Source organism: Eriocheir sinensis, unplaced genomic scaffold (assembly GCF_024679095.1).
Source record: "Eriocheir sinensis breed Jianghai 21 unplaced genomic scaffold, ASM2467909v1 Scaffold473, whole genome shotgun sequence".
Lineage (NCBI taxonomy): Eukaryota > Metazoa > Arthropoda > Malacostraca > Decapoda > Varunidae > Eriocheir > Eriocheir sinensis.
In genome coordinates this window covers 5,226-77,314 of record NW_026111802.1, presented here as the reverse complement: position 1 = coordinate 77,314, position 72,089 = coordinate 5,226, and the positions used below count along the sequence as shown (strand labels likewise).

The following is a 72,089-nucleotide window of genomic DNA, read 5'->3' as shown; positions in this document are numbered from 1 at the left end:
TATTTTAATACAAGTTCAAATATTTTATGTGTATTTTGGTATCAATAATTTTATAAAAAATGCGTTCTTTTATAGGTATTTTGCATCTTAATTTTCATACACATTTACATTATTTTATTAATATTCTGTGTATATATTTTGATACGACTTTACATTATTCTATTTGTGTTTTGTATATATTTTTTTATACATATTTACATTATTTAATGTGTATTTTGTATATATATTTCATACAAATTTACGTTATTATATGTGTATTTGTTTATATATTTTCTTTCAAATTTACATTATTTTATGTGTATTTTGTATATGTATTTCTATACAAATTAACCTAATTTTATGTGTATTTTGTATATTTCTTTTCAGACAAATTTATATTATTTTTGTGTATTTTTGTATATAGTTTTATACAAATTTAGGTTATTTTACGTACGCATTTACATTATTTAATGTGTGTTTTGTATATATATTTTTATCCAAAGCTTCTTTATTTTATGTTCATTTTTGGACATATATTTTTATAGAAATTAGCGTTATTTTATATGTATTTGTATATGTTTTCTCATACAAGTTTACATTATTTTATTGATATTTTGTTTATTTAGTTTGATAAGAAATACATGATTATATGTGTATTTTGTACATATTTTTTATACGTACTTACATTACTTAATGTGTATTTTGTTTATATATTTTTAAACAAATTTACGTTATTATATGTATTTTTATAAATATTTTGATACAAATTTACATTATTTTATGTATTTTGTATATACATTTCAATTCAAATTTAGCTTATTTTATCTGTATTTTGTATATCTATTTTCATACGAATTTAATTACTTCTGTGTATTTTTGTATATAGTTTTATACAAATTTACGTTATTTTATGTGTATTTTGTATATTTATATTTATACAAATACACATTCTTTTATTGGTATTTTGTTTATTTATTTTGATACGAATTTACATTATTTTATGTGTATTTTGTATATATTTTCTTATACGTATTTACTTCATTTTATGTGTATTTTGTATATATATTTTTATACAAATTACGTTATTTTATGTGTATTCGTATTTATATTTTGAAACAAATTTACATTGTTTTATATGTATTTTGCATGTCTATTTCAATACAGATTTACCTTATTGTATGTGTATTTTGTATATTTATTTTATTACAAATTAATTTTTTCATGTGTATTTTGGTATATATATTTTTATAAAAAATGCGTTATTTAATGGGTATTTTGCATCTTTATTTTCATACAAATTTATATTGTTTTATTAATATTCTGTGTATTTATTTTGATACGATTTTACATTATTTTATTTGTGTTTTGTATATATTTTTTATACATATTTACATTATTTAATGTGTATTTTGTATATTTTAAAACAAATTTACGTTATTTTATGCGCATCTGTTAAAATATTTTGATACAAATTTACATTATTTTATGTATTTTGTATATATATTTCAATACAAATTTAGTTTATTTTGTGTATATTTTGTATATCTATTTTCATTCGTATCAAAATAAATAAACAAAATAGCAATAAAATAATGTAAATTTGTATGAGAAAACATATACAAATACACATAAAATAACGCAAATTTCTAAAAAAATATATATACAAAAATGCACATAAAATAAAGTAAATTTGCATAAAAATATATATACAAAACACACACTAAATAATGTAAATGCGTACATAAAATAACCTAAATTTGTATAAAACTATATACAAAAATACACAAAAATATTTAAAATTTGTATGAAAAGAAATATACAAAATACACATAAAATTAGGTAAATTTGTATTAAAATACATATACAAAAATACACATAAAATAATGTAAATTTGAATGAAAATAAATAAACAAATACACTTAAAATAACGTAAATTTGTATAAAATATATATGCAGGATACACATTAAATAATGTAAATGTGTATAAAAAAATATATACAAAAAAGAAATAGAATAATGTAAAATCCTATCAATATAAATACTCAGAACATCAATAAAATAATGTAAATTTGTATGAAAAGAAAGATGCAAAATTCCCATAAAATAGCGCATTTTTTATAAAAATATATATACCAAAATACACATAAAATATTTAAATTTATATTGAAATAAATATGCAAAATGCATATACAGTAAGGTAAATATGTATTGAAAGAGATATTCAAAAATACATATAAAACAAAGTAAATTTGTTTCAAAATATATATACGAATACACATAAAATAACGTAGATTTCTATAGAAATATATATACAAAATACACATGAAATTATGTAAATATGTATAAAAATATATATACAAAATACATATCTACGTAAATTCGTGTCAAAATAAATAAACAAAATATCATGAAAAGAATGTGTATTTGTATGAAAATAAATAATAGATAATAAATTTGTATGAAATATATATGCAAGATACACATTAAATAATGTAAATATGTATAAAAAATATATATACAAAAAACAAATAGAATAATGTGAAATCGTATCAAAATAAATACACCGAATATTAATAAAATAATGTAAATTTGTATGAAAATAAAGATGCAAAATTCCCATCAAATAGCGCATTTCTTATAAAATAATATATACCAAAATACACATAAAATATTTAAATTTGTGTTGAAATAAATATATAAAATGCACATACAATAAGGTAAACTTGTATTGAAAGAGATATGCAAAAATACATATAAAACAATGTAAATTTGTTTCAAAATATATATACGAATACATATAAAATAACGTAGATTTCTATAAAAATACATATACAAAATACACATAAAATTAAGTAAATACGTATAAAAATAGATATACAAAATACACCTAGAATAATGTAAAATTGTTTAAAAAAAATAAACAGAATATAAATAAAATAATGTAAATTTGTATGAAAATAAAAATGCAAAATACCCATAAAATAAAGCATATTTTTATAAAAATACATATACAAAAATACACATAGCATAATTAAATTTGTATTAAAATTAATATACAAAATGCATATACAATAAGGTAAATTTGTATTGAAAAAATATGTAAAATACACATAAAACAGTGTAAATTTATTTCAAGATCTATATACGAAAACTCATAAATCAACGTAGATTTCTATAGAAATATAATTTTATGTACAAAATACACATCAAATGATGTAATCACGTATAAAAATATATATATAAAATACACATTAAATAATGTAGATTCGCGTCAAAATAAATAAACAAAATATCAATAAAAGAATGTGTATTTGTATGAAAATAGATATACAATATACACATAAAATCACCTAAATTTGTATAAAACTATATACAAAAATACACAAAAATAATTTTAATTTGTATGAAAATAAATATACAAAATACTCATAAAATTAGGTAAATTTGTATTGAAATACATTTACAAAATGCACATAAAATAATGTAAATTTGAATGAAAATATATAAACAAATACACTTAAAATAACGTAAATTTGTATAAAATATATATAAAAAATACACATTAAATAATGTAAATATGTATAAAAAAATATATACAAAACACAAATAGAATAATATAAAATCGTATCAAAATAAATACACAAAATATTAATAAAATAATGTAAATTTGTATGAAAATTAAGATGCAAAATATACAAAATGCACATACAATAAGGTAAATTTGTATTGAAATAGAAATGCAAAATACATATAAAACCATGTAAGTTTTTTTCAAAATATATATACGAATACACATAAAATAACGTAGATTTCTATGAAAATAAATATACAAAATACACATAAAATGAAGTAAATACGTATAAAAAAAAGGTATACAAAATACACATAAAATAATGTAAACTCGTATCAAAATAAATAAACAAAATACTAATAAAAGAATGTGTATTGTATAAATATAAATATACAAAATACAAATAAAATAACTTAAATTTATATAAAACTATATGCAAAAATACACAAAAGTAATTAAATTTGTGTGAAAATAGATATACAAAATACATGTGTATTTTGTATATTTATTTTCATACAAAATGAAATTATTTTTGTTTATTTTTTTATATATTTTCATACAAACTTTCGTTATTTTATGTGTATTTTGTATATTTATTTTTTCTACAAATATACGTTCTTTTATCTGAATTTTGTTTATTGAATTTGAAACGAATTTACCTTATTTTGTATATCTATTTTCATACAAATTAAAATACTTCTGTGTATTTTTGTATATAGCTTTATATAAATTTACGTTATTTTATGTGTATTTTGTATATTTATGTTTATACAAATACACATTCTTTTATTGGTATTTTGTATATTTATTTTGATACGAATTTACATTATTTTATGTGTATTTTGTATATATATTTTTATAGAAATCTACGTTATTTTATGTGTATTCGTATATATATTTTGAAAAAAATCTACATTGTTTTATATGTATTTTGCATATCTATTTCAATACAAATTTACCTTATTGTATGTGTTTTTTATATATTTATTTTAATACAAATTTAATTTTTGTATGTGTATTTTGGTATATATATTTTTATAAAAAAAAAATGCGTTATTTTATGGGTATTTTGCCTCTTTACATTTGCAAATTTACATTATTTTATTAATATTCTGTGTATTTATTTTGATACGATTTTACATTATTCTATTTGTGTTTTGTATATATTTTTTTATACAAATTTACGTTATTTTAAGTGTATTTGTTTATGTCTTTTCATTCAAATTTACATTATTTTATGTGTATTTTGTATATGTATTTCAATACAAGTTTATCTAATTTTATGTGTATATTGTATATTTATTTTCATACAAATTTAAAATATTTTTGTGTATATTTGTATATAGTTTGATACAAATTTAGGCTATTTTATGTGTATTTTGTATATCTATTTTCATACAAATACACATTCTTTTATTGATATTTTGTTTATTTATTTTGACGCGAATTTACAGTATTTAATGTGTATTTTGTATATATATTTTTATACGTATTTACATCATTTCATGTGTATTTTGTATATATATTCCTATAGAAATCAACGTTATTTTATGTGTATTCGTATATATATTTTGAAACAAATTAACACTGTTTTATGTGTATTTTGCTTTTTTTTTTCAATACAAATTTACGTTATTGTATGTGCATTTTGTATATTAATTTTAATACAAATTTAATTATTCTATGTGTATTTTTGTATGTGTATTTTAAAAAAAAATATGCTTTATTTTATGGGTATTTTGCATCTTTATTTTCATACAAATTTATATTATTTTATTGATATTCTGTGTACTTATTTTGATACGATTTTACGTTATTCTATGTATAACAAAAATAAATATAGAATACACAAAAATAGATATGCAAAATACATATAAACAATGTAAATTTGTTTCAAAATATATATACGAATACACATGAAATAAGGTAGATTTCTATAAAAATATATATACAAAATACACATGAAATTAAATAAATACGTATAAAAAATGTATACAAAATACACATAAAATAATGTAAATTAGTATCAAAATAAATAAACAAAATACCAATAAAAGAATGTGTTTTTGTATAAATATATATATATATATATATATATATATATATATATATATATATATATATATATATATCTATATATATATATATATATATATATATATATATATATATATATATATATATATATATATATATATATATATATACACAAAAAAAACATTAAATAATATAAATTTGTTTAAAACTATACAAAATACACATGAAATTATGTAAATACGTATAAAAATATATATACAAAATACACATTAAATAAAGTAAATTCGCGTCAAAATAAATAAACAAAATACCAATAAAAGAATGTGTATTTGTATGAAAATAGATATACAAAATAGACATAAAATAATCTAAATTTGTATCAAACTATATACAAAAATACAGAAATATATTTTAAATTTGTATGAAAATAAATATACAAAATACACATAAAATTAGGTAAATTTGTATTGAAATACATACAAAAAATACACATAAAATAATGTAAATTTGAATGAAAATACATAAACAAATACACTTAAAATAACGTAAATTTGTATAAAAAAATATGTACAAAACACAAATAGAATAATGTAAAATCGTATGAAAATAAATACACAGAATATTAATAAATTAATGTAAATTTGTGTGAAAATAAAGAAGCAAAATACCCATAAAATAACGCATTTTTTTTTAAATATATATACCAAAATACACATCAAAAAATTAAATTTGTATTAAAATAAATATACAAAAAACACATACAATGAAGTAAATTTGTATTGAAATAGATATGCAAAATACATATAAAACAATGTAAGTTTGTTTCAAAATATATATACGAATACACATAAAATAACGTAGATTTCTATAAAAATATATATACAAAATACTCATAATATTAAGTAAATACGTATAAAAAAATGTATACAAAATACACATAAAATAATGTAAATTCGTATAAATGTAAATAAACAATATACCAATAAAAGAGTGTGTTTTGGATAAATATAAATATAGAAAATGCACATAAAATAACGTAAATTTATATAAAACTATATACATAAAATATCGCAAATTTCTATAAAAATATATGTACAAAAATGAACATCAAATAAATTTGCATAAAAATATATATACAAAACACACTTTAGATAATGTAAATGAGTATGAAAATATGTATACAAAATACCTATGAAATAATCTAAAGTCGTATCGAATTAAATTAAGAAAATACCAATAAAATAATGTAATTTTGGATGAAAATATATATACAAAATACACATAAAATAACCTAAATACAAATACAAATATACACATAAAATAATTTAAAATTGAATGAAATAAATATACAAAATAAACATAAAATAAGGTAACCTAAAAGATAACCTAAGATAACCTAAATACAAATACAAAAATACACATTAAATAATTTAAAATTGAATGAAATAAATATACAAAATAAACATAAAATAAGGTAAATTTGTAATAAAATATATGTAAGAATACACATAAAATAATATAAATTTGTATGAAAATATATATACAAATACACATAAAATAACATGAATTTGTATAAAATTTGTTTCAAAATATATACGAATACACACAATAAAATAACGTAAATTTTTATGAAAATGTATATATAAAATACACATAAAATAATTTAAATACGTAGAAAAATATATATACAAAATACACATAAAATAATGTAAATTCGTAAAAAATTAAATACACAAAATTCCAATAAAAGAATGTATATTTGCAGGAAAATATATATACAAAAAACAAATAAAATAACTAAAATTTGTATAAAAATATATACAAAAATACACAAAAATAATTTAAATTTGTTTGAAAATAGATATGCAAAATACACATAAAGTTAGGCAAATTTGTATTGAAATACATATACAAAACTCACATAAAATAATGTAAATTTGTATGAAAATATATAAACAAAAACATATAAAATAACGTAAATTTGGATAAAATATATATACAAAATATACATTAAATATTTTAAATATGTATAAAAATATATTATATTATATATATTTTTATTGATATTTGCGTTATTTATGTGTATTTTCTATATGTTTTCTCACAGAAATTTACATTATTTATTATATCAAAATATTTATACAAATACATATAATAACGTAGATTTGTTTAAAAATATATAAACAAAATACACATTAAGTAATGTAAATACGTATAAAAAATGTGTACAAAATACACATATAATCATGTAATTCGTATCAAAATAAATAAACAAAATAGCAATAAAATAATGTAAATTTGTATGAGAAAACATATACAAATAACGCAAATTTCTATAAAAATATATATACAAAAATGCACATAAAATAAAGTAAATTTGCATAAAAATATATATACAAAACACACACTAAATAATGTAAATGCGTACATAAAATAACGTAAATTTGTATAAAACTATATACAAAAATACACAAAAATAATTTAAATTTGTTTGAAAAGAAATATACAAAATACACATAAAATTAGGTAAATTTGTATTGAAATACATATACAAAATACACATCAAATAATGTAAATTTGAATGAAAATATATAAACAAATACATTTAAAATAACTTAAATTTGTATAAAATATATATGCAAGATACACATTAAATAATGTAAATGTGAATAAAAAAATATATACAAAAAACAAATAGAGTAATGTAAAATCGTATCAAAATAAATACACAGAATATCAATAAAATAATGTAAATTTGTATGAAAATAAAGATGCAAAGTTCCCAAATATTATCGCATTTTTTATAAAAATATATATACCAAAATACACATAAAATATTTAAATTTGTATTGAAATAAATATACAAAATGCATATACAGTAAGGTAAATTTGTATTGAAAGAGATATTCAAAAATACATATAAAACAATGTAAATTTGTTTCAAAATATATATACGAATACACATAAAATAAAGTAGATTTCTATAGAAATATATATACAAAATACATATGAAATTATGTAAATACGTATAAAAGTATATATACAAAATACATATCTAGGTAAATTCGTGTCAAAATAAAAAAACAAAATATCATGAAAAGAATGTGTATTTGTATGAAAATAAATAATAGATAATAAATTTGTATTAAATATATATGCAATATACACATTAAATAGTGTAAATATGTATAAAAAAAATATATACAAAAAACAAATAGAATAATGTGAAATCGTATCAAACTAAATACACCGAATATTAATAAAATAATGTAAATTTGTATGAAAATAAAGATGCAAAATTCCCATCAAATAGCGCATTTCTTCTAAAAATATATATACCAAAATACACATAAAATATTTTAATTTGTATTGAAATAAATATACAAAATGCACATACAATTAGGTAAATTTGTATTGAAAGAGATATGCAAAAATACATATAAAACAATGTAAATTTGTTTCAAAATATATATACGAATACAAATAAAAAAACGTAGATTTCTATAAAAATATAGATACAAAATACACATCAAATTAGATAAATACGTATAAAAAAATGTATACAAAATACACATAAAATAATGTAAATTCGAATTAAAATAAATAAACAAAATACCAATAAAATAATGTGTATTTGGATAAATATAAATATACAAAATACACATACAAAATAAACATAAAATAAGGTAGATTTGTTAATAAAATATATGTACAAAATACACATAAAATAATGTATGTTAATGTGTATTCGCATATATATTTTGAAACAAATTTACATTATTTTATATGTATTTTGCATATCTATTTCAATACAAATTTACCTTATTGTATGTGCATTTTGTATATTTATTTTGATACAAATTCAAATATTTTATGTGTATTTTGGTATCAATAATTTTATAAAAAATACGTTATTTTATAGTTATTTTGCATCTTCATTTTCATACAAATTTAAATTATTTTATTAATATTCTGTGTATATATTTTGATACGATTTTTGTGTTTTGTATATATTTTTTTATACATATTTACATTATTTAATGTGTATTTTGTATATATATTTCATACAAATTTACGTTATTATATGTGTATTTGTTTATATATTTTCTTTCAAATTTACATTATTTTATGTGTATTTTGTATATGTATTTCAATAGAAATTAACCTAATTTTATGTGTATTTTGTATATTTCTTTTCATACAAATTTAAACTATTTTTGTGTATATTTGTATATAGTTTTATACAAATTTAGGTTATTTTATGTACGCATTTACATTATTTAATGTGTGTTTTGTATATATATTTTTATCGAAAGTTACTTTATTTTACGCACATGTGCACATAAAATAACGTAAATTTGTATAGAACTATATACAAAAATACACAGAACTAATTAAATTTGTATGAAAATAGATATACAAAATACACACAAAATAAGCTAAATTTGAATTGAAATATATATACAAAATACATAAAATAAAGTAAAATCGTTTCAAAATACTTTTAACAAATACACATATAATAACGTAAATTTGTAAAAAAATATATAAACAAAATAGACATTAAGTAATGTAAATACGTATAAAAAAATATTAACAAAATACACAAATAATCAAGTCATTCGTATCAAAATAAATAAACAAAAAACTAATTAAATAATGTAAATTTGTATGAGAAAACATATACAAAATACACATAAAATAACGTTTTAATATTTAAATACAAATTTAACTTATTACAATATTATATATACAATATTATTACAAAATATACATAAAATAACGAAAATTTGTATAAAAATTTATACAAAAAAAAAATAATAATTTCAATTTGTTTGAAAATAGATATACAAAATACACATATAATTAGTTAAATTTGTCTTTAAATACATGTACAAAGTACATATAAAATAATGTAAATTTTAATGAAATGAAAACATATAAACATAAAATAACGTACATTTGTATAAAATATATATACAAAATACACATAGAATAATGTAAAATCGTATCAAAATAAGTACACAGAATATCAATAAAATAATTTAAATTTGATTGAAAACAAAGATGCAAAATACCCATAAAATAAAGCATATTTTTAAAAAAAATACATTTACAAAAATACACATAGAATAATTAAGTTTGTATTAAAATTAATATACAAAATGCACATACAATAAGGTAAATTTGTATTGAAAAAATACGCAAAATACACATAAAACAGAGTAAATTTGTTTCAAAATATATATACGAATACACATAAAATAACGTTGATTTCTATAGGAATATATATACAAAATACAGATGAAATGATGTAAATACGTATAAAAATATATATACAAAATACACATTAAATAATGTAAATTCGCGTCAAAATAAATAAACAAAATATATATAAAAGAATGTGTATTTGTATGAAAATAGATATACAAAATACACATAAAATAACCTAAATTTGTATCAAGCTATATACAAATATACACAAAAATATTTTAAATTTGTATGAAAATAAATATACAAAATACATATAAAATTAGGTAAATTTGTATTGAAATACATATACAAAATACACATAAAATAATGTAAATTTGTATAAAATTAAAACAAATTCACATAAAATAACGTACATTTGTATAAAATATATATACAAAATATACATAGAATAATGTAAAATCGTATCAAAATAAATACACAGAATATCAATAAAATAATGTAAATTTGCATAAAAATATATATACAAAACACACATTAAATAATGTACATGCGTATAAAAATATGTATACAAAATACCAATGAAATTATCTAAATTTGTATCGAATCAAATTAACAAAATACCAAAAAAATAATGGAATTTTGGATGAAAATATATATAGAAAATACACATAAAACAATCTAAATACAAATACAAATATACACTTAAAATAATTTAAAATTGAATGAAATAAATATACAAAATAAACATAAATAAGGTAAATTTGTAATGAAATATATGTACAAAATACACATAAAATAATATAAATTTGTATGAAAATATAAATACAAATACACATGAAATAACATGAATTAGAATAAAAATATATATTCAAAATAAACATTAAATAATGTATAAAAATATATATACACAATAAAGTAAATTTGTATTGAAATAGATATGCAAAATACACATAAATATTGTAAATTTGTATCAAAAAATATATACGAATACACCTAAAATAGAGTAAATTTCTATGAAAATATACATACACAATACATATCAAATGATGTAAATAAGTATAAAAATATATATACAAAATACACATTAAATACTGTAAATTCGCGTCAAAATAAATAAACAAAATATCAATAAAAGAATGTGTATTTGTATGAAAATAGATATACAAAATACACATAAAATAACCTAAATTTGTATCAAACTATATACAAAAATACACAAAAATATTTTAAATTTGTATGAAAATAAATATACAAAATACACATAAAATTAGCTAAATTTGTATTGAAATACATATACAAAATACACATAAAATAATGTAAATTTGAATGAAAAGACATAAACAAATACAATTAAAATAACGTAAATTTGTATAAAAAAATATATACAAAACACAAATAGAATAATGTAAAATCGTATCAAAATAAATACACATAATATTAATAAAATAATGTAAATTTGTATGAAAATAAAGAGGCAAAATACACATAAAATAACGCATTTTTTTTATTTATGAAAATATATATACCAAAATACACACAAAAAAAATTGTATTAAAATAAATATTTAAAAAACACATACAATAAGGTAAATTTGTATTGAAATGGATATGCAAAATACATATAAAACAATGTAAATTTGTTTCAAAATATATATACGAATACACATAAAATAACGTAGATTTCTATAAAAATATATATACAAAATACACATAAAATGATTTAAATACGTATAAAAAAATGTATACAAAATACACATAAAATAATGTAAATTCGTATCAAAATAAATAAAAAAATACCAATAAAAGAGTGTGTATTTTTATAAATATAAATATACAAAATACACATAAAATAACGTAAATTTATATAAAACTATATACAAAAATACACAGAAGTATTTTAATTTGTATGAAAATAGATATACAAAATAAGGTAAATTCGTTTCAAATTCAATAAACAAAATTCAGATAAAAGAACGTATATTTGTAGAAAAAAATAAATATACAAAATACACATAAAATAACGAAAATTTGTATGAAAATATATAAAAAAATAAACAAAAATAATTTCAATTTGTATGAAAATAAATATACAAAATACACATGTATTTTGTATATCTATTTTCACACAAATTTAATTACTTTTGTGTATTTTTTCATATAGTTTTATATAAATATACGTTATTTTATTTGTATTTTGTATATTTATATTTATACAATACACATTCTTTTATTAATATTTTGTTTATTTATTTTGATACGAGTTTACATTATTTTATGTGTATTTTGTATACTTTTTTTATGCGTATTTACTTCATTTGCTGTGTATTTTGTATATTTATTTTAATAGAAATCTACGTTATTTTATGTGTATCCGTATATATATTTTGAAAAAAATTTACATGGTTTTATATGTATTTTGCATATCTATTTCAATACAAATTTACCTTATTGTATGTGCATTTTGTATATTTATTTTAATACAAATTCAAATATTTTATGTGTGTCTTCGTATATATATTTTTATAAAAAATGCGTTATTTTATGGGTATTTTGCATCTTAATTTTCATACAAATTTACATTATTTTATTAATATTCTGTGTATTTATTTTGATACGATTTTATATTATTCTATTTGTGTTTTATATATATTTTATACAAATTTACGTTATTTTAAGTGTATTTGTTTATATATTTTCATTCAAATTTACATTATTTTATGTGTATTTAGTAAATGTATTTCAATACAAATTTACCTAATTTTATGTGTATTTTGTATATTTATTTTCATACAAATTAAAATTATTTTTTTGAATTTTTGTATATAGTTTTATACAAATTTAGGTGATTTTATGTGTATATTGTATATCTATTTTCATACAAATACACATTCTTTTATTGATATTTTGTTTATTTATTTTGACGCGAATTTACATTATTTAATGTGTATTTTATATATATATTTTTATACGTGTTTACATCATTTGATGTGTATTTTGTATATATTTCTATAGAAATCTACGTTGATTTATGAGTATTCGTATATAGATTTTGAAATAAATTTACACTGTTTTATGTGTATTTTGCATATTTTTTCAATACAAATTTACCTTATTTTATATGCATTTTATATATTAATTATAATACAAGTTTAATTATGCTATGTGTATTTTTGTATATGTATTTTTATAAAAATATGCTTTATTTTATGGGTATTTTGCAATTTTATTTTCATACAAATTTACATTATTTTATTTATATTCTGTTTATTTTTTTTAAACAATTTTACATTATTCTATGTGTATTTTGTATATCTATTTTTATACGTATTTACTTAATTTTATGTGTATTTTGTATATATATTTTTATAGAAATCTACGTTATTTTATGTGTATTCGTATATATATTTTGAAACAAATTTACATTGTTTTATATGTATTTTTGCATATCTCTTTCAATACAAGTTTACCTTATTGTATGTGCATTTTGTATATTTATTTCAATACAAATTTAAATTTTTTATGTGTATTTTGGTATATATATTTTTATAAGAAATGCGCTATTTCATGGGAATTTTGCATCTTTATTTTCATACAAATTTACATTATTTTATTAATATTCGGTGTATTTATTTTGATACGATTTCACATTATTCTATTTGTTTTTTGTATATATTTTTTTTATACATATTTACACTATTTAATGTGTATATTGCATATATATTTCATACAAATTTATTATCTACTATTTATTTTCATACAAATACACATTCTTTTCATGATATTTTGTTCATTTATTTTGACCCGAATTTACCTAGATATGTATTTTGTATATATATTTTTATACGTATTTACATAATTTCATGTGTATTTTGTAAATATATTTCTATAGAAATCTACGTTATTTTATGTGTATTCGTATATATATTTTGAAACAAATTTACTTTGTTTTATATGTATTTTTGAATATCTCTTTCAATACATATTTACCTTACTGTATATGCATTTTGTATATTTATTTCAATACAAATTTAAATATTTTATGTGTATTTTGGTATATATATTTTTATAAAAAATGCGCTATTTTTTGGGAATTTTGCATCTTTCTTTTCATACAAATTTACATTATTTTATTGATATTCTGTGTATTTATATTTATAGGATTTTACATTATTCTATTTCTTTTTTGTATATATTTTTTTATACATATTTACATTATTTAATGTGTATTTTCAATATATATTTCATAGAAATTTACGTTATTATATGTGTATTGCATATATATTTTATACAAATTTACGTTATTTTAAGTGTATTTGTTTATATATTTTTATTCAAATATACATTATTTTATGTGTATTTTGTATATGTATTTCAAAACAAATTTACCTAATTTTATGTGTATTTTGTATATTTCTTTTCATAAAAATTTTAAATATTTTTATGTATTTTTGTATATAGTTGTATACAAATTTAGGTTATTTTATGTACGCATTTACATTATTTAATATGTGTTTTGTATATATATTTTTATGCAAATTTACTTAATTTTATGTGCATTTTTGTACATATATTTTTTTAGAAATTTGCGTTATTTTATGTGTACTTGTATATGTTTTCTCATACAAATTTACATTATTTTATTGCTATTTTGTTTATTTATTTTGATACGAATGAAAATAGATATACAAAATATACATAAAATAAACTAAATTTGTATTGAAATATATATACAAAATACGTAATATAATGTAAATTTGTATCAAAATATTTTAACAGATGCGCATAAAATAACGTAAATTTGTTTTAAAATATACAAAATACACGTTAAATAATGTAAATATGTATAAAAAAAATATATACAAAACACAAATAGAATAATGTAAAATCGTATCAAAATAAATACACAGAATATTAATAAAACAATGTAATTTTGTATGAAAATAAAGATGCAAAATACCCATTAAATAACGCATTTTTTATAAAAATATATATACCAAAATACACATGAAAAAATTAATTTGTATTAAAATAAATATACAAAATACAGATACAATAAGGTAAATCTGTATTGAAATAGATATGCAAAATACATATAAAACAATGTAAATTTGTTTCAAAATATAAATACGAATACACATAAAATAACGTAGACTTGTATAAAAATATATATACAAAATACACATAAAATGAAGTAAATACGTATAATAAAATGTATACAAAATACACATAAAATAATGTACATTCGTATCAAAATAAATAAACAAAATACCAATTAAAGAATGTGTATTTGTATAAATATAAATATACAAAATACACATAAAATAACGTAAATTTGTATAAAACTATATACAAAAATACACAGAAGTAATTAAACTCGTATGAAAATAGATATACAAAATACAGATAAAATAAGCTAAATTTTAATTGAAATGTATATACAAAATACATAAAATAATGTAAATTTGTATCAAAATATTGATAAAAATGCATATAATAACGTAAATTTGTTTAAAAATATATAAACAAAATACACATTAAGTAATGTAAATACGTATAAAAAATATGTACAAAATACACATATAATCATGTAATTCGTATCAAACTAAATAAACAAAATATCAATAAAATAATGTAAATTTGTATGAGAAAACATATACAAATACATATAAAATAACGCTAATTTCTATAAAAATATATGTCCAAAAATGAAAGTAAAATAAAGTAACTTTGGATAAAAATATATATACAAAACACATATTAAATAATGTAAATGCGTACACAAAATAACCTAAATTTGTATAAAACTATATACAAAAATACACAAAAATAATTTAAATTTGTATGAAAAGAAATATACAAAATACACATAAAATTATGTTAATTTGTTGTGAAATACATATACAAAATACACATAAAATAATGTAAATTTGAAAGAAAATATATAAAAAAATACACATATAATAACGTAAATTTGTATGAAATATATATTCAAAATACACATTAAATAATGTAAATATGTATAAAAAAATATATACAAAACACAAATAAATATGTTAAATCGTATCAAAATATATACACAGAATATTAATAAAATAATGTAAATTTGTATGAAAATTAAGATGCAAAATACCTATAAAATAACGCATTTTTTTTTTAATTATTGATACCAAAATACACATAAAATATTTGAATTTGTATTAAAATAAATATACAAAATGCACATACAATAAGGTAAATTTGTATTGAAATAGATATGCAAAATACATATAAAATAATGTAAATTTGTTTCAAAATATATATACGAATACACATAAAATAACGTAGATTTCTATAAAAATACATATACAAAATACACATAATATTAAGTAAATACGTATAAAAAAATGTATACAAAATACACATAAAATAATGTAAATTCGTATAAATGTTAATAAACAATATACCAATAAAAGAATGTGTATTTGTATAAATATAAATATACAAAATGCACATAAAATAACGTAAATTTATATAAAACTATATACATAAAATAACGCAAATTTCTATAAAAATATATGTACAAAAATGAACATAAAATAAATTTGCATAAAAATATATATACAAAACACACTTTAGATAATGTAAATGAGTATAAAAATATGTATACAAAATACCTATGAAATAATCTAAATTCGTATCGAATTAAATTAAGAAAATACCAATAAAATAATGTAATTTTGGATGAAAATATATATACAAAATACACATAAAATAACCTAAATACAAATACAAATATACACATAAAATAATTTAAAATTGAATGAAATAAATATACAAAATAAAGATAACCTAAGATAACCTAAATACAAATACAAAAATACACATTAAATAATTTAAAATTGAATGAAATACATATACAAAATAGACATAAAATAAGGTAAATTTGTAATAAAATACTTGTAAGAATACACATAAAATAATATAAATTTGTATGAAAATATGTATACAAATTCATATAAAATAACATGAATTTGTATAAAATCAGTTTCAAAATATATACGAATACACACAATAAAATAACGTAAATTTTTATGAAAATGTATATATATAATACACATAAAATAATTTAAATACGTAGAAAAATATATATACAAAATACACATAAAATAATGTAAATTCGTAAAAAATTAAATACACAAAATTCCAATCAAAGAATGTATATTTGTAGGAAAATATATATACAAAAAACAAATAAAATAACTAAAATTTGTATAAAAATATATACAAAAATACACAAAAATAGTTTAAATTTGTTTGAAAATAGATATGCAAAATATGTTAATTTTCTATATATATTTCAATTCGAATTTAGCTTATTTTGTGTGTATTTTGTATATATTTTCATAGAAATTTAATTACTTCTGTGTATTTTTGTATATAGTTTTATATAAATTTACGTTATTTTATGTGTATTTTGTATATTTATATTTATACAAATACACATTCTTTTATTGGTATTTTGTTTATTTATTTTGATACGAATTTACATTATTTTATGTGTATTTTGTACACATTTTTTTATACGTATTTGCATCATTATTTACGTATTTTATACGTATTTATTTTATGTGTATTTTGTATATCTATTTTCATACAAATACATATTCTTTTATTGAAATGTTGTTTATTTATTTTGACGCGAATTTACATTATTTAATGTGTATTTTGTATATATATTTTTATACGTATTTACATCATTTCATATGTATTTTGTATAGTTTTAAACAAATTTATATTATTTAATGTGTATTTTGTATATATATATTTATACAAATACACATTCTTTTATTGGTATTTTGTTTATTTATTTTGATACTAATTTACATTATTTTATGTGTATTTTGTATATATTTTTTATACGTATTTACATAATTTTATGTGTATTTTGTATATATATTTTTATAGAAATCTACCTTATTTCATGTGTATTCGTATATATATTTTGAAACAAATTTACATTGTTTATATGTATTTTGCATATCTATTTTTGTGTATTCTGTATTTATTTTTGTTATACATAGAATAATGTAAAATCGTATCAAAATAAGTACACAGAATATCAATAAAATAATTTAAATTTGTATGAAAATAAAGATGGAAAATACCCATAAGATAAAGCATTTTTTTTTTCAAATACTGATACAAAAATACACATAGAATAATTAAATTTGTATTAAAATTAATATTCAAAATGCACACATACAATAAGGTAAATTTGTATTGAAAAAAACGCAAAATACAAATAAAACAGTGTAAATTTGTTTCAAAATATATATACGAATACACATAAAATAACGTAGATTTCTATAGAAATATATATACAAGATACATATGAAATTATGTATATACTTATAAAAATATATATACAAAATACATATTAAGTAATGTAAATTCGTGTCAAAATAAATAAACAAAATATCAATAAAAGAATGTGTATTTGTATGAAAATAAATAATAGATAATAAATTTGTATGAAATATATATGCAAGATTCACATTAAATAATGTAAATATGTATAAAAAAAATATATACAAAAAACAAATAGAATAATGTAAAATCGTATGAAAATAAATACACCGAATATTAATAAAATAATGTAAATTTGTATGAAAATAAAGATGCAAAATTCCCATCAAATAGCGCATTTCTTATAAAAATATATATACCAAAATACACATAAAACATTTAAATTTGTATTGAAATAAATATACAAAATGCACATACAATAAGGTAAACTTCTATTGAAAGAGATATGCAAAAATACATATAAAACAATGTAAATTTGTTTCAAAATATATATACGAGTACACATAAAATAACGTAGATTTCTATAAAAATATATATACAAAATACACATAAAATTAAGTAAATACGTATAAAAAAATGTAAACAAAATACACATTAAATAATATAAATTCGAAACAAAATAAATAAACAAAATACCAATAAAAGAATGTGTATTTGTATAAATATAAATGTACAAAATACACATACAAAATAAACATAAAATAAGGTAAATTTGTAATGAAATATATGTACAAAATACACATAAAATAATGTAAATTTATATGAAAATATATATACAAATACACATAAAATACCATGAATTTGTATAAAATTATATATTCAAAATAAATATTAAATAATGAAAATGCGTATAAAAATATATATAAAAAGTACATATAAAATAATGTAAATTCGTATCAATATAAATCAACAAAATACCAATAAAATAATATATATTTGAATAAAAATAGATTTACAAAATACACATAACGTAACTAAAATTTGTATTGAAATATATACAAAAATACATAGAAATAATATGAGTTTGTATGAAAATAGATACCGTATTCAAAATACACATAAAACTAGGTAAATTTCTTTTGAAATATATATACAAAATACCCATAAAATATTGTAAATTTGTGTCAAAATATATAAACAAATACACATAAAATAACGTAAATTTGGATGAAAAATATATACAAAATACATTTAGAATAATGTCAAATCGTATCAAAATGAATGAGCAGAATATCAATAAAATAACGTAAATTTGTATGAAAATAAAGATGCAAAATACCCATAAAATAAAGCATATTTTTATAAAAATATATATACAAAAATACACATAGAATAATTAAATTTGTATTAAAATTAATATACAAAATGCATATACAATAAGGTAAATTTGTATTGAAAAAATATGCAAAATACACATAAAAGTGTAAATTTTTTTAAAAATCTATATACGAATACACATAATATAACGTAGATTTCTATAGAAATATATATACAAAATACACATGAAATGATGTAAATACGTATAAAAATATATATACAAAATACACATTAAATAATTTAAATTCTCGTCAAAATAAATAAAAAAAATATCAATAAAAGAATGTGTATTTGTATGAAAATAGATATACAAAATACTCATAAAATAACCTAAGTTTGTATAAAACTATATACAAAAATACACAAAAATAATTTAAATTTGTATGAAAATAAATATACAAAATACACATAAAATTAGGTAAATTTGTATTGAAATACATATACAAAATACACATAAAATAATGTAAATTTGAATGAAAATATATAAACATATAGACTTAAAATAACGTAAATTTGTATCAAATATATATACAAAAAAAAACATTAAATAATGTAAATATGTATAAAAAAATATATACAAAACACAAATAAAATAATGTAAAATCGTATCAAAATAAATACAGAAAATATTAATAATATAATGTAAATTTGTATGAAAATTAAGATGCAAAATACCCATAAAATAACGCATTTTTTAAAAAAATATATATACGAAAAAACATATAATATTTGATTTTGTATTAAAATAAATAGATATACAAAATACACATAAAATAAGCTAAATTTGAATTGAAAAATATATACAAAATACATAAAATAATGTAAATTTGTATCAAAATACTTATACAAATACACATATAATAATGTAAATTTGTATAAAAATAGATAAACAAAATACACATTAAATAATGTAAATACGTATAAAAAAAATGTACAAAATACACAAATAATCATGTAATTCGTATCAAAATAAATAGACAAAATACCAATAAAATAATGTAAATTTCTATGAGAAAACATATACAAAATACACATAAATAATGCAAATATCAATAAAAATATATATAATATAATATATTTTTATACATATTTAAAATATTTAATGTATATTTTGTATATATATTTTATCCAAATTTACGTTATTTTGTATGTATTTGTTTATATATTTTCATACAAATTTACATTATTTTATGTGAGTTTTGTATATGTATTTCAATACAAATTTGCCTAACTTTATGTGTATTTTGCATATTTATTTTCAAACAAATTTAAATTATTTTTGTGTATTTTTGTATATATTTTTATACAAATTTTAGTTATTTTATTAGTTTTTTGTATATATATTTTCCTTCATATATACATTCTTTTATTGGAATTTTGTGTATTTAATTTTTTACGAATTTACATTATTTATGTGTATTTTGTATATATATTTTTCAACGTATTTAAATTATTTTATGTGTATTTTATATATACATTTTCATAAAAATTTACGTTATTTTATTGTGTATATTCGTATATATTTTGAAACAAATTTTATACAAATTCATGTTATTTTATGTGTATTTGTATATATATTTTCATACAAATTTATATTATTTTTTGTGTATTCTTACATATATTTTATTACAAATTTACCTTATTTTATGTTTATTTTGTATATTTATTTCATTCAATTTTAAATTATTTAATGTGTATATTTGTATTTGTATTTAGGTTATTGATGCAAAATTCCCATCAAATAAAACAATGTAAATTTGTTTCAAAATATATATACGAATACACATAAAATAACGTAGATTTCTATAAAAATATATATACAAAATACACATAAAATTAAGTAAATACGTATAAAAAAATGTAAACAAAATACACATAAAATAATGTAAATTCGATTCAAAATAAATAAACAAAATACCAATAAAAGAATGTGTATTTGTATAAATATAAATGTACAAAATACACATACAAAATAAACATAAAATAAAGTAAATTTGTAATGAAATATATGTAAAAAATACACATAAAATAATGTAAATTTATATGAAAATATATATACAAATACACATAAAATACCATGAATTTGTATAAAATTATATATTCAAAATAAATATTAAATAATGTAAATGCGTATTAAAATATATATATAAAGTACATATAAAATAATACAAATTTAATTATTCTATGTGTATTTTTGTATATGTATTTTCATAAAAAAATGCTTTATTTTATGAGTATTTTGCATCTTTATTTTCATACAAATTTACATTATTTTATTGATATTCTGTGTATTTATTTTGATACGATTTTCCATTATTCTATGTATATTTTGTATATATATTTCATACAAATGAACGTTATTTTATGTGAATTTGTTTTCATTTCATACAAATTTACATTATTTTATGTGTATTTTGTACATGTATTTAAATGCAAATTTAACTAATTATATGTATATTATGTATATCTATTTTCCTACAAATCGAAATTAATTTTGTGTATTTTAGTATATATTTTTATTCAAATTTTCGTAATTTTATGTGTATTTTGTATATTTATTTTTCTAAAAATATACGTTCTTTTATCGGAATTTTGTTTATTTATTTTGATACGAATTTTCATTATTTTAGGTGTATTTGATGTATATATTTTTATACTTATTTACATAATTTTATATGTATTTTTAATATATATTTTCATAGAAATTTACTCTATATGTATATACAAAAAAACACAAAAATAATTTAAATTTGTATGAAAATAAATATACAAAATACACATAAAATTAGGTAAATTTCTATTTAAATTCATATACAAAATACACTTAAAATAATGTAAATTTGAATGAAATTATATAAACAAATACACTTAAAATAACGTTAATTTGTATAAAATATATATAAAAAATAGACATTAAATAATGAAAATATGTATAAAAAAATATATACAAAACACAAATAGTATAATATAAAATCTTATCAAAATATATACACAGAATATTAATAAAATAATGTACATTTGTATGAAAACTAAGATGCAAAATACCTATAAAATAACGCATTTTTTGTAAAATTATATATACCAAAATACACATAAAATATTTGAATTTGTATTAAAATAAATATACAAAGTGCACATACAATAAGGTAAATTTGTATTGAAATAGATATGCAAAATACATATAAAACAATGTAAATTTGTTTTAAAATATATATACGAATATACATAAAATAACGTAGATTTCTATAAATATATATATACAAAATACAAATAAAATAATTAAGTAAATACCAATCAAAAATGTATACAAAATACACATAAAATAATGTAAATTCGTATAAATATAAATAAACAAAATACCAATAAGAGAATGTGTATTTGTATAAATATAAATATACAAAATGCACATAAAATAACGTAAATTTGTATAAAACTATATACAAAAATACACAGAAGTAATTAAATTTGTATGAAAATAGATATACAAAATACACACAAAATAAGCAAAATTTGAATTGAAATATATATACAAAATACATAAAATAAAGTAGATTCGTTTCAAAATATTTTTTAACAAATACACATATAATAACGTAAATTTGTAAAAAAAATATATAAACAAAATACACATTAAGTAATGTAAATACGTATAAAAAAATATTTACAAAATACACAAATAATCAAGTCATTCGTATCAAAATAAATAAACAAAAAACTAATTAAATAATGTAAATTTGTATGAGAAAACATATACAAAATACACATAAAATAACGTTTTAAGTTTTTATAAAAATATATGTACAAAAATGGACATAAAAATTTACATTATTTCATATGTATTTTGTACATGTATTTAAAGACAAATTTAACTAATTATATGTGTATTTTGTATATCTATTTTCAAACAAATTGAAATTTTTTTTTTTGTATAAATTTTTATACAAATTTTCGTTATTTTATGTATATTTTGTATATTTATTTTCCTACAATTATACGTTCTTTCATCGGAATTTTGTTTATTTATTTTGATACGAATTTACATTATTTTAGGTGTATTTGGTATATATATTTTTTATTATTTACATAAGTTTATGTGTATTTTGTATGTATATTTTCATAGAAATTTACTCTATTTTATGTGTATTCGCGTATATATTTTGATACAAATTTACATTATTGATGTGTATTTTACATATCTATTTCAATACAAATTTACTTTATTGTATATTTATTTCAATATAAATTTAATTATTTCATGTGTATTTTTTTATATATATTTTTATGCAAATATGCGTTATTATATGGGTATTTTGCATCTTTATTTTCATACAAATTTACATTATTTAATTGATATTCTCTTTATTTATTTTGATACGATTTAACATTATTCTATGTGTATTTTTTATATATATTTTTATACATATTTACATTATTTAAAGTATATTTTGTATATATATTCTATTCAAATTTACGTTATTTTATGTGTATTTGTTTATATATTTTCATACAAATTTACATAGCTTTATACAAATTTACGTTATTTTATGTGTATTTTGCATATGTATTTTCATACAAATACACATTCTTTTATTGATATTTTGTTTATTTATTTTGACACGAATTTACATTATTTAATGTCTATTTTGTATATATATTTTTATACGTATTTACAGCATCTCAAGTGCATTTTGTATATATATTTCTATAGAAATCTACGTTATTTTATGTGTATTCGTATATATATTTTGAAACAAATTTACATTGTCTTATGTGTATTTTGCATATTTTAAAAAAATAATTACCTTATTGTATGTGCATTTTGTATATTACTTTTAATACAAATTTAATTATTGAATGTGTAATTTTATATATATTTTTTTATAAAAATATGATTAATTTTATGGGTATTTTGCACCTTTATTTTCATACAAATTTACGTTATTTTATTGATATTCTGTGTATTTATTTTGATACGATTTTACATTATTCTATGTGAATTTTTTTATATATATTTTATACAAATGTACGTTATTTTATGTGTATTTGTTTTAATTTCTTACAAATTTACATTATTTTATGTGTATTTTGCACATGTATTTAAAGACAAATTTAACTAATTATATATGTATTTTGTATATCTATTTTTATACAAATTGAAATTATTTTTGTTTATTTTTGTATATATTTTCATACAAATTTTCGTTATTTTATATGTATTTTGTATATTTATTTTTGTACAAATATACGTTCTTTTATCTGAATTTTGTTTATTGAATTTGATACGAGTTTATCTTATTTTGTATATCTATTTTCATACAAATTTAGTTACTTCTGTGTATTTTTGTATATAGTTTTATATAAATTTACGTTATTTTATGTGTATTTTGTATATTTATATTTATACAAATACACATTCTTTTATTGGTATTTTTTTATTTTTTTTATACGAATTTATATTATTTTATGTGTATTTTGTATACATTTTTTTATACGTATTTACTTCATTTTATGTGTATTTTGTATATATATTTTTATAGAAATCTGCGTTATTTTATGTGTATTCGTATACATATTTTAAAACTAATTTACATTGTTTTATATGTATTTTGCATATCTATTTCAATACAAATTTACCTTATTGTATGTGTTTTTTATATATTTATTTTAATAAAAATTTAATTTTTTTATGTGTATTTTGGTATACATATTTTTATAAATAAAAAAAATGCGTTATTTTATGGGTATTTTGCCTCTTTATTTTCATAGAAATTTCCATTATTTTATTAATATTCTGTGTATTTATTTTGATACGATTTTACATTATTCTATTTGTGTTTTGTATATATTTTTTTTATACAAATTTACGTTATTTTAACCCGTAAAGTGTTTAGTACGTATATATACGTTCGGGAGGGAAAGTGTTTAGTACGTATATATACGATCATCGTTTTCTTTTACTTCATGGCACCTAAACCTGTAGAAATGGTTCAAGATGTCTTTTCTATGCCTAAATATGATTTTGAAAGCTCACTCTCATTTTTATTGTATTGCTGTGGTCTATTACATAGAATGTATCCATGACCACGAATGATTTATTGAAAAAATAGGTATATTTATAAAAATATGTCAGTGGTGTCATAATTACTTATCAATATACTCAAAATACTGTTCAGTAGATCAGCTATTTTTATATCATTCCAACTTGAATAGCAATTTCAATATATTTTGTGTTCATGCGTACAGTCATCGTCGGTTGTGTTGGCAGCCCTGGGGCGTGAGGCGCCGGGTTGGCGGGTTGGCCCAGCAATGAGTCATGATAGCCAGACACCTGAGTCATCAGTTTCCCAGCCATACAGATTTTCATGGGATATGCTACAGTCCAGAGGTAATACACAATTACCTCTTAGATATACTTGTAAAATTGGGATGTTATGTAAATTGTACAGTAGCAGAGCAATACCAAATTGGTCGGCAGCAAATGCAAAGACGCGGAAGCTACGTAGTAAATGGGAAAATGTTTGGGGTATGTGATCAGCTGGCGGGCGAGGGCGGGCGGGCTGTGGTATGCAGGAGTACCAACATAAAAAAACATAAAATTCGTATAATGGGTTATTTGGGCTGTGTGTAATTTTGTTGTTGTTGGTGTTACAAAACATGTTATGCTTGTGCAATGAAGGGATAATATTGTGCTACTTATATACACATAGAGAAAATATAGTCTGTACGAGCGTGATAAATTTGGTACTATGATATGACTATAGAAAGGCTAGACAAACAATCCTCAGATATATTTTACAAGAAACTCAAACTAAACAATATATAGTCATGGAAGAAGCATTCACAGTGTGTCGGAAATAATAAATAAGAAGCGGAAGTTACATAGTACTGTTCTACATGTTTCGTCTTACGCACCACCATTGGAGTATTGGTGCCACGCGTGAAAGGACTCACAGAAAACGACAGCTTACAGGGAACACACATATATCGCATTTATATCGTTCAAATCAGCTATTTTTTTTCAATTTTATAAGACAATAATATTATTTGGCCAAAATCCAACCCCACATGACCTGTTTCACTCCTATAAAGCAACACTGTACGGGTTAAGTGTATTTGTTTATGTACTTTCATTCAAATTTACATTATTTTATGTGTATTTTGTATATGTATTTCAATACAAATTTACCTAATTTTATGTGTATTTTGTATATTTATTTTCATACAAATTTAAAATATTTTTGTGTATTTTTGTATATAGTTTGATACAAATATAAGTTATTTTATGTGTATTTTGAACATCTATTTTCATACAAATACAAATTCTTTTATTGATATTTTGTTTATTTATTTTGACGCGAATTTATATTATTTAATGTGTATTTTGTATATATATTTTTATACGTATTTACATCATTTTATGTGTATTTTGTATATATATTCCTATAGAAATCAACGTTATTTTATGTGTATTCGTATATATATTTTGAAACAAATTTACACTGTTTTATGTGTATTTTGCGTATTTTTTCAATACAAATTTACCTTATTGTATGTGCATTTTGTATTTTAATTTTAATACGAATTTAATTATTCTATGTGTATTTTTGTATATGTATTTTTTTTTTTAAATATGCTTTATTTTAAGGGTATTTTGCATCTTTGTTTTCATACAAATTTAAATTATTTTATTGATATTCTGTGTACTTATTTTGATACGGTTTTACATTATTCTATGTGTATTTTGTATATATATTTTATACAAATGTACGTTATTTTATGTGTATTTGTTTTCATTTCATACAAATTTACATAATTTTATGTGTATTTTGTACATGTATTAAAATACAAATTTAACTAATTATATGTGTATTACAAATACACATTCTTTTATTGGTATTTTGTTTATTTATTTTGATACGAATTTATATTATTTTATGTGTATTTTGTATGCATTTTTTTTATACGTATTTACTTCATTTTATGTGTATTTTGTACATATATTTTTATAGAAATCTACGTTATTTTATGTGTATTCGTATATATATTTTGAAACAAATTTACATTGTTTTATATGTATTTTGCATATCTATTTCAATACAAATTTACCTTATTGTATGTGTTTTTTATATATTTATTTTAATACAAATTTAATTTTTTATGTGTATTTTGGTATATATATTTTTATAAATAAAAAAAAATGCGTTATTTTATGGGTATTTTGCTTCTTTATTTTCATACAAATTTACATTATTTTATTAATATTCTGTGTATTTATTTTAATACGATTTTACATTATTCTATTTGTGTTTTGTATATATTTTTTATACAAATTTACGTTATTTTAAGTGTATTTGTTTATGTATTTTCATTCAAATTTACATTATTTTATGTGTATTTTGTATATGTATTTCAATACAAATTTACCTAATTTTATGTGTATTTTGTATATTTATTTTCATACAAATTTAAAATATTTTTGTGTATTTTTGTATATAGTTTGATGCAAATTTAGGTTATTTTATGTGTATTTTGTATATCTATTTTCATACAAATACACTTTCTTTTATTGATATTTTGTTTATTTATTTTGACGCGAATTTACATTATTTAATATGTATTTTGTATATATATATATTTATAGAGATCTACGTTATTTTATGTGTATTCGTATATATATTTTGAAACAAATTTACATTGTTTTATATGTATTTTTCATATCAATTTCAATACAAATTTACCTTATTGTATGTGCATTTTGTATATTTATTTTAATACAAATTCAAATATTTTATGTGTATTTTGGTATATATAATTTTATAAATTTTTATAGAAACTTAAAACGTTATTTTATGTGTATTTTGTATATGTTTTCTCATACAAATTTACATTATTTAATTAGTTTTTGTTTATTTATTTTGATACGAATGACTTGATTATTTGTGTATTTTGTAAATATTTTTTTATACGTATTTACATTATTTAATGTGTATTTTGTTTATATATTTTTTTACTAATTTACGTTATTATATGTGTATTTGTTAAAAATATTTTGAAACGAGTTTACTTTATTTTATGTATTTTCTATATATTTCAATTCAAATTTAGTTTATTTTGTGTGTATTTTGTATATCTATTTTCATACAAATTTAATTACTTTTGTGTATTTTTGTATATAGTTTTATACAAATTTACGTTATTTTATGTGCATTTTGTATATTTATATTTATACAAATACACATTCTCTTATTGGTATTTTGTTTATTTATATTTATACGAATTTACATTATTTTATGTGTATTTTGTATACATTTTTGATTCGTATTTACTTAATTTTATTTGTATTTTGTATATATATATTTATAGAAATCTACGTTATTTTATGTGTTTTTGTATATATATTTTGAAACAAATGTACATTGTTTTATATCTATTTTTCATATCAATTTCAATACAAATTTACCTTATTGTATGTGCATTTTGTATATTTATTTTAATACAAATTCAAATATTTTATGTGTATTTTGGTATATATAATTTTATAAAAAAAATGCGTTATTTTATAGGTATTTTGCATCTTAGTTTTCATACAAATGTACATTATTTTATTAATATTCTGTGTATATATTTTGATACGATTTTATATTATACTATTTGTGTTTTGTATATATTTTTTTATACATATTTTCATTATTTAATGTGTATTTTTATATATATTTTATACAAATTAACGTTATTTTAAGTGTATTTGTTTATATAATTTTATTCAAATTTACATTATTTTAAGTTTATTTTGTATATGTATTTAAATACAAATTTACCTAATTTTATGTGTATTTTGTATATTTATTTTCATACAAATTTAAATTATTTATGTGTTTTTTTATATATACATATACATATAAAATTAGGTTAATTTGTATTGAAATACATATACAAAATACACATAAAATAATGTAAATTTGAAAGAAAATATATAAACAAATACACATATAATAACGTAAATTTGTATAAAATATATATACAAAATACATATTAAATAATGTAAATATTTTTAGAAAAATATATACAAAACACAAATAGAATAATGTAAAATCGTATCAAAATATATACACAGAATATTAATAAAATAACGTAAATTTGTATAAAAATTAAGATGCAAAATACCAATAAAATAACGCATTTTTTATAAAATTATTGATACCAAAATACACATAAAATATTTGAACTTGTATTAAAATAAATATACAAAATGCACATACAATAAGATAAATTTGTATTGAAATAGATATGGAAAATATATAAAAATAAGTTGTTTCAAAATATATATACGAATACATAAAATAACGTAATTTCTATAAAACTCATATACAATACAAAAATAGTAAATACGTATAAAAAATTGTATACAAATACACATAAAATAATAAATTCGTATAAATATAATAAACAATATATAATAAAAGAATGTGTGTTTGTATAAATATAAATATACAAATGCACATAAAATAACGTAAATTTATATAAAACTATATACATAAAATAACGCAAATTTCTATAAAATATATGTACAAAATGAAACATTAAATAAATTTGCATAAAATATATATACAAAACACACATTGAATAATGTAAATGAGTATAAAATATGTATACAAAATATCTATGAAATAATCTAAATTCGTATCGAATTAATTTAAGAAATGCCAATAAAATAATGTAATTTTGGATGAAAATATATATACAAAATACACATAAAATAACAAATACAAATACAAATATACACATAAAATAATTTAAATTGAATGAAATAAATATACAAAATAAACATAAAATAAAAGGTAAATTTGTGTGAAATATATGAAAATATACACATAAATAATATAAATTTGTATGAAAATATATACAAATACACATTAAATAACATGATTTGTATAAAATTTGTATCAAAATATATATATACACACAATAAAATAACATAATTTTATGAAAATGTATATACAAAATACACAAATAATAATAAAATATATATATATATATATTTATATATATATATATATATATATACAAAAACACATAAAATATCACAAATTTGTATAAAAATATATAAACAAATACACATAAAATAATGTAAATTTGGATAAAATATATATACAAAATGAACATTAAATGATATAAATATGTATAAAAATATATACAAAATCACATAGAATAATGTTAAATCGTATCAAAATAAATAAAGAGAATATCAATAAAATAATGTAAATTTGTATGAAAATAAAGATGCAAAATATCCATATAATAACGCATATTTGCATAAAAATATATATACAAAAATACATATAAAATAATTAAATTTGTATTAAAATAAATATACAAAATACGTACAATAAAAGTAAATTTGTATTGAAATAGATATACAAAATACACATTAATAATGTAAATTTGTATCAAAAATATATATACGAATACTCATAAAATAGAGTAAATTTCTATGAAAATATACATACAAAATAGTTATACAAAATACACATATAACTAGTTAAATTTGTATTTCAATACATGTACAAAAAACACATAAAATAATGTAGATTTGTATAGAAATGAAAACAAATACATTTTATATAAAATATATATACAAAATACATAGAATAATGTAAAATCATATCAAAATAAATACGAATATCAATAAAATAATGTAAATTTGTATGAAAATAAAGATGCAAAATACCCATAAAATAAGCATATTTTATAAAAATACATATACAAAAATACACATAGATTAATCAAATTTGTATTAAAATTAATACAAAATGCACATACAATAAGGTAAATTTGTATTGAAAAATATTCAAATACACATAAAACAATGTAAATTTGTTTCAAAGTAAATATACGAATACACATAAAATAACGCAGATTTCTATAGAATATATATACAAAATACACTTGAAATAATGTAAATACGTATAGAAATATATATATACAAAATACACATTAAATAATGTTAATTCGTGTCAAAATAAATAAACAAAATATCCTTGAAAAGAATGTATATATGTAAGAAATAGATATACAAACTGATCTGTCTATGTCTGTCTGTTTATTTCTCTCACCCTCTCTCTCACTCTCTCTCTTTTTCCCTCCCCTCCCTTCCTTTCCCTTTCCTTCCCATCCCAATCTTCCCCTTCCCCTCACTCTTTAAACATGACCTTGGCAGCACGGTGTAGGGGCGGGCGGGCGGGCGGGAGGAAAGTAAAGTGAGCGGCGGAGACAAGACAAGTTCAGTATATAAGCGGCTGCGGGCCCTTGATGCTTCACTCCAACGAGCCGCTTCACCCCGACATGTCTCTGAAGGTACACGACGCTCCTGCTGATTGGTGACTGTGGCCTTCCCTTACCAGCGCCCTTCGCCCATCGCTCTTTCTCGTATTACTGGGTCTACGGTTTCAGGAGCTCTGTATTTTTTTCCTTCTCTTTTTTTTTACCTTATCTCCCCTTTTCTCTCTATTCATGAGGGTTTTATTGTGTTTTTTTCTTGTTTCATTTCATTTCTCGTATATTTTTGTTCCTTTTATTTTTATTTTTCTCTCTCATGGCTTACTTTCAACTGATTTCCTTTCCTCTTCTCTTTCCTTCCTTCTTTCCTTCGTTCTTTTCATTTTTTTTCCTTCCCTCCTTCCTTCCTTTCATTATTACCTTCCTTGCTTCCTTCATGCCTTCCGTCCTTTATTTCTTCCTTCATTCAACTTTTCCTTTCGTCATCTCTTTCTGTTTTCTTCCTTCTTTCGTTCTTTCTTTCCCTCTTTCCTCCCTTGATTCCTCCTTCCTTTCCTTCATTTTTTCCTCCTTAACATACATCTTTCCATCTGCAAAGTTATTGTTATTTTTGTTCTTTCTTTTTCTTGCATTCTTTACATTTTAAGTTTTTTTTCATTTTTTGCTACTTTCTCCTTCCCTTCATATGATATACCTTCTATACCTTTTTTTTCCTTTCGCCCACGTCTTCTCTTTGTTTCTTATTTCATTTAGTTACTCCTCGAATTCTTTAACCTTTACCAAATGCTCTGTCTTAACTTTTTCTTTCTTTTCGTTCACTTTTTCCAGTTTCTTTTTGTCTTACTTCTCTCCCCCTCCATCCTCTCAGTTCTCCTTTGACCTTCATTCATTTCATTATTTTTATTTATATTTCTTTAGTCTCTCTTTTTCATTCTTTCCTCCGTGTTTTTTCTAATTTCCTCAGTTTGTCTGTGTTGTTTCCTCTATCCTCCCATTTTCTTTTTCTGTCTTTTTCCATTCATCCAGCTGCTCCTCTCCCTTCCCTCCATATCCCACCGTTCCTCTTCTTTTGTTTTCTTTCTTTCTATCCTTATATTTTCCTCTGTTCCGTTCTTCCTTTCAAGTCTCTCCATTTTCCTGTTTTTTTTTTCCTCAGGTTTCTCTTTCGTTTACTTATGTTTATCCTTTCTTTCATTTCCTCGTTTGTTTCTCTCCATGCACCCTTTCACTTTTCCTCTCCCACTTCCCTCCGTTAACTTTCACTCCTACAGTTTCCTCTCATTTCTACGTCGCTTTCATTAACTAGTCACTTACAACGACCCTCCCGTACCTCCCTCTCCCTTTCATGCCTCGCTTCTTTCTACCCCTTCAGTCTTTGCTTCCTCCTCCTCGCGTTTCGTCCGCTGTCACTCTTCTCCTTACTTCCCGTCGCTGCTGTGTTTTTGATGCATAGATAACCTACTTTTTCCCTTCTTGTTCATTGCCTATATATCGTTCTTTTGTTTTAGCTATCTTAATTCACGTCTGTTTCCTCATGTCTCCTTTTTTGTTTATGTTTCTTCTACAAGTTCTCATCTCTCTGGTCATTTTGCATTCACTCAGTTTATTTTCTCACATTTCGAAGTTCCTGTCTTCTTTTACTCGTAGGATTCCTTTTTCTGCTTCCATTTTCTGCTTCAGCGTACTCAATAATCCCTAGTTTGTGACTCTCCATCGTCCTCTGTGCGCCATTCAGTCCTTTTTGTGGCTCAGTAATGCCAACATCAACCTTGTCCTCCGCCCAAAGTGCTCATTTTCTTGTGTTTTTCCCTCTTTCGTCCATGATTCCCCTAGGTTTATGTTTCTCTGGTACGCTTGATTTCATATTCTTTTCTTTTTCTCCGCCCTCTCGGTCTTCCTTCTTTCCTTCATCTCTTTATGTTCTTAGTCTGTAGACAAAGGTTTTTCCCATAATTTCCACGCCCAAGTTTCCCATTCAAGTCTTCAGGCTCCTCCATTCATTCAGTCTTTCCTTTACCTACCCAACGATTTCCTCCTCCGCCTCTTACGCCTCTCAGCCGCAGAACGAAAGCCAGTAGGGTAAAGGTCGGTACTGACACGAAAGATCAGATGAAAGGGAAAAGAAGTTACCTGTGAACTTCCCCCTCTTTGTTCTACTCAGGTTTTCCCACTTTCGTCTCTTCTCCAACCCTCCCTACCACCCCTTATGGTCCTCTTCGTCCTCCTATTTCACCCCAACACGTATGCAACAAGTCTCCTCCTCTTCAGATTATTGCTTTCCTCACGAACGCTTCTCCCACTCCCCGTCATCTCCACGGTTACACAATATTCCTGGCAATGAAATGGAGCTATCGTTTTATATATTTCCTCTCGCCTCCATTGTGGTCATTCCTTTCCCTTTCAACATCCCTCTCTGCCGCTAATACCACCACCCTTCTACAGTTCCCCTCTTCTCCCCTTCATCTCCACGCGTGTAAGATGCACCGTGGATGAAGGATCTTGGTGTGTTGCTTCATATTCCTGCCCCCTTTCCCTTTCACCATCCCTCTTTGCCACTGAGCCTACCACTCTTCTGCATTTCTTCTCTCCATCTCCTCGCGTGTAAGATGCACCGGGGATGAAGGAAGTGGGTGTGTCGCTTCATGTTCCCGCGCTCCTCTCCCTCAGATCGTTGCCCTGGCCTGCGTGGCTGTCTGCGTCCTGGGTGACCGCCGCCCTTCCTATCACACCCCCGACCCCTACGCCCCTCCCCCTCCCCGCTATGCCCCCCCGGCCTCTTACGGCAAGGAGCCCGAGCACCCAACAGTGAGTATATCGAAGCTTTTTTCTCTTTACCTCTGTGTGTGTATGTATCGACCTATTTCATTTTCCATATCTTTAATAGTTTTCCTCAATCCAGCTTAACCATTGCTGTCTCGTTTTTTACTTAACAATTATCAAGTTCATGAGTTTCCTCCTCACCTGAGCCACACGCCTGCACGTTCCTTACCTATACTGCAGTTACTTTCACGTTCTTCAGGTATTGCAGGTTACATAATTACTTACCTGCGTCACCTCACCTTTCCCCACCCTTGCCTCCCTCGGGGTGTATTGAGTTCAGTACCACACTCACGGTTACAAATGTCCCGTCCTTCAGTCACTCTCAGGTTTGGTCATTAGCTGCATCGTTTTACCTTTCCACCTCTGCCTACCTGGGTGTGTATTTAGTTCACTGTAGTCCCACTGTAGGCCCCAGCTATACCGCATTACCCCAGCTTTACCTATTCTTTGCCTTTCCCATCCTTCAGTAATCCTCAGGCTCACGTCTTTAACTGTCCTTCGTCTGCCCCAACAGTCTCCTCCCAAGTACACGTACAACTACGGCGTGGCTGACGACTACTCCGGCGCTAACTTCGGCCACTCTGAGAGCCGCGACGGGTACAAGACCGAGGGCAGCTACACCGTGAACCTCCCCGACGGCCGCAAGCAGACCGTCACCTACGTGGACAACGGCGACGGGCTGGAGGCTGTGGTCACCTACGAGGGAGAGGCGCAGTACCCCGAGTACAAGCCTGAACCCAAGTACAAGCCGGAGCCCAAGTACAAGCCCGCCCCGGTGTATAAGCCCGCCCCTGCCTACGGTGCCCCGCCCTCTTACCAGTAAACCCCGCAGCGGGTACCCACAGCCTCGCGTCATCAGCCTCGCCATGCCAGTCACAAGCCAGCCCCAAGAGTATTTGAGCCAGGTACAAGCCACTTTGAACCCAGTCATGAGAAGTCAGTTAATATTCACTTAGAGGCTCGTTACAGGTCAGTTACAAGGCAGAATCAGGCTAGCTACGAATCAGTAAGAAGCCAGTATCATGCTATTCACAAGTCATAATTTAACCAGTAACAAGTCAGTGTTCACCAGTAACAAGCCTCATATAAACCACTCAGGCCCGGCGTACTCTCCAGGGACATGCTGATAATATAAGATAACTTTACTTTTTTGCTTTGTATTTATTGTGCCAAAGCCACGGATAAATAAACATGAAAGCGAACATAAAATAACAGTGAAGATCCATACAGTAACCTTCCCTCCATCCATCCATCCACCCATCCGTCTCCTCATCCATTAACCACCCACGCTGTCAGGTAACACGGGCGACCATCAGTGTCCAGGCTGCTCATGGTCTGTCTCTGCATTCCGTCAGTCTGCGGGCGCTGCGTAATTATGACCTTGCAGCCCGGCGGAAAAAGTTAATGTAGTCACGGGCACTTTCTACCTTCCTCTCCCGATGCAGGTAATTGCTCGCTCTCACTCGCTGCTTTCCTCCCTTCTTTCCTTATACGAGAGAGAGAGAGAGAGCATCTTTTTCCCTCTCTCTTTCTTTCCTTCTTAACTGTTTGTTTTTTGTTAATTGAGGAAAATTGACAAGTTGCTGTTGAGGATAGCGTGAAGACTTAGCTTAAAACACACACACACACACACACACACACACACACACACACACACACACACACACACACACACACACACACACACACACACACACACACACACACCGCTCCGCTAGCTCAGTCGGTTAAGGCGCTGCTCTGCCAGGTTTCGCGGCATGACAGGCAGCGGTTCGAGCCCCGCTCAGGCAGGCTTTTTTCCGCTGACTAGGAATGGTTACTGTCCCTCCTTGAGCAAGGGATGGGGCGTGTGGTGTGTGAGGTCTAACAGTACCAGAGATTGACTAATGAGCCTTGCTCTAATCGGGAGGATACTTGCTGGCGATTGCGAGTCCAACTCGTGATTAGACCGTGGTAAAATACACACACACACACACACACACACACACACACACACACACACACACACACACACACACACACACACACACACACACACACACTTCATCAACATCTGTCTTAGGAAGGAGAAATGTAAAGTAAGAGGAGGAGGGGCAGTTATGTTAGGATGGAAAAAATATAGATACAGAAAATAAAAAACAGTTAAGTATATATATATATATATATATATATATATATATATATATATATATATATATATATATATATATATATATATGAGAGAGAGTATGGATGAGAGTGGAGCAAAGGGTGAGAAAATCGAATAGGTACATGTATTCAGATGGGTGTGGGTGTAGGGGTGGGAGGGCGTGTGGGTGACCACGCACGGTGCTCCCCACACCTGACATATGGCAGAGAAAGGAGGAAAGTTCTCTGTTATGTATTTACCTATCTATTTATCTATCCATTCCTCTCTCTTGATCTATTTAATAACGAGTTTTATGAAGAAAAATAAGAAACAAAAACATATACTTTCTTTATATTTAGGTTAAGGTCTGCATTATTTTTAGCTCCACCTTCCTAGAAAATTATATCAATCTCTCTCAACATCGGCCTTTCCTAGTGTTAGTGTTTCCTGGTATCAACCCTGCCTAGTATCCCTTTCTGGTAAACGACAGCAATCCTTTACAGACTGGTTAACATTATATATTTTCCTAATTCTACCTTTCTCGTGCATCGCCAAACGTTTCAACTGTCACAAGCTCATCCTTCCCTTGATATCAGTTCCAGCAATAATAATAATAAATAAAAAAACATACTAGGCCCTGCTTCCTACCGCTAGTTCACTATGATAACCACTTGCGCGAGTTCATGACTGGGTCCAAGCCTAACGTTTCCACTTTCACAAGCTCTTCCTTCCCTTGATATCAGTTCCAGCAATAATAATAAATAAAAAAAAACATACTAGGCCCTGCTTCCTACCGCTAGTTCACTATGATAACCACTTGCACGAGTTCATGACTGGGTCCAAACTAATGTTTCCACTTTCACAAGCTCTTCCTTCCCTTGATATCAGTTCCAACAATAATAATAAATAAAAAAACATACTAGGCCCTGCTTCCTACCGCTAGTTCTCTATGATAACCACTTGCACGAGTTCATGACTGGGTCCAAGCCTAACGTTTCCACTTTCACAAGCTCATCCTTCCCTTGATATCAGTTCCAGCAATAATAATAAAAAAAACATACTATGCCCTGCTCCCTACCGCTAGTTCTCTATGATAACCACTTGCACGAGTTCACGACTACGTCCATGATATTTTTTCTCTCTATCGGTTGTAAATGACACCAATAGCAGTTCTTTACGGTAACATTAGCTCCATAATAACACAAATAAAAACATGCTTCCGGTATCACGTGGGTGTGTTGAAAAGTGTGATATAGATAAGTATTTTCAGACGCCGTCAGTCCACACAACAAAAAATTATCAAGACCATAAAGGAGATTAGTGTTTTTCACATTCATGGTGCAGCAGAAGCCTTGTCAATCTGTCTTCAAGGAGTGTAAGGCAACCTGTTACTTGGCTCATAAAACTACCCATGGAAATACTAACACAACCTCCTCTACGAAAGTCTTATCAAGTGTGTGTGTGTGTGTGTGTGTGTGTGTGTGTGTGTGTGTAAGCTCAATGTTTCAAAATAAGGTCGTTATAATCACATTCGTTCATTTATTCATTCAGTTGCCTACTTATCTATTTTTTTTATTTATCCATTATTTATCGCCTTCCTCGTAAGACTGTAAATGAGAAAGTGGGACATCAAGCAGTGATACAGCTCCTCATCTGCGATCAGGGGTCCTGAGGTCGTAGGTAGTGGTGGGAGCGGGAGGAGAAGGGAAGGATGCGAGCTGGCTATGTTTGGCTACCATCGGCTCCTTAGGCCAAGATAGTTTAGGTAAGGTCATTATTTCTCGATCTAAGCCACTAGTACTCATGGTGATGCTGAAACTGGCTATGTGGTGCTAGGAAAGGACGTCAGCCAAGTACAATCCATTATAAAAGGAGAAGGCTTGCTATCTGACGTTGCTTCAGAAAATGGGACTAGCATGCAACCAGTACACTGCCACTTTTTATTATTTCTGCTCACTAATAAGGTCTTTGATATTTTTTTTCTTTAAGAATGAACAAAACTATCAAACAACATTTTACGTATATCTTATTGTGCTGTAGCAAATGTATTCTCTGTAATCAAACTATAGAGGGTTTTGAGCTGTCTAAAATGCTGCTGGTTTGCCTATACCGAGGGTAGGGGTTCTGAGGGCAGGCAAGGCACTGAAGGACTGGATTAGGTTGCAAGTACTTGACGGCGGTGGTGTGCGTGGGTATTGGTGGTGGTGCTGAGGACCATGAGGAACCAGGATGGGGATGGACGTGTGTTAAGGGACTATGGGGAGGCACTGGCGGTGGGGAGACGCGGAGGAAGGCTTGAAGGGTGGAGAATATCAGTAGTAGTGGGTTGTGGGGAGTGGGGAGGTACGAGAGATGGAGAAAGAATGAGGATAGACAGCTAATAAGAGGCCGTGGGGAGGCACAGACGATGTTTGTGAGGATGCGTGTGTGTGTGTGTGTGTGGGGGGGGGGTTGAGGTTACCTATTATTTTTTACTTTTTATTTTATTTTTTTATTCACAAAGATAAGTGTGCATAAAAACTTTGATTTAAATACTGTGATTGTATGCAGGAATGTCTGTTTGTAGAAATTTGTTGCTTTGGAGGTCAAGAAATATGAATTTTTTTTCTTCAGTGGGTCCTGTCCGCCCTGACCCACGGTACTCTCTGTGTTAGTCAAATTAAGTGTTACAGTTGTAGGGTTAAGCTCTGAAACTGAGTACGCGACATAAAAACCGAATTGCATAATATATTTTTTTCATATCCCATTTTCCTCATTAATTTCTGCTTCTAATAATTTCCACTGCTCAAAAATATATTATCATTAGTTTTTCGTCCTTTTTTAAGCTCCGAAAGTAAGTACGCTTCATAAAAAAAAAACGAATTGCATATTACAATTTTAACCTTCATGTGACATTTTTCTTATTAATTTCTGCTTTCAATAATTTCCACTGCTCAAAATATATTATCATTAGTTTTTCTTCCTTTTTTAAGCTCCGAAAGAAGTACGCTACATGTAAACCGACATTCATATTACAATTTTAACCTTCATATGCCATTTTACTTATCATTTTCTGCTTTCAATAATTCTCACTGCTCAAAAATATATTACCATTAGTTTTTAGTCCTTTTTAAGCTCTGAAACTAAGAACGCTACATAAAAACAGGATTTCGTGATGTTATTTCTGCTACATATGTTTTTTTCCTTATTAATTTCTGCTCCTAATTATTTCCACTGCTCAAAAATATATTATCATTAGTTTTTAGTCCTTTTTTAAGCTCTGAAACTGAGTACGCTACATAAAAACCCAATTTCATATTACAGTTTTAACCTTCATATGTTTTTTCCTCATTAATCTCTGCTTCTAATAATTTCTTATGCTCAAAAATGTACTATCATTAGTTTTTCGTCCTCTTTAAGCTCTGAAACTGAGTACACTACATAAAAACCGAATTTCATATTAATATTTCTACCTTCATATGCCATTTTACTTATTGAATTCTGCTTCTAATAATTCCCACTGCGCAAAAATGTAGTATCATTGGCTTCTAGTTCTTTTTAAGCTCTGAAACTGAGTACGCTACATAAAACTTTGATTTAAATACTGTGATTGTATGGAGGAATGTCTATTCTTAGAGATTTGTTGCTTTGGAGGTCAAGAAATACGATTTTTTGTATTTTTTTTCAATATTTTCTTCATCGGGTCCGGCCGGATCCACGCTACTCTCTAGCTGTGTTAGTCAAATTAAGCGTTACAGTTCTAGGGTTAAGGAAGTGGAAAAAAGAGGATGGGCGGCTGTTTGATGGCTATATAGTGGGGTACAGAAGATAGTTTGGAAGATGGGAGAGGGGAATATGGAGAAGGGGAAATTTAAGGGTAGAGAGACTGTGGATAGGGATGAAATACCTCGGGAAGTGGATGAAGATGTTGGCTGTCTCTTTTGTTAGCTAGAAAATTACAGAAGATAGTTTGGAAGATGAAGAGGGGAGAAGTTTGAAGAAGGGAAGATATTGGGGTAGAGAGACTGTGGATAGGGATGAAATACCTCGGGAAGTGGGTGAAGATGTTGGCTGTCTCTTTGTTAGCTAGAAAATTACAGAAGATAGTTTGGAAGATGAAGAGGGGAGAAGTTTAAAGAAGGGAAAATATTGGGGTAAAAAGGCTGTGGGTAGGGATGAAGTACCTAGGGAGGTGGGTGAAGATGTTGGCTGTCTCTTTGTTAGCTAGAAAATTACAGAAGATAGTTTGGAAGATGAAGAGGGGAGAAGTTTAAAGAAGGGAAGATATTGGGGTAGAGAGACTGTGGATAGGGATGAAATACCTCGGGAAGTGGATGAAGATGTTGGCTGTCTCTTTTGTTAGCTAGAAAATTACAGAAGATAGTTTGGGAGATGAAGAGGGGAGAAGTTTAAAGAAGGGAAAATATTGGGGTAAAAAGGCTGTGGGTAGGGATGAAGTACCTAGGGAAGTGGGTGAAGATGTTGGCTGTCTCTTTTGTTAGCTAGAAAATTACAGAAGATAGTTTGGAAGATGAAGAAGGGAGAAGTTTAAAGAAGGGAAAATATTGGGGTAAAGAGGCTGTGGGTAGGGGTGTGGTTAGGAAAGTAGGAGAAGAAGGAGGGGCCGGTTATTAAAGCCCTATAAGGTGGTGGTGTCCAGGAGATGCCGGGGAGAAAGTTAGGAGGCGGGAATAGGTTTGAGGCTAGAAAGTGGCGGTTTGGTCGTCTCCTCTATATATACGTGTGTGCGAGGCTCCGAGGCACAGCAGTCCTCACCATGTCTCTCAAGGTGTGGGTCATTACCTGTTTGTCTCTCTGGTCTGTGATTCTGTGCTGCCTCGCCTCCAGTGATGTCCCTGCCTTCCTTTCCCCATCCTCCCCCCTCCTTTTGATCGTCCTAGTTGTAGTTTTATCTTTTTATTACATTATTTTTCTTACCTCATACTATTCCTGAGTTCTTCCTGTGTTTATTTACTTCTATTCTTTTTCTCCATATATGTTTGCTTCCATTTCTATATTTACCTTAGTCCCTGTCTTTATATTAGCATCTTCAAACGTTTTCTCTCATTACATAATCCTCTACGTAAATTTATCTCTGCCACTCCAATTTTCTGTTGTATCTTTGCCTCTATTTCCCTTTGTCCGTCTTTTGTGCTTCGCCTGCCTTCTTTTCTCTCTTTTCATTGATGTTTCTCCTTTCGTTTATCTTTGTCTACTTGTATTTACTTTGTTTTTCTTCCATCGTCTCAGTCAATGTATGTTTCTCTGTCTCTTTCTTTTTAGTGATATCTGTTTCTCTTTGTCTTTCTTTCTTTGCTTCGCCTCTAGTATTTCTCCCTCTTCATCGACGCATATTTCTGTTTATTTGCCTCTTTCTGTGTTTCTTTTGTTTTCCTTTGATCCTGCTAATTCATTCTGTTCCTCTGTCTATCTTTTTCGTTTCATTGATAACAGTTTCCCTTTGCCCACCCTTTGCTTCGTCTGTTTCCATTCCTCCCTCTCTCTCGATGCATGCTCTTTTTACCTCTTTCTACCTGCGTCTCTCTTAATTGATTGATGTCTGTTTCTCTTTTTTTTATTTTCATTGATATCTGTTTACCTTTGTCCATCTCTTCCTTCGCCTGTTTCCCTTTCTCGCGCTTCATCGATGTATATTTCTCTTTACTGTCGTTTTTTACTTATTTTTTTTCTTGTTTTCTCTCATCCTCTTAATCGAAGTCTTTCTCCGTCTATCTGATCCTCTTCACTGATATATGTTTCCCTTTGTTCATCTATTCCTTCCTTTTTGTTTTGTATCCTTCTTGTTTCCATTCATCTGTTTCTCTGTCTATCTGTTCCTCTTCATTGATATCCGCGTCCCTTTGTCCCTCGCTTTCATTCTGTGCTTTGCCTGTCTCGCTCTCTCCCTCCTCAGCGATGCATAGTTTCCCCTCGTCCATCTCCTCCTCCTCCTCGTCGCCGTGCCTCGTCCGTCTCGCCTGGTCGCCTGCTTCGCCTCCGGGTCTCGTTCATTATTTCCCCACTGTTGCTCTTCGCCTCGTGTTGTGCAAAGACGAGGACCCTGGTTTGTTGACCCGCCGCTGACTTGCTCAACTCCTCTCTCTCGGGGGCACGAAGTCTGCGTGTGTGTGTGTGTGTGTGTGTGTGTGTGTGTGTGTGTGTGTGTGTGTGTAATGTTTAATTTGTAGTTTTAAATTTGCTTCTGCGTTGGACCAAATTTCAATGTTTTCTTTTTTTTTTTTAGTAAAGTGTTTTATTTTCTATACGATCAATAAACAAACTAGCTGTGTGTGTATGTTTGTTTGTTTCGTATGTGTGTGTGTTGATTTAAGTGGTCGTTCGCTTGTTGTGTCGTTCCAGGTCAGTCTGTTGGTCGTCGTCTGCGTGGTCGGGGCCTCGCTGGCTGACCAGGTGCCTGTCTACCACGAGCCCCCCCAGTACATCCCCCCTTCCCCCTCCTACGCAGCCCCCGCCCCCAGCTACCACCCCGTCGAGGACTACCCAGATGTGAGTGTTCCCTACCCTGCCGTCATTCCTTTCCTCACAAGCACCGGGTCATTCCAAACTACATAAAGAGCCTGTAGGTAGTTGACAGTTATCGCCTTTTTTTCTGCCAGTCTTCCTCGCTTTCATCTTCGTTTATCGTAATAAGTTGTTCTTTTCTTCATCTTATAGCTAGCGTCTACTTCCATGCCGTGCAGAGAGCCTGTATATAGGTTACTTATGGCACACTTTTCTTATTTGCTGTAATTAAGTTCTCATTATTACAACGTCACAGTGCCGCCCTTTTTTTCATTTTACAATCATTGCCTCCTTCCATACCGTGCAAAGAGATACTTATAGATCCCATATCACAATCCTCTCACAGTACTCATTCCTGCTTGTCATAATCCGGCTCTCGTCTCAATACAGTTTGTTCCTTATGCTGTCTCTCATCTTAGGATCAGCGTCTCTTTCCGTACTGCCTAGAGAGTAAGTAGGGGATTCTTAATAGTCTTCCTCCCTCTCATCCATGTTCGCCGCGCTGTAGTCGCCGCCTCAGTACAAATACAACTACGGCGTGGCTGACGGCTACACCGGCGCCAGCTACGGCCACTCTGAGAGCCGCGACGGGTACAAGACCGAGGGCAGCTACACCGTGGACCTCCCCGACGGCCGCACGCAGATCGTCAATTACGTGGACAACGGCGACGGACTGGAGGCTGTGTTGACCTACGAGGGGAGCGCAGTACCCTGAGCGCAATCCTCCTACCCCGCCCGCCCCCAGAGCCCGCCTACGCCGAGCCCCAGTCGAGCCCGCGTACCCGCCCCTCCCGCCCGAGCCGCCAGTCTACCCAGCCTAAACACCGGCCGTCAGTATCGATCGTCCTGTAGTCATGCACATCGCCCTCTCCCCCCCTCGGACGCACCTGAGCCCCCAAAACAAGCACATGCACAGTTTTCTTTAGCCCCCCCAGCACAGCACCGCCCCTCACCGCCCCTGCTCCCGGTCTCCTCCTCCCAAGTAACCCATATCTTCCCTCACTCCCTCCTTGTCACTTTGCCTCCCACACCCTTGGCCTCTTCCCGATATTGTAGAAAAGAACGGTTACCTCTACCTTACTTACTCACTGCCTGTCTTCACCCCTACTACCTCCCTGTTAACTCCCCCCTTCCACCTGCTGTCTCTCTCCCTTAACCACCTACTACATTCACAACCCCATCCCCTCCTACCGCCCCCCCGTCCTGCGTTTGTCTTCTCACATTCATAACCTCCCAAATATACCCCCGCTCCCCCCGGGTCCCCTTCCCTTCCCCCGCGTCTACCCTAACCCCTCCTCTCCCCTCCCCACCCCACCCCTGCCCAGGTAGCGAATTACGCCCTGGCTGGTCCCGGTGCCCAACGCGCATTTTGGGGTGCCCAGGTGGCATAATTAGGGTTTGTAATAAATGTTTGACACTCACCTTTGCTTACCTGCGCCCTGTTAGCTGCGTCCTGTCCGCCCCGACGCCCAATTCTGGCTGGGTGGTGACGGTGGTGGTGGTGGTGGTGATAAGGGTGGAAGGGATGGGGATGGGGGATGACGGTGGTAGGGATGGTGACAGTGATGGTGGTGGTGATTGTTGTGGAGGTGGTGATGATGACCAAAGTCCGACACAAGTATGAAGTCAGTCTGGGCGGGGCCAGAACCTCTTCACGGCGCTGCCGCATCACCCCAGTGCATCACTCTCTCCCTCACGTGTCATCTACGTACTATTTGAAATTGTGTATCATATATTCTGATTTGGCAGCTCTATGGCCAGGGGACTCCCTGAGCAGGTCCCACGCTGCCTTCATAGCTGAGTCAGGTTATATTGTAGGAGGTACTGGGTGTCGAGGGCACGGGGTGACGATGACCAGGTGGCTGTAATAACAATGACGTGATGAGGGGAATTATGCAAGAACGATGATAAAGATAAGGCATGAGGGTTGGTGATGATAGTGAGAGCGATGAGTCACAGGGCTGGTGGAGGCAAGGAAGCTTCGCCTTCTGGATCAATAAAAGAAAAGAAAAAAGTTAACTTCTATTGTTGACAACTGATACATAAGTGAGCATACAACACAGCTTCCCGAGGCGCTGTTGGGTAGTCGTCGTGGTCAGGTCAGGACACTCAACCTTTGTCGCCCACCAGCAGCAGGACGATGAGCTCTTGGAAACATAACAAACAGACCACCACCCAGTGCCTTGCTGTTTGGTGTTAGGGGGATGTCACCCACTCCTCCCACCAGTCTCCCGACGCCACTGGCCACCCGCCGCGTCGGGCAGAGGTGCCGCTGCTCCGTCTCATCGCCGTGTCTGTCGCAAAGCAGCACGATGCTCGATGCGTCACAGAGGCGTCGACTGGACTCTCCGGGAACTCGCTGTGACAAGTAACATGGAGGCGAATCGGCCCTTCCGTGAGTCGCTGCAACTCGGTGGCTCGGAGCAGCTCATCAGTGTGTGGCAGGACAGTCCACGCGGCCCGCGGCGCGGCGCCCGGCGTGAGGGTGACCCCCGCAGCCGTGGGGCTGCCAGGCTGCCAGGCTGGCCGGCTGCTGTTGCTCCGAACAACAAAACAACAACACGAAAACAAATGACGTGTGTCTCCTTTGGACAATATTGATAACAATTACGTAACCTGGATGCGAGGAGACATGAATATACGCAATACCCCCAATTTTTAGTCATTCCCTTGAAAATACACAGTGAGCATATATGTGTTCTACTATGTGCAGTTAATACATACAAATATATATGTTTTATACATGGTGCTACTAATACAATGTGTGTCGCCCGTATGTACACTATGTACAGCCTCGTCTCGACATTCCCCTGGCACCGACCTCCGTCCCTCCCCCGCCCGCCGGGGGGCGAGGCGCCACACTGAAGGCAGCCGCGGCGGCACGCGGGCCCGCCGGCTGGTGGTTCGCGGGGCTCAACACCCGAGAGAGTATTTGATGGACGCTAGACTATGTATGAACAAAGGTGTTCTCGGCGACGGATCGTCAGGAGCATCGTCGCTAAACGGGAGGACAAAAGGTACGAACACTGAAAAGACGCTTGAATACTGTTATTGTTTAAACGTTAAATAAAATACGAAAGTGTTCAACATCTAAAAATTCTTTTGATATAAGTACTTGAAACTGTTCAAGTATTTAACATTCATCAAATAAAAAAAAACGGTTATTACACATCTGTCCGCCGCGGGGATGGCGGCGGCGTGCGCCGAGCGTGGCGGCGCCGCCGGGCGAGTGGTTGGGCCCACGTCCAGGGTGGGGTGGCCGCGGCGGCGCGGCGTGGGGCGTTGCTCGTGCTGGCAGGACAGGACGTAGTGTGGCCGCGTGCAGGGCGTGGCTGCGGCGGGTGAACGGTGATGAGCAAACTTTTGATATAAACACGTGGCGACGCTCGGCGGTGAGGAGCGTGGCCAGACACAGGGCAGGGCGGCGACACTTACGACACTCAGGGACCCTTCGGTGTGGCGCCCCTCCGCAGTGCTCAGGGGAGGAGGAGGAGGGAAGGAGGGAGGGGTGGGGGGCAGGAAAGGGAAGGGGGAGTAGGACTGGAGGGAGGGGTGAGGCAGGAGAGGGAGGGAGGGGTGAGGCAGGAGAGGTAGGTAGGTGTGAGTCAGGCGCCGTTCTCACAGTACCCGGATATACGAACTTGTTAACGTTCATAGTTATGTACACCAAGATCAAATAATACGGATAAATCAGGAGTTAATTTCAAAAAGTGCCGGAATGAGAGGTTATTGTCTTCATAGTATTTACATTCTTTACTGAGGTGAGTTTTGCTGGGTTGTATACTGGTAGAGGTCCTGTGTGTGTGTGTGTGTGTGTGTGTGTGTGTGTTTACCTAAGTAGCTGTATTTCACTAGGGCATGCATGGTAGTAGTAGTATACGTGCGTACAAGAGCTGAGCTTAGATTCATGTTGTCTTGTCTCCATTTCCACTTCAATCCTATTCGGTTCAGTATGTACAGGTGCGAGAGAAGTTGTCGCGAGTATAGCAGGAGCAGACTTGAAAAGGGAAGCTGTGATAAATCTCTTTCCCATCCATCTCCCCCCCACACACACCTCGTAAGAAGCGCATCTGCACGCCGCTATGTTTTGTCTTCCATGGGGACGTGTCATTAATTAAGATCTTGCGTGTGTTTCGTTACTTTCGTTGGCGCCGACTATTTGCCAATCCCATAGTGTCCTGTTTTTATAATCTAGCAAGAGGAAATCAAGTCACTAACAGCGTTCAGAGATATAAACGAAAAATTAAGTAAACTACGGGTAGTAAAAATCGATAACTTTTCTAAATTTTGAGGATACGACGCAAGAGTTTATATTTTTTCATTCGTAAGAAAACACATACATATAACACGAACGATTTGTGTGTGTGTGTGTGTGTGTGTGTGTGTGTGTGTGTGTGTGTGTGTGTGTGTGTGTCGATCCGTCTGTCTGTGTGTGCGCGCGGATGAAATTCAAGACATAAAAATCTTCGCTACATCAGAACGCTTCAGGTCTTTTCACTCTCCTCTCTCTCTCTTCTTACATTCAGCCGCCGCGTCGCTAACACCTTCCGCCTACACACATAGGGTCGCGCAGAGTGGTCGAGGGGTCGTCAGGACATGCAGACACTCACACTCACACCGTCCCGTCGCACTGAGTAGCTTATGGGTCGTATTTTAAAACATTTCGGCGCCCAAGCTCACCTATTTGACAAGGCTTTCCTAAGAGTTTTGGGGCATTTCCAGGAGTAGTTTTATGACCCTGGTGGTAGATTGACCCCTCTTCTGTGCCATGAACCTTAAAAAACACTCATGAAAACCAGATTAATCCCCTCTTTGACCTTTAGAAATAGTTGATGTGAGAAGCGATGGTGTCTTAAAATACGGCTCTCTGCCTCCCTGTTTGTACGCACCGCTCCATTTAGCACTCACACCAGGAATCAAATCGCATGGAGAATTTAGCTGAGACTGTTTTAGGCTGGGTCAGTTTTTTTTTTCGTTTTTTTTTTTTTACAGCAATGAAGGCAGCTCAAGGGCAAACAATAACAGGCTCAACAGAAGGCTCGCTAAACGCTGCTCGAACAAAGAAAAAATAACGAGCAGCCGGAGGAGCAGTGAGGTTGATTGCTCTGATAGTTTTTCATTTTTATTGTTTTGCATTTGGCTCTTTTTTTGTTTGTTTTTTAGAGTACAGTTGTTTGCATTTTTTTATATCGTGTTCAGTTTTCTTCTTTATCTTTTATATTTTAGGTGTAGTCATTAAGCTGTCTATCTGTTCATCTATCTATTGATCTATCTGCCTTGCTCGATTTTATTCATCTTTATTTTTTCCGTCGTTTATTTCTAGCAATCTATCTCTCCATTCATGAAAATTAACAAAAAATACCTTTTATTTTTTCATTTTACATTAGTTGTTTTTTCTTTCTCAATTCAGATTTCAAGAGTAAGTTTTATCCCTGATTTGAGGAGTAATTGCAGTGGTTCGGTTTACTCTGGGAGACACTCATTTTGGCACGACCTCTCCCCGAAAATTACTTGTCCGATGAACGAGACCAACACATGTTCGGATGTGCACATATACCGATCTGACTCCACATACCGATCTGACTCCACATACCGATCTGACTCCACATACCGATCTGACTGCACATACCGATCTGACTGCACATACCGATCTGACTCCACATACCGATCTGACTCCACATACCGATCTGACTGCACATACCGATCTGACTGCACATACCGATCTGACTCCACATACCGATCTGACTGCACATACCGATCTGACTCCACATACCGATCTGACTGCACATACCGATCTGACTGCACATACCGATCTGACTCCACATACCGATCTGACTCCACATACCGATCTGACTCCGCATACCGATCTGACTCCACATACCGATCTGACTCCACATACCGATCTGACTCCACATACCGATCTGACTCCGCATACCGATCTGACTCCACATACCGATATGACTCCACATACCGATCTGACTCCACATACCGATCTGACTCCACATACCGATCTGACTGCACAGATACATGGATGCAAAATGGATGCTGGCCGACTGAATAAATGACTGAATGACCGACTGAATACATGAATGACAACTGAAAGGGTCATGCATATGGAGTGTAAGCAAGTGTTGGCTTGACTTGACACTGAAAATGACACATGAAAGAGTTCTTGACTGAGTGACGGACTGACTGACCGACTGACGGACTGACTAACTCACTCACTCACTCACTCAATGACTGAAGGAATACATGAATGAAGATATATAAAACGTTCGTGCATATGAAAGGGGAAAACAAGATTGTCCTGAGTTTAATAGAAAAAAAAGCAACTGAACCATGCCGAAAGCCATAAAAGGAAAATAAAACACATCTATTTCAGTAAATTTACTTAATGAGTCTTTGGGAACAGGTAGGAGGAAGGTGGAAGCTCTCCCAGGGCCCGGGTGGTGCTGTGTGTGTGGCGGTGACGGTGTGGGGTGACGGTGTGGTGTGGTGTGATGTGGTGTGGTGTGTTGTGGTGTGTTGTGGTGTGGTGTGTGAGCGTTGGTGTGGTGGTTAACCCTCATCATTGTGTTGGTGTAGTAGAGCGTTGTGGTGTGGTGGGGCTGGTGTTAGTGGCGTTGTTGTTAGTGGTGTGTTTATGTGCTGGTGTGGTGGTGTTGATGTGGTGGTATTGGCGTGGTGGCGTGGTGGTGTTGCTATAGTGGTGTAGTGATGTGGTGTTGTGGTGTGGTGGTGAGCGCTATACTCAGTGTTGGTGTGGTGTGTGTCAGTGGCAGTGGGGTGGGTGTGGTACATTGTGGTGAGAGCTATACTCGAAGTGTTTGTGTGGTATGTAGTAGTAGCAGTGTTTTGGGGGAGGTGTGGCGGTGTGGAGGCGGTGAAAGCTACTCAGGAGGATGGAAGATAAAAGAAATAGACCAACAAACATGTAAAATACATAAATGAAATCATACAGTGTACTGCGATCACTTGGAGGCTGCTTGAAGAAAATGATGGATTGAAAACAACAGAAAGAATCAATAGAGATAATTCGTAAAATGCATTCCACATAAATAAAAGTTTGAAGAGAACACGTCCGGTTTGTGTCTGTAAGTCAACAACGAGTTTGTCTTGACCGAGGAACGGAAAAGAAAGGCTCGGACACAGTCAACTCAGGTTCGATGTGAAAACAGAATGGAAGGATAATCATAATAAACAGTTAAAACTATCACGTGTGTTGTCAGACAAGCAACCGAAGGTGAGGGTAATGAAGGCAGTAACTTGGTGACCTGATGCAGTTGAGGGATCCTATAAAAACAACAATGAAACAATGATAAAAAGAACAGAACAAACCCGGCGCGGTGCTGAGTACAACAATGATAAACAAGAGGAAACTCCTTTTGTCATTTAAAAGTCTTAAAGATTTTTCTTACTAATCGTCTCCAGAAGGCAGGAACCAACTCATTTTCGAAACCCCAAAGGAAAGAGTGACTGAGCTTTGCCGTGAGATATCCCCGTGGTTGCGGACCCGTCGCGGCCGGCCTGGTGTCAGACATTCACTTTTTAATTAACCTCGCGAATGAGGCAACCCCCCCCCCTCCTCCTTTCCCGATAAATGTATGCTACTGCCCAATCTTAAAGTATGGCACGCCCCGTCTGCAACAGAAGGCTGCATGTAGGTAGTGGATGCTGGGAAAGGTTAAATCGTATCCGTGGTTCCTGGACTGGAGTGGGCGGGGCCATTTTGTGAAGTTAATTTGAATTCAGTCGGCGGTGTCTTTCTTGGCTGGTGCCGAGAACAGGCTGAGCGAGAGTGACGTGCTGGAGCCTTGCGATGGGACAGTTTGGATCATTATCACCGGGATGGAGGATTGATGCAAAAGAATTTATAAACGTGAAGGAAATGCTACCTGGCCGATGTGTTGGTGGTGTGTTTGGGTAATATTCATGAAAACATTGAAGCAATATTGATAAAATATGAAAGAGTATTGTAGGGTATAAACATCGATCTGTAAGATAGACAAAAATATATATTAATTTTTGTAAACATTTACAAATACTTTCTTTTTTGAGGTTGAAAATTAGTGACAGATTTTTTCTTCTTCACTCTCAGTTTGGATAACTGTTAATGCCGCGTGAATGCACGGACCTTAGACTCTAGTGTTCCAGAGAGAATCAAACCCTCGTCCAGGAGGGCTCAGGAGGCTACTCGTAAACGTCGACTTACACTTACTGAAAAAATAGAAAACAGTGTGCTATTGACTCATCGTATTTAAAAAAACGCTTTGATAAAGAAAGAAGAAAGTCCCAGACAGGCGTTTAAAGAGACCGAAACAGTGACATGAAACACAACAGGGAATCCAGAGTAAGACATAATGTTACAAAACACTTCCCCTTCCTTGAAATGCATCAACTGTTTGGGTTTGTGGCCTGTGAACCCTGCAGCGAGGGGCTCAATCTCGACACAGGGTTCGAGTCCCAAAGTTTTCGGTCATCTTCGCTCCGACCCCGAAAGACAATGACAAGATGAGGTGTTGGCGGGACTTAGTGCTAAGCGTCATGATACTCATAACAAAGTCCTTACGGATAAAATACTCTTATAGAAGGCTCCGTTTTCTATGACATAATGATTCTTAACATAAATATTCTTATTTACACTTATGTATACTATGTTCAGGCTCAGGCGTTTGTCTGTTCAGGTGGAGACGAAGAAGAGCGGCAGGGCGGCGAGAGGGCAGGCCAGGGCGTGCTCCCCTCACCACCACCACCACCACCACCACGCCCACACATGTCGCAGTGTATAATACTTCATCCATGCTCATATATATATATATATATATATATATATATATATATATATATATATATATATATATATATATATATATATATATATATATATATATATATATATATATATATATATATATATATGAGGCTTCCAGCTAAATCAAGCTTGAGGTCTAACAAAGTGAGGCTTTACTGAAAACGATAAGAAAACTGAACCAGCCGTCCACAGCCCGTGACAGTGGTCGCTATGTTCGAGGGCCACGGCCGGCGCCAGGGTGATCGCCTGGCAGGCCGACTCGCTTGCCGCCGCCGCAGCTACCCCGACGAGGTGGGTCCGGCGCCCAGCAGCCCGCAGTGCGGCAGGCGGAGGAGGCCTGGCGGTGGCAGGCGTCAGGCGCCGTGCTCGCCGCCAGTTCAGGAAAGCCCAAAGGTGAGTGATCTGATTCAAAACTGTTCCGGTGATGGTGAAGATTTTGTCATTATGGGTGAGCTAAAGTTTGGTCCTCAGTGTCGCGTTCTGTACACGGAACTTTGCTGTTTCTTTTCCTCTATTGAAAAACTTATATTGCAAGTGGCTTTGCAATATACTTGTGCAGCATAGTAATGAGAATGATGGCACGTGATCTATACTCTACGCGTCTAAAATGGTAGTGTTATGGAGTGAATGTCTGTTGACGGATGATATAGTTATGCCTTAGGTCTTCACATTTATGTATAGGATATATATACCACTGGTTACATATATTTGTGTTGATGATATACTGTTATAGCTACGTCTGAAGGATATTAAGTAAGTACCGTGTCGTCGACGGTGAGTGCTGCTAGAGGAAGGAAGGAGGGACGGTGGAGTGGGACGTCAGTGACCAATCAGATGGTGGGTGAAACAGTATCCCTGCTGTGATTGGATGGCTGGCGTCACTTCTCGATGCCACGCGACGGAAGGAAGCGCCATAACACCTCTTGGACCATTGTTCCGTGGCAAAGTCTGTCTGCACTCACCCTCAGCCTTCACCTCCCCGCGCCCTGCAGGCTCAGGGCCGTACGCGCGCCAGCCCGCAGCAACCCTGGCAGCCATGCGTGCTGCCGAGACTCGCCGCGACCGAGGGAAGTCACGCCCACACCGCCTCCTCTCTCGCCGCCGTCAGCAGCGTCACGTCCGACCGGCTCAGGGTGGGCTAGTCGCCGTGCGAGAGGCTCTCCACGGGCCCGACCTCGTGCGGGAACACGTCAGTGATATAGTAGTTGAAGAGCACCCAGTAGATGGTGAAGATGATTAAGAAGGAGGAGGGTAAGAGGCGACGGGAGTACAGGTCTATGATGGAGAAGCGATCCAGCACGTCCTCCTCCGACTGGATGTTGTTGGCCAGCGACATTTCCGTAATGAGCTTTTTCTTGCGCATGAGCTTTTGCCAGATGGTGTAGGGGGGCGGGGGCGGCTGGTGGGCGGTGGTGTCCTCGTCCTCGGACTGTATCTCCACCTTGATCACTGTCAAGTCACTCTCACTGTCCTGCGACTTGTCTTTCTTCAGTTTGGAATCTTTCTTAAACTTAAAGAGGCTGCCTTTGCTGGTGATGCTGCCACTGTCGCTGCGGGAGGGGAGTACGCCCTCCCGCGACACCCGCCCACTCCCCAGCATTGGGTCTATCTCCCCACTCACCACACTGGTGTCCACACCTCCACTCCCACTGTCCTCCTCACCCTCCTGCCTTACCGGAGACACGGCGGCACTCCTCAACCTCACTACCTCCTCCTTCTCCTCCTTCTTGGCGGCGCCCTCCATCTCCATCTTCTTCATGGCTCCGAGCGTCTCCGGCACCAGGGCGAGAGGCAGCCTGAGCGCCTCTTTCAGCGTCGCCTGCCTGTCGGGCGTCCCTGCCTCGGACGCCTCTCCCTCCTCGATAGGACGGACGCTCAAGGGCACGACGGAGAGAGGGACTCGAAGGGTTTCCTTGAGCGAGGCGCCGATGCCCACGCCGCCGTCCTCCCTCACCGTTGTCGTCACCATCATCGTCGCGTCCTTCTCCGCCGCCTGGGGGACCAGAGGGAGTTACTGGGGCCTGTGTGTGTGTGTGTTTGTGTGTGTGTGTGCGTGTGTGTGTATACTGTAGGTGTATAGTGTGTATGTGTGTGTGTGTGTGTGTGTGTGTGTGTGTGTGTGTGTGTGTATATATATATATATATATATATATATATATATATATATATATATATATATATATATATATATATATATATATATATATATATATATATATATATATATATATATATATATATATATATATATATATATATATATATATATATATATATATATATATATATATATATATATATATATATATATATATGTGTGTGTGTGTGTGTGTGTGTATATATATATATATATATAATATTATTGATACTAAACATAAGAATGAAAATAATAATAGTACTACTTGTAATTATAGTAATAATAATAATAATAATAATAATAATAATAATAATAATAATAATAATAATAATAATAATAATAATAATAATAATAATAATAATAATAATAGCAACAACAACATCAACAACAACAACAACTACTTTAACATCAAAGGAGCTCATAAGTTTAGATCTCAGGTGTTTCAGGAATGACAGTTTGGGGCAATAATGAGACGATTTTTGAAGCCTTTTAAATCCCAGAAGCGGGAGATTAGTGAGCACAGAGTGGCCGCGAGGCAAGATGGGTGGCCGGGGGAAGGCAATGAGAAGCTGAACTCTCTTTTAAGCTCTCCTTTGACGTTTGCTCCTGAGTGAATTATGAGTAATAATAATAATAATAATAATAATAATAATAATAATAATAATAATAATAATAATAGTAATAATGGAAGTGGACAGAGACGGAGGTCCACAGGAGGCAACAGTTGAGTGCCCAGAGGAAGCCCAGCAAGGAGACATGAGAGTGAGTGTGGCAGTGCGTGGCGGGGCGGCACAGGCGGTGCAAACGATTACGGCAGCTATATGGACGCTGTAAGGATGGCGCATTACATTTTTTCGGGAACTCTCATCATAGGCAGACTGGTCCTTTGTGAACTCCTTATGTCCTAAATTATCCTTGTGGTGTCTCATGAGTTTCCGCAGCTCACGACATCCACACAGACTTTATATTTTGACCAGAGAAGTAGAGATGAAAGTCGGAGAGGATGTGGCTGCGTTCCCGAAGTTCATAACGTTCATGGACTGACGTTCGCCTCATATTACCACCAGACAAGGGGAGAAAGGGATTTTTGTCACGCTTAGAAAGGATACAGGAAGTGATGAAGAAATTTCGGGTTGAAGTACATTAAGTTGAAGGTGACATGATGCAAAACAATTCTCAAAATATCAAAATTTCATTGACATTTGTTTTTACTTCATTTTCCCTGTATCGAGTGTCCTTTGACTGTTTTCTGTATTGATTTTTGGATGATGTTCATACAGTGTTGTTTACTGTCGGGATGCACCAAACTTCAGGGACTTAACAGATCTCATCTCGCCGTCAGTTCTTAAGACAGTAGTTTGAGGTTGATAATTTTCCTTGCTGGCCACGACTCACTCACAGAATCCTTGCTGCTTCCAGGACACTCACGCAGCCCCGCCCCTGGAGCTCCGTCAGCTGAGGGCATGGCGGTGTGGCGGGCAAGGGATTGACAGTCCCAAGACCTTTATCACACTCAGGAACAATTAAAAGAAAAAAAGTTGGATAAGCCAGATTTACACACCAATAGGAATAACCACCACTAAGATAACTAGTTACTATGAAATGTACACATTAAAACACCAGGAGAGTGTGACATTTAAAGCTAAATGATGCAGAGCTAGTAATAACAAGTCCATATATTAGTTAAGTCCGGCCCTGTGCTGCGAGCCTCCACATCCACACCCAGGCTGAGGCGGCGGGCCGGCTCACCGCAGCAGCCTCCTGCGGGTCACGGCTGCTGTCCGGCCCCTCGTGACCACCAACATGCCCCGCAACCCCAAGACACAGCCTGCCCCGGCTCATGCAGAGTAGTGTACACGGATCATGCAAGCTACCGTCAACAAAGAAAACGGAAGTGTAGAAGATGGAAGACAAGTAAACGGAAGAGTGTGGAAGATGGAGGGGAAGTATTTTAGAGGAGTAACTGCGGAAGAAAGAGGATCCTGACCACAACATTACGAGACAAGCAGTGAAGCGGGTTCTAGGATGGTGTGACGCTAATCAACGGGGAGTTAACAATCAGTCACTCAGTGGTCACTACGTGTACAGAACAGGAAGAGACTACTACGATGTAATGTTGTACGGTACACAGGTCAGGAAAGATAACACTTTACTGCATCAAAAAAGGAAGCAGAGTTTAAAAAAAGTTATGCAACATATTAGCTGTGCCAAGTGTTTTCAAATAATGGAGGCGTATACGTCTGCCTCCACGCAGTACACAGGGAGGAAAGCTTCCCCTCCTCGACACCGGTGGCGGAGTGTGAGGCTCAGCAGAAGCCAGTGTTGCCTACACCACCGGCACACAGACCAAGCGTGCGCCACACACCCCACCGTCACGAACTAGAGGTGCAGGGAGGCTGCTAGACAGGGAAGGAGCTAGAGGTGGACAGGGGCCACGTCGTGCAAATCTACAGGATTCCCCGTCATAGCAACACACCATGATGCGCTCTTGTATCTGGCGCTTGAGGTCTTCCAGCTTCTTGCGTCGCTTGTTGACCGCCCGCTCCATGAAGTTGATGCAAGCAAACTCCAGCACCGCCGCGAACACGAAGGCAAAGCACAGAATGACGAAGTAGTCCAGGGCTGTGGCGTAGGAGACAGCGGGCCAGGCTGAGCGCCCCCCAAAGCCTAGAGTGGTCATGGACAGCACCGTGGTCACACCTGGCGCCGCGAGGGAGAAATAAAACATACACAATAAGGAGACACAGCACATAATGGACAAAGTAACAAGTACCCACCATCAACTCGTCATCAGCACTCCCGGCCTTAGCACGCTCCTCTAAGTCTTTCTTGGCTTTCACCATCTGCTGCTGGTGCCGTTTCGCCCTCCGCTCCAGGAAGTTTATCATCGCGAACTCCACGAGGGCGCCGAAGACGAATGTGAAACAGAGGATCACGAAGTCGTCCAAGCTCACGGCGTATGTGACTTTAGGCAAGGATGCGCGTTCAGCAAATCCCATCTTGGTTAGAACTAGCACAGTGGTGATACCTGATTGTGGAGAGGTAGTGAGGTGGTGGTGATGGCCGGTGGTGACGGGCGGCTATTGAGGGGGGGTGGAGGTGAGTGTAGTGGTGGTGGTACTTATGGGAGGGGGTCTGTGTGGTGGTGGATGGAGGGGTGGGGTGGCAATGTGTGGTGGTATTTTTTGGGAGAGTCTGCGGTGATGGGTGGATGATAATAGCGAGATGGGTGGTTGGTGGATGCTATGTGGTGGATCGGTAGATGTGAAATGTTTGTGTGATAGTGAGGGATTGTGAAAGGTTTAGGGATAGATGTCAGGGCTGTGTGTGTGTGTGGGGGGGAGGCCTGTGTATAGAAACATCGTAGGGGAGGAGAGTTTTGTTACTGATGATGGTGGAGGATGGGAACAAAAGTAGAGGTGGGAAGTAGGTGGAGGCTCTGGGTGGAGGTAGTGACGGTGGTGGTGGTGGTGGATTTCAGGGGCTGGTGGTAGTGAAAGGAAAAACGTGACATGGTGTTAGTGGGTGAGGGAGAGAAGATAGTGGAAGTAGTGGAGGTGGAGGGAGGGAAGGGTGGAGAAGTGGTGAAGTTAGCAGGGAAGGGGGGTGAGGGGTGTGGGGGTTAATGATATGATGGGGTTATGGTATTATAATGAATGTTGAGTGTGGGATAAGGGGAGGGGCCACCGTAACCTACTTAGAGAATATACATGATTCAAACACGTATTCTTTTCCCCTCTTAATCTTGTATATAACAAAGAAAAGGCAAAAAAAAAACATATATCACCTACTTTAAACCCCCAATGACATACAGATAAACAAAACATAAATCACTTAAACTTAACGGCAAAACATTCAACATTAAAAAAAAGACCATCCATTAAGTAATAAAATGAGACTCCAAAAGTATATGTGAAATAACGATAAACTCCAGCATCCCACATATTCAGTGAGGTTTGCATCTATAGTTAAGAGCAGGGAGGGGAGGCGGATGGGGGAGGGAGGGGGGGACAGTGAGCAGTGAGCGGTGATAGCAACGACAGTAGAACGGGAGCAGGAGCGGCAGCAGGAATGGACGGGGCGGAGCAGGACGGGGGCAGAGCGGGTATTGCAGTGGGGGAGGAGGAGATGGTGTGCTGGAGGTGATCTAAATACCGCCGTCATCACCACTCCCCTCCCCCCCCTCCCCCCCCCTCATCACCACCACCAGTGTTTCATCACCATCGCTATACACGCTCCCGGCTCTGGTCACTCCCACAATCATGCCACAGATTACCCCAATTTACACGCGCAATGATGGCATGATGGCCCGTGGCTATTTATGCCCACCCCCGTCCATTGCAGGTGCCCTGTGAAGGAAGACTGGAATTTTAATGATGGGTGAGAAGAAAAGCCTCAGGAAGGGTAAAATCGCATTTGAAGGTTATTCACTCGCGAAAATATAACTCTGAAATATAAAACGAACGTGGATCAGTGTGAGGGAATAATGAAAAGCGAAAGTTACGGACACAAAGGTGGCGAGTGCAGCTGAAACAAAAGAGGAAGTGACCATTAGTGACGGGAGGAGGTGCGTGGCAGTGGCGGGCAGGCGGGTAGGCAGGCAGGTCGGTGCACGCCAGGCCCGGCAAGTGTACTGTACCTGTGGACACCGGCGCGCTAATTAAAGCAAAGGTGAAAGGTGTGATTGGCAGTTGCTCAGGTGTGTAGCTCCCAAACTAGGCCGGGTTCACACATACCTGTACACACACACACCCACACACACACACACACACACACACACACACACAGGTAGATAGATAGATATCGATAGATAGATAGATACATCATCATCATCATCATCCACCAATTCCATATAGGCCATTGCTTGATAAAGGCCTTTCCCAACGTTTTCCTCTCTCTCTCTCTCTCTCTCTCTCTCTCTCTCTCTCTCTCTCTCTCTCTCTCTCTCTCTCTCTCTCTCTCTCTCTCTCTCTCTCTCTCTCTCTCTCTCTCTCTGTTGATGATGTTCAGGAAAGCAAAAAAAATAATCTCTCCACCTGGTCCTCTGTCTGCCCTGGCCTCTATAATACATGGGTTGCCTTTCTGTTACTTTGGCACGTGATAATATGACCTGCACAAGACCGGTTCTTATTCTTAAACGTCGCTACTGTATCATCAACCCTTGCCTGTTTACTAACGAATACACGGTGCTCGCGTTATGCCTCTCCATGCTGAACCCAGTATTTTTTCTTTTCATTCTTCTTTGTGCGCTTCTTAGCCTATTCTTTTAAGTCTTCTCTGAGGCGTGAAATATTTGAACTGAACGAGAGTTAGCACCGGCAGGAAACACTGAATGTACACCTTTGTTTTCAGGGAGAGTGGCAGGCAGGTAAATAAATAGATACTATAGATCGATAGGCCTATTAACCACACATTGCAGATCAGCTACACACACACACACACACACACACACACACACACACACACACACACACACACACACGTAGGGCTTCACAAAATACAGAAACAAGTTACGTACACACAAATATTTGGCTTGCTCTACGCACACACAGTTACACATGGCTAAGTGGGATGACACATACACACACACAATGTACACATACATGAAAAAGTCGCACACACACACACACACACACACACACACACACACACACACACACACGTGAGGTAATAGCGGACTCAGAATATTAGATTTTTTTCCATTGAGTAATTTTGGCAATTATTGTTTCGTAATTTGAGTATTGGCAATGATGGTTTTAAAACTTTTACTTATAATGACACTAATGCATATTAATGATGATGACGATGTTGAGGGTAAGAGTTGCAATGATGATGATGACGAAGGTGATGATGATGATGATGATAATATTAATAATGATAATGATAATAATAATAATAATAATAATAATAATAATAATAATAATAATAATAATAATAATAATAATAATAATAATAATAATAATAATAATAATAATAATAATAATAATAATAATAATAATAATAATAATAATAATAATAATAATAATGATAATAATGAAGCAGACAAGTACAGCAACATTATCATGATTAAAATATTGACAATCGTCATAAAATAATTACTGATTAACTTCCTTCCTTTCCTACACACACACACACACACACACACACACACACACACACACACACACACACACAACACAAACACACAAACACATACCCACCCACACAACCACAAACACAGACAATCAAACCTACCTACACACACACACACACACACACACACACACACACACACACAGTCACACACACACACACACAGTCACACACACACACACACACACACACACACACACACACACACACACAGGCAACAGGAACGCGCGGCAGGGCATACAGGTCGCTCACCTAGACCTCTCCCAGCACGTCCTTCTTGGTGATCCAGAAGGCGACCAGGGCAGCACACGATCAGGATGCACGGCACGTACACTTGGAGGAGGAAGAAGCCCGTCAGCCGCTTCAGGTGGAATTTGACGCTCAGAGTTGAGACCACTTCTGCAGAGGGCGGGGAGGGAGCGAGAGGTGCATGAGCGCAGTGGCAATGGTGGTGGTGGTTCGGGAGTTGTTTTTGGCTACGTGGTATGAATAGAGGGTATTGGTAGTAGGCAGTGGTTGATTTAGAAGGTTTGTGTGGTGATGGTGGTGGTGGTGATAGAAGTGGTTGTGTATGTAGTGTGTGGGGTAGAGGTTTAAGTATGTGGTGGTGGGGGTTATGGTAGAGACTTATTGGGGGGTTGTAGTCAATGTAGTATATATGTGGGGGCGGGATCTACTTTTTTTGTGTGTGTTTTATTTCAAGGTCTTGTTAATAATTAAGAGGGTGATGTTGGGTGATATTGATGGTGGTGGTCGTGGTTGTGGGTATTGGTAGTATTGAGTTGTTATTGTTGGTGGTGGTAGTATGGGTAGAGAAATGGGGGGTTGATAGAGGGAGGTGGGTGGTTGAGGTGGTGAAGGGTAGAGATGGTGATGACTGGCCGGCGGTGGTGGTGATCGTAGTGTTGGTGTTGGTGGTGATATTCAAGGTGAAGTTGTAAAGATGCATTTGGAGCCTTGTGGGGAGTGAGGGGTGAGAGGGAAGGTGTGAAGGACAAGTAAAGGGGGGCAGGCGTCGTGTGGGTGGGTGGGAGAAGGTGAAGGAGGGGGGGGTGCAGGTGATGTGGGGGTGGATGGGGGCAGGTAACGTTGGGGCCAGGTGCTGTGTGGGTGTTGGGGTCATGTAAGTTCGGGGTAGCATAGGAGGGGGTGGGAGGAGTGTCGTGTGGTTGGGTGGGTGGTGGGGGTGGGGGCAGGTAAGATGTGGGCTATGTGTTGGGTACATGGGTGGTGGTTTGGGTGTCGTGCGGGGGGTGAAGGGGAGAGGTAGGTTGGGGGACGGGTCAGGCATCGTGTAATTTGTCAGCGCGGTGATGATTTTAAAAGGTCTCCGATACATCCTCTTTCCGGGGCTATTTTCTTAATGGGGTAAGGGAGTGGTATGCTGCTGGCCCCATCTCTCCGATTTTTTGCCTATTTTTTGTCTATTGTGTCTATTTTTGTCTATTTCTGTATATTTTTTGTATATTTTTGTCTATTTTTGTCTATTTTGTCTAATTTTTGCCTATTTTGTCTATTTTTGTTTATTTTGTCTACTTTTTCTATTTTTGTCTATTTTTTCTATTTTGTCTATTTTTGTCTTTTTTTGTCTATTTTGTCTAATTTTGTCTATTTTTGTCAACTTTTGTCTATTTTTGTCTATTTATGTCTATTTTTGTCTAATTTTGTCAACTTTTGTCTATTTTGTCTATTTTTGTCTATTTTGTCTTTTTGTCTATTTTTGTCTATTTTTGTTTATTTTGTCTATTTTGTCTAATTTGTCTAATTTTTGCCTATTTTGTCTATTTTGTCTATTTTTGTCTATTTTGTCTATTTTTGTCTATTTCAGTATATTTTTTGTATATTTTTTGTATATTTTTTGTCAACTTTTGTCTATTTTTGTCCATTTGTCTATTTTGTCTATTTGTGTCTATTTTGTGTATTTTGTCTATTTTGTCTATTTTTGTCTATTTCTGTCTATTTTTGTCTATTTTTTGTCTATTTTTTGCTGCTGGCGCCATCTCCGATTTTTTTTTTTTTTTTTTTTTTTCTATTTTGTTAAACACCGTGGTAGCATATATGTAATTTTCTCAACCCCTTTAAAGGCATATATATTTTTCCTCTTCATTTCGTATGTTTCTTTCAGTTTGCAGTGGATGTATTTACAACTAGATGACTCTTTATTTACTCCTGTTGTTTGTGTGTGCCTATGTTTGTATGTTGTTATGTTTGTTTGTGTGTGGGTGTGTTTGTGTGTAATTGTATCTCTCTCTCTCTCTCTCTCTCTCTCTCTCTCTCTCTCTCTCTCTCTCTCTCTCTCTCTCTCTCTCTCTCTCTCTCTCTCTAGATAAATCGATACCATTGCCGTAATCAGCAGGCGCCAGACACTCTCATCAGCGGCAGGTGTACTCAGGAAGGTAACAATAATTCCACCCGCGGGGGGCAAACAAAGCTGTCATTAGCATCAACACTCACCTGGCCGTCTGTTCTCTGCAGGCAAAAGGGAAATTAATTATCGTTAGTCAAAGGCATTACCTGGTTATTGTTCAACATTTGTAATACATGTGTCGGACAGGTTATTATATCACTGTTGCCATCAACTAATTGCCCGTGGTAAGAGGGCTGTTTTTTATAGGTATTAGTAAATTTTTTTGACACTATAGAAACCTCCAACCTCATTAGTATGTTAGTTTTCATATTATAAGTTAAGTTAATTCACAATGTGAGCTATATAAGATTATGTGAGCAACGCATTACCCTGCCTTTATAAGTATCTCTCGTTCTACAACAGTTTTTGGTTCTTTGCCATGATCTTACAGCCGACTTTTCTTCATAGCGTTAGGCGAGAAAACAATCCCTTCTCTTAACTTCGTCCTAATCCTACCCTCATAGCCGCCATTAGCCCTCAGCACACAAGCATTAGTCGAGGGGCGGCAGCGGTCGTCCATGCATGCTATGCCTCTGACTCCCTGAACCCCTCATGTCGCCAGCCGTGGCCGGTGCGGCACTCACCCTGCGCTGCACCACCACCGGTCCTTGCCGTGGAATGTTGAAGAGCTCGTACTGGGCGATGCTCACGTCGGGTCCACCGTCACCATGGATGGCGCCCACTTGTACACCATGTCCTCGGCGTTGTACCGTCTGGGGAGCGGGGCGAGGACGTCAACAGGGCAGCACGAGGAGCGCGAAGGTATGTGTGGGGAAAAGAGAAGGAGGAGGGATCAGGAGAGGGCAGGAGGAAGGAGGAAGTATCAAAGGGCAGAAAAAGACGTGAAAAATGTGGGAAAAAAGAAAGAGGCGTTGGGCGAGGGCAGGGAGGGAGCAGGGTCAGGAGAAAAGAGGAAGGCCATCAAAGGGCCGAGGAAGACGATATAAAGATAAGGAGACAAAAAAGAGGAGGATATTTCAGGATGGAAGAGCAGGAAGTCAGAGCGATAAGGAATTGTCAGAAAGAAGGAAAAGATGTCAAGACTAGAGGAGGAGAAGTAAAAAGGAAACTATATAAGAGGAAGCAGAGGAGAGAAAAGAGAGGTGAGAAGGGAATGAGGAAGAAGGGAATGAGGAAGAGAAGGAAAAGAAAAGAAGGGTTGGTGAATGAGAAGGAGGAAGAGAAGATCGAAAAGGAGCAGAAGAATACAGAGAGCGAAAAAAAGAAGGGTAGGAAGAGGGCGGTAGATGAAGAAGGAAGAGGGAGAGAGAAAGAAAAGTAGTAGCTGGAGGAGAAATAGCAAGTAGAAGAAACAAGAGGGAGAGAAGGGGTAAGAGCGAGGAGGAGAAAGAGGGATAGCTGAGATCGGAGGGGAAGGAGGAAGAGGAAGAATAGTAGAGAAAGAATGAGAAACAGGAGGAGGAAGAAGGATACTAGAAGCAGAAGCTGGAAAAGGAGGAGGAAGACGAGAGGAAGAAATAAGAATAAGAGAAGGGAAAAAAAGAGGGAGAAGAGAAGATGGAGGAAGAGGATGAAGATGAGAGAGGGAGAAGTTAGCGTAAGAAAATGAGGAAAAGAAGAAGTATGAGGAGAAAGATGAAGAGATAGAAGAGAAGAAGGAGGGGGGGGACAGGGAGCTGGGTGACTAAGCTATAAAAAGGTGAAGAGGGAAGAGTAAAGAGGTAAATTAAAAGAGGAAAATGAAGGTGCAAGGATGATTAAAAGTGAAACTGTGAGATAAAGGATGAGAGGCGAGGTGAGGCGTGAAAGGAGGAAAGAGAAAGTGTAACGAGAGGTGAATAGAGAGACTGGACTGAATGAGAGAGAGAAAGAATGAGAGAATGATGAGAGAATGAGAGAGAGAGAGAGAGAGAGAGAGAGAGAGAGAGAATGATTGAGAAGAATGAGAGAGGAGAGAAGAGAGAGAGAAAGAGAGAGAGAACGTAATTAGAAAAAATGTATATATTACTTGTGAAATAAATAAAAAGAAAAGGATTAAGTTTAGGAATTTACAGAAAAATGCTAATACCGAATATTTAATAGAGTTTAGGCCTGGAAATAGGAGGCTTATTTTATAAAAATGATCAAGAGAAAGAAAAAATATAAACTGTGAAAAAAAAGGAAAAAGAAAGGAACGTGGAAGAAAGAGACGAAAAAAAGAAAGGAAGGAAGGAAAAATAAGTTGAACGGGGAAAGAAGTTGAGGTTAAAAATGCGCATGAGGAAAAGTTGAATTGGCGGAGGGAAAGAAGACGAAGAGAGGGAGAAGAGAAGAGGGGGAGAGGGAGAAAAAGTAAAATAGCGGGAGAAAGATGGAAGAAAGTGAGAAAAAGGAGAAAGAGAGAGGAGAGGAAGGGGAAGATGGAAAGAAAAGGGAGAGAGGGAGAAAGAAAAGAAGGGGAAGGAAGAAAGGGAAAGGAAGAAAGATGGAGAAAGAGAAGAGGGAGGGAAGGGAAGAGGGAAGAGGAAGAAAGATGGAGAAGGAGAAAGGAAGGGGAGAAAAAAGGAAGAACGAGAGAAAGAGGGAGAAGAAAGAGGGAGGAAGACGAGAGGGAGAGGTGGGAGAAATAAAGGAGGAGGAGAAAAAAAAAGACGAAGAAACATAAAATGAGAAAAAAAGAAGATAAGAAAGAAAGACTAAATAATAATAGTGATAATTGGAAGCATAAAAAGATAAATGAAAACGGATGATGATGAAGATAATGAGTGAAAAAGAAAAAAAAAGACAACTAAGACGAACGATAACAACAAAGAATAAAAATGAGAAAAAAAGAAATAACAAAAAGAGGAAGAACAGAAAGAACTAAAAGGATACGAATGAAAGAAAAACAAGAAAAAAAACAAGAAGAACAAGACCAAGAAATACGATCAACACCAAGAAAAAGAAAAAAAAGAAAAATGGAAAATAAAAAAATAATGAAAAGTGAAAAAGTTTATACATGGAAGAATCAGAATGAACTTGAAAGTGAGAGAGAAAGTTTAGAAGTGAATGACAGACAGACGAAGATGAAGGTGAAGTGTATTGAAGTGACGTGCTTGAGAGAGAGAGAGAGAGAAGTAAAGGGAGGAAGAAAGAAAAGAAGGAAAGAAAAGGAGAGAGGAAGGAGGAAGAAGAAGAGAAAGGAAAAGGAAGGGGAGGAAAGGTAATGCAAGGAAAGGAAGGAAAGAGGAAAGGAAATGAAGGAAAAGCATAAGAATAAGGAAAGAGAGAAGGGAAGGAAGGAAGGAAGGAAGGGGAAGGAAAACGAAAATGACAAAAAAGGAAAAGAGAGGAGGAAGAAGAGGAAAAGAAAAATGACGAACCGTGATAAAGGAGTGCTCGAAGGAGAGAGGAGGAAAACAGGAGGGAGAGGAAAAAGGAGGAAGGAAAGAAAACGAACCAGCTGAGAGGGAAGCGTTGAAAATTAAAGTTGAAGAAGGAGAAAAAGTCGTGAAAAAATGGGAGGAGGAGGACGAGGAGACGAGGACGAGAGGAGGAGGAAGAGGAGGAGGAGGCCAGTAATATACGTAAGAGTGTTTAATGTAGAAAGTAAAGAAAAGATGAAGAGAAATGGGCGGTCAGAAGAAATATTAGAGAGACTGCGACAAACGGAAGAAATATAATTAAAAAACTCTAAATTCCTGCAGTCATTACATAGAAACAGGAAAATAATGAAATAAAACCAACAAAGAAAAGAGATCAGAGGTGAGATTTTGATAGAAGAACAATATAAAAAAACGAGAAGAAGACAGGCATAAAACAAGAATAAGGACAAGAATAGGAAGAATAAGAAAGAAGAACAGAAACACGATTACGAAGAAGAAATACAAGGATGATAAAAAGCGGTGAAGTATATAGATAGATAGATAGATAGATAGATAGAACTGTTGCTTTATTACGCATCGATAAACAAGAGATGACGTGGATAGTTTTTTTTTTAATAAGACCAAGAATTATTATCAAGAACCGTAACTTTTTAAGAGGCTAACGTTCTCTCGCTAAAGGCAGGAAGAGAGAAAGGAGAAGGAGGAGAAGGAAAGAACGTAATGAGTAACTGAAAAAAAAAAGTAGGATGGAGGGAGAAGCATGGGGAGGAGGGGAGGAGAAAGGGAGGAAAGGAGGAAAAAGATGGAGAAAAGGAAAAACATTAGAAAGGAGAGTTGTGAGAAAGGAGGAACGATAAATGAGAAAGATATAAGGAAATAGGAAATGAGAAAGGAAAAGAAAGGAAGGAGGAAAGGAGGAGGAGGAGGAGAAGAGGATTTGATTAGAAAGGATAGTTGTAATGAAAGAAAAGAGATGGAAAAGATGGGAAGAAGGAACAGAGAAAATGAGAAAGAGAGAGAGGAATTAAGGAGGAAAACATTAGAAGGGAGAGATGAAAGAAGGAGATGGAGAAAAGATTAAGAAAAAGAAACAGGAAATGAGGAAATTAAATGAAATACACACACACACAAACACACACACACACACACACACACACACACACACACACACACACACTACACCATGCCCCCTCACACAACCACCCTACCCCCACACACACCGTCCGCCCCTCCGTCAGGTACGCCGCATAAGGTACTTACATGTGGCGATGATGAGGGGACAGAGCTGGGTGTCGAGGGAAACTTTCAGGTGCATCTTGCAGCTGGCGCGGACAGTGAGCCTGCAGGGGGACGAGAGGAAGGAGAGAAGAGGAAAGAAAGAGGAAGGAAGAGGAAAGGAAGGAAGAGAGAAGGGGATAAAAGAGAGGAAATAGGAAAGGAGACGGAACAGAAGGAGAGGGTTGGTGAGAGGGAGAAATAAAAAAGAGAGAGGATATAGAGGCGAGGAAGGAAAAAGGAAAGAAAAGAGCAGGTTGGAAAGAGAGGAAGGAAGAAAAGAAAAGATAAAAAGGGTTGAGAGAGGGAGAATAAAAGAAGAGAAAGGTTTGGTTATAGAGGACGGGAGGAGGGAGAGAAGAAGAGAGTTGGGAGGAGAGGGAGGGAGGAGAGAAAGAGAAGGTTTGGGAGAGAGGAAGGGAAAAGGAAAGAAAGAATAGGAGAAGAAGAAGAGAGGAGAAAGAGAGGGTTGGGAGGAAAGAGGAAGGAAAGATATGAAAGAGAGAGATTGAGAGAGAGAGAGAGATTCTTGTGTATCCTTCATTCTTAAAGCCAACTGCCTTTTCCACATCTTCCTTCATCTTCAAAACATCAAACACCACCACCACCACCACCACCACCTTCTCTCTACTTCTTATCTTCCACTTTCCTCCATTCCTGTTCCTTTTTCTCCTTCCTTCCTATCATCTCCTTTCCTTCCATTGTCTCACTAGGATTTTCTTTTCTTTTCCTTCCTTTTCCTATTCCCTCACCTACCACCACCACCACCATACAACCATACCATCCTGGTAACTACCAACACCTACCACCACTACCCACCACCATACCATAGTCCTTATCCACACACAGTTTACTTAAAGATATGTTGGTCTCTTTTTCCTACTAACTTAAGTATATTCCTTCCCGTTTCTTCCCTTCACCTGTCTCTTGCCATCACCTCAACCCTCCCCTCTCACTCCTCTTCCCTTCTCTCCTTCTCTCTTCTCCTTTTATTCTGTTCCTCCTCCTTCCTGCTATCGAACTTTTTCCTATCTCATGGACATTTCATTTCCTCTCTATAACATTTTCCCCGGATTCATAAAGGACACCCCCTTTTTTTTCTTTCCTTTTCTTTCCTTCAGATAATCCCTTTTTCCTTTAGTAACACCATTTCTAATTCTAACTTTCGATCAGGCATTATTTTCCTTTTTAAAAACCCCTCAGCTCATTGCCTTCAAACATGTCTTTCACTTGAATTAAACATCCTTCACCTTATTGTATCATAAAACATTTCTTCTACTCATCCTCTAAACATCTTTTTTTTCTAACTCTCCTTTCTCTTCCATTTCCTCCCCTTTCCTTTCCTTTACTTCCCTTCTCTTCCTTTCCCTTTCCTTTCCTTCCCTACCCTCTTCTTCGTTTCTCTTTCTTTCCCTTCACTTCCCTCCCATTCCTGCCTAGCCCTTCCTTCCTTCCCAACCCTTTCCCTTCTTTCCTTTCCCTTCCCTTCCCTTCCCTTCCCTTCCCTTCCCTTCCAGCCCTTTTCTTCGTTTCTCTTTCTTTCTCTTCATTTCCCTCCCCTCCCCTTCCTTTCCCTTCCCTTCCTTTCCCTTCCCATCCCTTTCCCTTCTCTCCTTTCCCTCTCCTTCCCTTCTCTTCCCTTCCCTTCCCTTCCCTTCCCTTCACTTCCATTTCCTTCCCTTACCTTCTCTTACCTACCCTGCCTTTCCTCTCCTTCCACCTTCCTTCCCCTTTCCTTCCTATCTACAAGAAGTCCATTAATTTCTTCCACATCCATCCCTTCTCTCCAAACATCCATTTCCTTTCCCTCAAACCTCTTCCACCGCGACGAACCTTCCGCCTAAAACCGTGCTACCCACCCTGTACCCAGCGACCAACCAGCAATCATAATCCACCCAGTGACCCAGCCATTGATCATCAGCCAATCAGCACCCACTGAGGGACCGTGATCTGTCCGTCGTGCTGGGGCGGATGAAGGTGTTGGAGCGCCGTGATCTTGTGGGCGTAGGAGTTCTTGCGTTGATGAAGAAGGTGTCGAGCTTCCAGAGCTTGGCGGCGGTATCCAATTCATGGAGAACTCCCTTGCTGCTGAGGTCCGTCTTGTTGAAGCGGAGGCGCGGGTCAGACCACCTTGACGCAGTCTGAAGTTGCATAGAGTACGACTGTGTCAGGAGAGAGAGAGAGGAAGTGAGTGAGTGAGGACAGAATGGGTCATGTGTACCACTGTGAGGTAGAGAGTGAGGGGAAAGTCAGAGTGAGGAGAGAGAGAGAGAGGAAGGTAGGCGAGGTGCTTCTGAGATGTTGATTGATCCCACTGTATAGCTTGGCGCCGCAACATCACTGGTCTTTATGGCGCCTGAGAGAGAGGGAAGTGGAGGACAACCATAAGGAGGATTGCATAGAGTGAGAGAGCGGAAGGGGTAGAGATAGAGGAGTTAGGGAGGTGCGTATGAGGGTGGGGGTGGATAAGGTGGAGGAGACATAATGGAAGTACGACTGTTGTGTGTGAGAGAGAGGTTAGGAACATGTCAGAAGGAGGTAGGACTGGAGGAAAAGGAACAAAGGTGTAAGTGAAGAAGATAGAGAGAGAGAGTATGGAGATATATATAAGTGAAAAGGAGGGAGGAGAAGGAGGTAAAGGAGAAGGATAAAAGAGTAGCCACGTATATGGTTGGGAGAATAAATATGTTCAGAGGAAGTGAGGAACAGAAACAAGGAATGAGAGAAGGTAGAGGAGGAGGAGGAAAACTGGGAGGAGAACATAGCAACAGTGAAGTGAGAAGGGAGTAAGAGTAGATGATAAAGATAGATAATTAAGGTTGTTTACAGGTGTGAGGAAAGACAGATAGATAGTAGTAGAAAGAGAGTAACGTTAGGTATGAGGAGTAAGAGGAGACATGAGATGAGGGGAAGAAAGGTGATATACAACATTATTAAGATGCCATAGAAGAAGAAAAAAAGAATACAGAGTTAGTAGGTGTGTGACGAGACAGTGAAATTAAACGATAAATGGCAAGAGTGAAAGAAAGGATGGGAAGAAAGGAGTAGGAGGAGGAGGGAGGAGGAGAGGACGCTAAACATAGACAGACAGACAGATGAATAGAATAGAGAGGGTGCGAGAGGAACGATGCATTGAAGGAGAGAGAGAGAAAAACTGAAACTTGATTAATAAAAGGTGAAGAAGGGATGAAACGAGCGAGCAGACTGTGAATTCGAGAGAGATGAACAAATATAGAACTGACTGAACAGGGGGAGAGAGTGGAGGAGAGGGAGGAGGAGGAGGAGAGAGGAGGAGGAAGTTTGAGTACACTGCAGCAAGGGAGAGGAAGAGTGAAAATAGGGGTGAGGGAGGAAAAGGGTGACAGAGGAGATACTGAGACAGGTGTTGGGAGATAATGGAGATGTTTGGTGGGGTGACAGCAATGGGTGATGTAGTGTACTAATATTGGAACGTTGAGAGAGAGATAAAGAAAAGAAAGAAGAGTAAGAGCAACACAACAACAACAACAACAACAGCAACAACAACAACAGCAACAACAACACTAGCATAGAAACTGAAGTAGATAACACCTATTCAGAGAAATTAAAAATGAAAAAAAAATATGACAGGAAAATTTCGCTAAACATAGGTGTATAGAAAAGGTGTTGGAGGAAGAGGAGGAGGAGGAGGAGGAGGAGGGAGGAAAGGGGGGGTATGGAGGGATGCCACCTCTGGTGTGAGAGTGGCGTGAAAGACAATTGGAAATTGCTCGTGAGGAGAGAGGTTGATTAAGGGCCGGAGGCTGAGAGGGAGACGAGGGGAGACGTTGAGTAAATGAAGGGAGATGAAGAAG

At 32.5% G+C, this 72,089-nt stretch overlaps 1 protein-coding gene and 2 pseudogenes across 1 annotated transcript; 2 read left to right on the top strand and 1 right to left on the bottom strand.

The window, feature by feature from the left end:
* Window positions 1-32,708: 32,708 nt before the first annotated feature.
* Window positions 32,709-36,771, top strand: LOC126992483 (cuticle protein 7-like). The gene is made up of 3 exons (XM_050851231.1): window positions 32,709-32,817; window positions 35,407-35,544; window positions 36,074-36,771. The coding sequence occupies exons 1-3, from the start codon at window positions 32,773-32,775 to the stop codon at window positions 36,380-36,382; spliced, it is 492 nt and encodes a 163-aa protein (XP_050707188.1). The 5' UTR covers window positions 32,709-32,772; the 3' UTR covers window positions 36,383-36,771.
* A 5,672-nt stretch (window positions 36,772-42,443) lies between these two features.
* Window positions 42,444-45,009, top strand: LOC126992482 (cuticle protein 8-like; annotated as a pseudogene).
* Window positions 45,010-54,138: 9,129 nt separating this feature from the next.
* LOC126992481 (gamma-aminobutyric acid receptor subunit alpha-6-like) lies at window positions 54,139-70,409 on the bottom strand (annotated as a pseudogene).
* Window positions 70,410-72,089: the final 1,680 nt, after the last annotated feature.

Bases quoted from the DNA above. Each gene is read 5' to 3' on its own strand.
- LOC126992483 (XM_050851231.1), top strand. From the start codon at position 32,773: ATGCTTCACTCCAACGAGCCGCTTCACCCCGACATGTCTCTGAAG. The intron at 32,818-35,406 runs GTACACGACGCT...CCTCTCCCTCAG, and splicing joins ACCCCGACATGTCTCTGAAG to ATCGTTGCCCTGGCCTGCGT. The intron at 35,545-36,073 runs GTGAGTATATCG...CTGCCCCAACAG, and splicing joins AGGAGCCCGAGCACCCAACA to TCTCCTCCCAAGTACACGTA.